At 33.6% G+C, this 72,089-nt stretch overlaps 1 protein-coding gene across 1 annotated transcript; it reads left to right on the top strand.

Moving 5' to 3' along the window:
• The first annotated feature begins 32,299 nt into the window (after window positions 1-32,299).
• LOC147812560 (uncharacterized) lies at window positions 32,300-34,503 on the top strand. The gene is made up of 2 exons (XM_087162349.1): window positions 32,300-34,321; window positions 34,478-34,503. The coding sequence occupies exons 1-2, from the start codon at window positions 32,632-32,634 to the stop codon at window positions 34,501-34,503; spliced, it is 1,716 nt and encodes a 571-aa protein (XP_087018475.1). The 5' UTR covers window positions 32,300-32,631.
• The last annotated feature ends 37,586 nt before the right edge of the window (window positions 34,504-72,089 follow it).

The following is a 72,089-nucleotide window of genomic DNA, read 5'->3' as shown; positions in this document are numbered from 1 at the left end:
TAACTAACGGCACGGTATCGGACCTTAATATTGATCTATAAATTTTAAATTGGACCACGTATTATATTACAGGGTAATAGTGTACCCTACCACAGGAAATAATTATAGGTCAATTAGGGGGTACACAGCGTAACCCTAAAGTTTACTATGTATGCCTATGCGAAATAAAGTGTTCTGAGAAGCTTAAAATGAAGAAATAAGCGTTCTAAAATGCTTTAAAAATTCAAAGACATTTCTTAATGTTAACTAACGGCACGGTATCGGACCTTAATATTGACCTATAATTTTTAAATTGGACCACGTATTATATTACAGGGTAATAGTGTACCCTACCACAGGAAATAATTATAGGTCAATTAGGGGGTACACTATGTATATTTTAAATAGTGCAATAAAACAAGGAAATTCGGCGACACTTTTCTATGTTAACTAACGGCACGGTATCGGACCTTAATATTGACCTACAATTTTTAAATTGGACCACGTATTATATTACAGGATTATAGTGTACCCTACCACAGGAAATAATTATAGGTCAATTAGGGGGTACACAGCGTGACCCTAAAGTTTACTATGTATGCCTATGCGAAATAAAGTGTTCTGAGAAGCTTAAAATGAGGAAATAAGCGTTCTAAAATGCTTTAAAAATTCAAAGACATTTTTTAATGTTAACTAACGGCACGGTATCGGACCTTAATATTGACCTATAATTTTTAAATTGGACCACGTATTATATTACAGGGTAATAGTGTACCCTACCACAGGAAACAATTATAGGTCATTTAGGGAGTACACAGCGTGACCCTAAATTTTACTATGTATGCCTATGCGAAATAGAGTGTTCTGTGAAGCTTAAAATGAAGAAATAAGCATTCTAAAATGCTTTAAAAATTCAAAGACATCTTTCAATGGTTAACTAACGCTAGGCGCAATATAAGACCTTAATATTGACCCATAATATTTAAATTGGACCAGGTATTATATTACAGGGTAATAGTGTACCCTACCACAGGAAATAATTATAAATCAATTAGGGGGTACACTATGTATATTTTAAATAGTGCATTAAAACAAGGAAATACGAAGACACTTTTCTATGTTAACTAACGGCACGATATCGGACCTTAATATTGACCTATAATTTTTAAATTGGACCACGTATTATATTACAGGGTAATAGTGTACCCTACCACAGGAAATAATTATAGGTCATTTAGGGGGTACACAGCGTGACACTAAAGTTTACTATGTATGCCTATGCAAAATAGAGTGATCTGAGAAGCTTAAAATGAAGAAATAAGCGTTCTAAAATGCTTTAAAAATTCAAAGACATCTTTCAATGGTTAACTAACGCAAGGCGCGATATCAGACCTTAATATGGAACCATAATATTTAAATTGGACCAGGTATTATATTACAGGGCAATAGTGTACCCTACCACAGGAAATAATTATAGGTCAATTAGGGGGTACACTATGTATATTTTAAATAGTGCATTAAAACAACTAAATTCGAAAACACTTTTCTATGTTAACTAACGGCACGGTATCGGACCTTAATATTGACCTATAATTTTTAAATTGGACCACGTATTATATTAAAGGGTTATAGTGTACCCTACCACAGGATATAATTATAGGTCAATTAGGGGGTACACAGCGTGACCCTAAAGTTTACTATGTATGCCTATGCGAAATAAAGTGTTCTGAGAAGCTTAAAATGAGGAAATAAGCGTTCTAAAATGCTTTAAAAATTCAAAGACATTTTTCAATGTTAACTAACGGCACGGTATCGGACCTTAATATTGACCTATAATTTTTAAATTTGAAAACGTATTATATAACAGGGTAATAGTGTTCCCTACCACAGGAAATAATTATAGGTCAATTAGGGGGTACACAGCGTGACCCAAAATTTTACTATGTATGCCTATGCGAAATAGAGTGTTCTGAGAAGCTTAAAATGAAGAAATAAGTGTTCTAAAATGCTTTAAAAATTCAAAGACATCTTTCAATGGTTAACTAACGCAAGGCGCAATATCAGACCTTAATATTGACCTATATTATTTAAATTGGACCAGGTATTATATTACAGGGTAATAGTGTACCCTACCAAAGGAAATAATTATAGGTCAATTAGGGGGTACACTATGTATATTTTAAATAGTGCATTAAAACAAGGAAATACGAAGACACTTTTCTATGTTAACTAACGGCACGGTATCGGACCTTAATATTGACCTATAATTTGTAAATTGGACCACGTATTATATTACAGGGTAATAGTGCACCCTACCACAGAAAATAATTATAGGTCAATTAGGGGGTACACAGCGTGACCCTAAATTTTACTATGCATGCCTATGCGAAATAGAGTGTTCTGAGAAGCTTAAAATGAAGAAATAAGCGTTCTAAAATGCTTTAAAAATTCAAAGACATCTTTCAATGGTTAACTAACGCAAGGCGCAATATCAGAACTTAATATTGACCCATAATATTTAAATTGGACCAGGTATTATATTACAGGGTAATAGTGTACCCTTCCACAGGAAATAATTATAGGTCAAATAGGGGGTACACTATGTATATTTTAAATAGTGCATTAAAACAAGCAAATACGAAGACACTTTTCAATGTTAACTAACGGCACGGTATCGGACCTTAATATTGACCTATAATTTTTAAATTGGACCACGTATTATATTACAGGGTAATAGTGTACCCTTCCACAGGAAATAATTATAGGTCAATTAGGGGGTACACAGCGTGACCCCAAAGTTTACTATGTATGCCTATGCGAAATAGAGTGTTCTGAGAAGCTTAAAATGAAGAAATAAGCGTTCTAAAATGCTTTAAAATTCAAAGACATCTTTCAATGGTTAACTAACGCAAGGCGCAGTATCAGACCTTAATATTGACCCATATTATTTAAATTGGACCAGGTATTATATTACAGGGTAATAGTATACCCTACCACAGGAAATAATTATAAGTCAATTAGGGGGTACACTATGTATATTTTAAATAGTGCATTAAAACAAGGAAATTCGAAGACACTTTTCTATGTTAACTAACGGCACGGTATCGGACCTTAATATTGACCTATAATTTTTAAATTGGACCACGTATTATATTACAGGGTTATAGTGTACCCTACCACAGGAAATAATTATAGGTTAATTACGGGGTACACAGCGTAACCCTAAAGTTTACTATGTATGCCTATGCGAAATAAAGTGTTCTGAGAAGCTTAAAATGAGGAAATAAGCGTTCTAAAATGCTTTAAAAATTCAAAGACATTTTTCAATGTTAACTAACGGCACTGTATCGGACCTTAATATTGACCTATAATTTTTAAATTGGACCACGTATTATATTACAGGGTTATAGTGTACCCTACCACAGGAAATAATTATAGGTTAATTACGGGGTACACAGCGTAACCCTAAAGTTTACTATGTATGCCTATGCGAAATAAATTGTTCTGAGAAGCTTAAAATGAGGAAATAAGCGTTCTAAAATGCTTTAAAAATTCAAAGACATTTTTCAATGTTAACTAACGGCACGGTATCGGACCTTAATATTGACCTATAATTTTTAAATTGGACCACGTATTATATTACAGGGTTATAGTGTACCCTACCACAGGAAATAATTATAGGTTAATTACGGGGTACACAGCGTAACCCTAAAGTTTACTATGTATGCCTATGCGAAATAAAGTCTTCTGAGAAGCTTAAAATGAGGAAATAAGCGTTCTAAAATGCTTTAAAAATTCAAAGACATTTTTCAATGTTAACTAACGGCACTGTATCGGACCTTAATATTGACCTATAATTTTTAAATTGAACCACGTATTATATTACAGGGTAATAGTGTACCCTATTACAGGAAATAATTATAGGTCATTTAGGGGGTACACAGCGTGACCCTAAATTTTACTATGTATGCCTATGCGAAATAGAGTGTTCTGAGAAGCTTAAAATGAAGAAATAAGCGTTCTAAAATGCTTTAAAAATTCAAAGACATCTTTCAATGGTTAACTAATGCAAGGCGCAATACCAGACCTTAATATTGACCCATATTATTTAAATTGGACCAGGTATTATATTACAGGGTAATAGTGTACCCTACCACAGGAAATAATTATAGGTCAATTAGGGGGTACACTATGTATATTTTAAATAGTGCATTAAAACAAAGAAATACGAAGACACTTTTCTATGTTAACTAACGGCACGGTAACGGACCTTAATATTGATCTATAAATTTTAAATTGGACCACGTATTATATTACAGGGTAATAGTGTACCCTACCACAGGAAATAATTATAGGTCAATTAGGGGGTACACAGCGTGACCCTAAAGTTTACTATGTATGCCTATGCGAAATAAAGTGTTCTGAGAAGCTTAAAATGAAGAAATAAGCGTTCTAAAATGCTTTAAAAATTCAAAGACATTTCTTAATGTTAACTAACGGCACGGTATCGGACCTTAATATTGACCTATAATTTTTAAATTGGACCACGTATTATATTACAGGGTAATAGTGTACCCTACCACAGGAAATAATTATAGGTCAATTAGGGGGTACACTATGTATATTTTAAATAGTGCATTAAAACAAGGAAATTCGGCGACACTTTTCTATGTTAACTAACGGCACGGTATCGGACCTTAATATTGACCTACAATTTTTAAATTGGACCACGTATTATATTACAGGGTTATAGTGTACCCTACCACAGGAAATAATTATAGGTCAATTAGGGGGTACACAGCGTGACCCTTAAGTTTACTATGTATGCCTATGCGAAATAAAGTGTTCTGAGAAGCTTAAAATGAGGAAATAAGCGTTCTAAAATGCTTTAAAAATTCAAAGACATTTTTTAATGTTAACTAACGGCACGGTATCGGACCTTAATATTGACCTATCATTTTTAAATTGGACCACGTATTATATTACAGGGTAATAGTGTACCCTACCACAGGAAACAATTATAGGTCATTTAGGGAGTACACAGCGTGACCCTAAATTTTACTATGTATGCCTATGCGAAATAGAGTGTTCTGTGAAGCTTAAAATGAAGAAATAAGCGTTCTAAAATGCTTTAAAAATTCAAAGACATCTTTCAATGGTTAACTAACGCAAGGCGCAATATCAGACCTTAATATTGACCCATAATATTTAAATTGGACCAGGTATTATATTACAGGGTAATAGTGTACCCTACCACAGGAAATAATTATAGGTCAATTAGGGGGTACACTATGTATATTTTAAATAGTGCATTAAAACAAGGAAATTCGAAGACACTTTTCTATGTTAACTAACGGCACGGTATCGGACCTTAATATTGACCTATAAATTTTAAATTGGACCACGTATTATATTACAAGGTTATAGTGTACCCGACCACAGGAAATAATTATAGGTCAATTACGGGGTACACGGCGTGGCCCTAAAGTTTACTATGTATGCCTATGCGAAATAAAGTGTTCTGAGAAGCTTAAAATGAGGAAATAAACGTTCTAAAATGCTTTAAAAATTCAAAGACATTTTTCAATGTTAACTAACGGCACTGTATCGGACCTTAATATTGACCTATAATTTTTAATTTGAACCACGTATTATATTACAGGGTAATAGTGTACCCTACCACAGGAAATAATTATAGGTCATTTAGGGGGTACACAGCGTGACCCTAAAGTTTACTATGTATGCCTATGCGAAATAAAGTGTTCTGAGAAGCTTAAAATGAAGAAATAAGCGTTCTAAAATGCTTTAAAAATTCAAAGACATTTCTTAATGTTAACTAACGGCACGGTATCGGACCTTAATATTGACCTATAATTTTTAAATTGGACCACGTATTATATTACAGGGTAATAGTGTACCCTACCACAGGAAATAATTATAGGTCAATTAGGGGGTACACTATGTATATTTTAAATAGTGCATTAAAACAAGGAAATTCGGCGACACTTTTCTATGTTAACTAACGGCACGGTATCGGACCTTAATATTGACCTACAATTTTTAAATTGGACCACGTATTATATTACAGGGTTATAGTGTACCCTACCACAGGAAATAATTATAGGTCAATTAGGGGGTACACAGCGTGACCCTTAAGTTTACTATGTATGCCTATGCGAAATAAAGTGTTCTGAGAAGCTTAAAATGAGGAAATAAGCGTTCTAAAATGCTTTAAAAATTCAAAGACATTTTTTAATGTTAACTAACGGCACGGTATCGGACCTTAATATTGACCTATCATTTTTAAATTAAACCACGTATTATATTACAGGGTAATAGTGTACCCTACCACAGGAAACAATTATAGGTCATTTAGGGAGTACACAGCGTGACCCTAAATTTTACTATGTATGCCTATGCGAAATAGAGTGTTCTGTGAAGCTTAAAATGAAGAAATAAGCGTTCTAAAATGCTTTAAAAATTCAAAGACATCTTTCAATGGTTAACTAACGCAAGGCGCAATATCAGACCTTAATATTGACCCATAATATTTAAATTGGACCAGGTATTATATTACAGGGTAATAGTGTACCCTACCACAGGAAATAATTATAGGTCAATTAGGGGGTACACTATGTATATTTTAAATAGTGCATTAAAACAAGGAAATTCGAAGACACTTTTCTATGTTAACTAACGGCACGGTATCGGACCTTAATATTGACCTATAAATTTTAAATTGGACCACGTATTATATTACAAGGTTATAGTGTACCCGACCACAGGAAATAATTATAGGTCAATTACGGGGTACACGGCGTGGCCCTAAAGTTTACTATGTATGCCTATGCGAAATAAAGTGTTCTGAGAAGCTTAAAATGAGGAAATAAACGTTCTAAAATGCTTTAAAAATTCAAAGACATTTTTCAATGTTAACTAACGGCACTGTATCGGACCTTAATATTGACCTATAATTTTTAATTTGAACCACGTATTATATTACAGGGTAATAGTGTACCCTACCACAGGAAATAATTATAGGTCATTTAGGGGGTACACAGCGTGACCCTAAAGTTTACTATGTATGCCTATGCGAAATAAAGTGTTCTGAGAAGCTTAAAATGAAGAAATAAGCGTTCTAAAATGCTTTAAAAATTCAAAGACATTTCTTAATGTTAACTAACGGCACGGTATCGGACCTTAATATTGACCTATAATTTTTAAATTGGACCACGTATTATATTACAGGGTAATAGTGTACCCTACCACAGGAAATAATTATAGGTCAATTAGGGGGTACACTATGTATATTTTAAATAGTGCATTAAAACAAGGAAATTCGGCGACACTTTTCTATGTTAACTAACGGCACGGTATCGGACCTTAATATTGACCTACAATTTTTAAATTGGACCACGTATTATATTACAGGGTTATAGTGTACCCTACCACAGGAAATAATTATAGGTCAATTAGGGGGTACACAGCGTGACCCTTAAGTTTACTATGTATGCCTATGCGAAATAAAGTGTTCTGAGAAGCTTAAAATGAGGAAATAAGCGTTCTAAAATGCTTTAAAAATTCAAAGACATTTTTTAATGTTAACTAACGGCACGGTATCGGACCTTAATATTGACCTATCATTTTTAAATTGGACCACGTATTATATTACAGGGTAATAGTGTACCCTACCACAGGAAACAATTATAGGTCATTTAGGGAGTACACAGCGTGACCCTAAATTTTACTATGTATGCCTATGCGAAATAGAGTGTTCTGTGAAGCTAAAAATGAAGAAATAAGCGTTCTAAAATGCTTTAAAAATTCAAAGACATCTTTCAATGGTTAACTAACGCAAGGCGCAATATCAGACCTTAATATTGACCCATAATATTTAAATTGGACCAGGTATTATATTACAGGGTAATAGTGTACCCTACCACAGGAAATAATTATAGGTCAATTAGGGGGTACACTATGTATATTTTAAATAGTGCATTAAAACAAGGAAATTCGAAGACACTTTTCTATGTTAACTAACGGCACGGTATCGGACCTTAATATTGACCTATAAATTTTAAATTGGACCACGTATTATATTACAAGGTTATAGTGTACCCGACCACAGGAAATAATTATAGGTCAATTACGGGGTACACAGCGTGGCCCTAAAGTTTACTATGTATGCCTATGCGAAATAAAGTGTTCTGAGAAGCTTAAAATGAGGAAATAAACGTTCTAAAATGCTTTAAAAATTCAAAGACATTTTTCAATGTTAACTAACGGCACTGTATCGGACCTTAATATTGACCTATAATTTTTAATTTGAACCACGTATTATATTACAGGGTAATAGTGTACCCTACCACAGGAAATAATTATAGGTCATTTAGGGGGTACACAGCGTGACCCTAAATTTTACTATGTATGCCTATGCGAAATAGAGTGTTCTGAGAAGCTTAAAATGAAGAAATAAGCGTTCTAAAATGCTTTAAAAATTCAAAGACATCTTTCAATGGTTAACTAACGCAAGACGTAATATCAGACCTTAATATTGACCCATATTATTTAAATTGGACCAGGTATTATATTACAGGGTAATAGTGTACCCTACCACAGGAAATAATTATAGGTCAATTAGGGGGTACACTATGTATATTTTAAATAGTGCATTAAAACAAAGAAATACGAAGACACTTTTCTATGTTAACTAACGGCACGGTATCGGACCTTAATATTGATCTATAAATTTTAAATTGGACCACGTATTATATTACAGGGTAATAGTGTACCCTACCACAGGAAATAATTATAGGTAGATTAGGGGGTACACAGCGTAACCCTAAAGTTTACTATGTATGCCTATGCGAAATAAAGTGTTCTGAGAAGCTTAAAATGAAGAAATAAGCGTTCTAAAATGCTTTAAAAATTCAAAGACATTTCTTAATGTTAACTAACGGCACGGTATCGGACCTTAATATTGACCTATAATTTTTAAATTGGACCACGTATTATATTACAGGGTAATAGTGTACCCTACCACAGGAAATAATTATAGGTCAATTAGGGGGTACACTATGTATATTTTAAATAGTGCAATAAAACAAGGAAATTCGGCGACACTTTTCTATGTTAACTAACGGCACGGTATCGGACCTTAATATTGACCTACAATTTTTAAATTGGACCACGTATTATATTACAGGGTTATAGTGTACCCTACCACAGGATATAATTATAGGTCAATTAGGGGGTACAAAGCGTGACCCTATAGTTTACTATGTATGCCTATGCGAAATAAAGTATTCTGAGAAGCTTAAAATGAGGAAATAAGCGTTCTAAAATGCTTTAAAAATTCAAAGACATTTTTCAATGTTAACTAACGGCACGGTATCGGACCTTAATATTGACCTATAATTTTTAAATTTGACCACGTATTATATAACAGGGTAATAGTGTTCCCTACCACAGGAAATAATTATAGGTCATTTAGGGGGTACACAGCGTGACCCTAAATTTTAATATGTATGCCTATGCGAAATAGAGTGTTCTGAGAAGCTTAAAATGAAGAAATAAGTATTCTAAAATGCTTTAAAAATTCAAAGACATCTTTCAATGGTTAACTAACGCAAGGCGCAATATCAGACCTTAATATTGACCTATATTATTTAAATTGGACCAGGTATTATATTACAGGGTAATAGTGTACCCTACCACAGGAAATAATTATAGGTCAATTAGGGGGTACACTATGTATATTTTAAATAGTGCATTAAAACAAGGAAATACGAAGACACTTTTCTATGTTAACTAACGGTACGGTATCGGACCTTAATATTGATCTATAAATTTTAAATTGGACCACGTATTATATTACAGGGTAATAGTGTACCCTACCACAGGAAATAATTATAGGTCAATTAGGGGGTACACAGCGTGACCCCAAAGTTTACTATGTATGCCTATGCGAAATAGAGTGTTCTGAGAAGCTTAAAATGAAGAAATAAGCGTTCTAAAATGCTTTAAAAATTCAAAGACATCTTTCAATGGTTAACTAACGCAAGGCGCAGTATCAGACCTTAATATTGACCCATATTATTTAAATTGGACCAGGTATTATATTACAGGGTAATAGTGTACCCTACCACAGGAAATAATTATAGGTCAATTAGGGGGTACACTATGTATATTTTAAATAGTGCATTAAAACAAGGAAATTCGAAGACACTTTTCTATGTTAACTAACGGCACGGTATCGGACCTTAATATTGACCTATAATTTTTAAATTGGACCACGTATTATATTACAAGGTTATAGTGTACCCTAATACAGGAAATAATTATAGGTCAATTACGGGGTACACAGCGTAACCCTAAAGTTTACTATGTATGCCTATGCGAAATAAAGTGTTCTGAGAAGCTTAAAATGAGGAAATAAGCGTTCTAAAATGCTTTAAAAATTCAAAGACATTTTTCAATGTTAACTAACGGCACTGTATCGGACCTTAATATTGACCTATAATTTTTAAATTGAACCACGTATTATATTACAGGGTAATAGTGTACCCTATTACAGGAAATAATTATAGGTCATTTAGGGGGTACACAGCGTGACCCTAAATTTTACTATGTATGCCTATGCGAAATAGAGTGTTCTGAGAAGCTTAAAATGAAGAAATAAGCGTTCTAAAATGCTTTAAAAATTCAAAGACATCTTTCAATGGTTAACTAATGCAAGGCGCAATACCAGACCTTAATATTGACCCATATTATTTAAATTGGACCAGGTATTATATTACAGGGTAATAGTGTACCCTACCACAGGAAATAATTATAGGTCAATTAGGGGGTACACTATGTATATTTTAAATAGTGCATTAAAACAAAGAAATACGAAGACACTTTTCTATGTTAACTAACGGCACGGTATCGGACCTTAATATTGATCTATAAATTTTAAATTGGACCACGTATTATATTACAGGGTAATAGTGTACCCTACCACAGGAAATAATTATAGGTAGATTAGGGGGTACACAGCGTAACCCTAAAGTTTACTATGTATGCCTATGCGAAATAAAGTGTTCTGAGAAGCTTAAAATGAAGAAATAAGCGTTCTAAAATGCTTTAAAAATTCAAAGACATTTCTTAATGTTAACTAACGGCACGGTATCGGACCTTAATATTGACCTATAATTTTTAAATTGGACCACGTATTATATTACAGGGTAATAGTGTACCCTACCACAGGAAATAATTATAGGTCAATTAGGGGGTACACTATGTATATTTTAAATAGTGCAATAAAACAAGGAAATTCGGCGACACTTTTCTATGTTAACTAACGGCACGGTATCGGACCTTAATATTGACCTACAATTTTTAAATTGGACCACGTATTATATTACAGGGTTATAGTGTACCCTACCACAGGATATAATTATAGGTCAATTAGGGGGTACAAAGCGTGACCCTATAGTTTACTATGTATGCCTATGCGAAATAAAGTATTCTGAGAAGCTTAAAATGAGGAAATAAGCGTTCTAAAATGCTTTAAAAATTCAAAGACATTTTTCAATGTTAACTAACGGCACGGTATCGGACCTTAATATTGACCTATAATTTTTAAATTTGACCACGTATTATATAACAGGGTAATAGTGTTCCCTACCACAGGAAATAATTATAGGTCATTTAGGGGGTACACAGCGTGACCCTAAATTTTAATATGTATGCCTATGCGAAATAGAGTGTTCTGAGAAGCTTAAAATGAAGAAATAAGTATTCTAAAATGCTTTAAAAATTCAAAGACATCTTTCAATGGTTAACTAACGCAAGGCGCAATATCAGACCTTAATATTGACCTATATTATTTAAATTGGACCAGGTATTATATTACAGGGTAATAGTGTACCCTACCACAGGAAATAATTATAGGTCAATTAGGGGGTACACTATGTATATTTTAAATAGTGCATTAAAACAAGGAAATACGAAGACACTTTTCTATGTTAACTAACGGTACGGTATCGGACCTTAATATTGACCTATAATTTGTAAATTGGACCACGTATTATATTACAAGGTTATAGTGTACCCTAATACAGGAAATAATTATAGGTCAATTACGGGGTACACAGCGTAACCCTAAAGTTTACTATGTATGCCTATGCGAAATAAAGTGTTCTGAGAAGCTTAAAATGAGGAAATAAGCGTTCTAAAATGCTTTAAAAATTCAAAGACATTTTTCAATGTTAACTAACGGCACTGTATCGGACCTTAATATTGACCTATAATTTTTAAATTGGACCAGGTATTATATTACAGGGTAATAGTGTACCCTACCACAGGAAATAATTATAGGTCATTTAGGGGGTACACAGCGTGACCCTAAATTTTACTATGTATGCCTATGCGAAATAGAGTGTTCTGAGAAGCTTAAAATGAAGAAATAAGCGTTCTAAAATGCTTTAAAAATTCAAAGACATCTTTCAATGGTTAACTAATGCAAGGCGCAATACCAGACCTTAATATTGACCCATATTATTTAAATTGGACCAGGTATTATATTACAGGGTAATAGTGTACCCTACCACAGGAAATAATTATAGGTCAAATAGGGGGTACACTATGTATATTTTAAATAGTGCATTAAAACAAAGAAATACGAAGACACTTTTCTATGTTAACTAACGGCACGGTATCGGACCTTAATATTGATCTATAAATTTTAAATTGGACCACGTATTATATTACAGGGTAATAGTGTACCCTACCACAGGAAATAATTATAGGTCAATTAGGGGGTACACAGCGTAACCCTAAAGTTTACTATGTATGCCTATGCGAAATAAAGTGTTCTGAGAAGCTTAAAATGAAGAAATAAGCGTTCTAAAATGCTTTAAAAATTCAAAGACATTTCTTAATGTTAACTAACGGCACGGTATCGGACCTTAATATTGACCTATAATTTTTAAATTGGACCACGTATTATATTACAGGGTAATAGTGTACCCTACCACAGGAAATAATTATAGGTCAATTAGGGGGTACACTATGTATATTTTAAATAGTGCAATAAAACAAGGAAATTCGGCGACACTTTTCTATGTTAACTAACGGCACGGTATCGGACCTTAATATTGACCTACAATTTTTAAATTGGACCACGTATTATATTACAGGATTATAGTGTACCCTACCACAGGAAATAATTATAGGTCAATTAGGGGGTACACAGCGTGACCCTAAAGTTTACTATGTATGCCTATGCGAAATAAAGTGTTCTGAGAAGCTTAAAATGAGGAAATAAGCGTTCTAAAATGCTTTAAAAATTCAAAGACATTTTTTAATGTTAACTAACGGCACGGTATCGGACCTTAATATTGACCTATAATTTTTAAATTGGACCACGTATTATATTACAGGGTAATAGTGTACCCTACCACAGGAAACAATTATAGGTCATTTAGGGAGTACACAGCGTGACCCTAAATTTTACTATGTATGCCTATGCGAAATAGAGTGTTCTGTGAAGCTTAAAATGAAGAAATAAGCATTCTAAAATGCTTTAAAAATTCAAAGACATCTTTCAATGGTTAACTAACGCTAGGCGCAATATAAGACCTTAATATTGACCCATAATATTTAAATTGGACCAGGTATTATATTACAGGGTAATAGTGTACCCTACCACAGGAAATAATTATAAATCAATTAGGGGGTACACTATGTATATTTTAAATAGTGCATTAAAACAAGGAAATACGAAGACACTTTTCTATGTTAACTAACGGCACGATATCGGACCTTAATATTGACCTATAATTTTTAAATTGGACCACGTATTATATTACAGGGTAATAGTGTACCCTACCACAGGAAATAATTATAGGTCATTTAGGGGGTACACAGCGTGACACTAAAGTTTACTATGTATGCCTATGCAAAATAGAGTGATCTGAGAAGCTTAAAATGAAGAAATAAGCGTTCTAAAATGCTTTAAAAATTCAAAGACATCTTTCAATGGTTAACTAACGCAAGGCGCGATATCAGACCTTAATATGGAACCATAATATTTAAATTGGACCAGGTATTATATTACAGGGCAATAGTGTACCCTACCACAGGAAATAATTATAGGTCAATTAGGGGGTACACTATGTATATTTTAAATAGTGCATTAAAACAACTAAATTCGAAAACACTTTTCTATGTTAACTAACGGCACGGTATCGGACCTTAATATTGACCTATAATTTTTAAATTGGACCACGTATTATATTAAAGGGTTATAGTGTACCCTACCACAGGATATAATTATAGGTCAATTAGGGGGTACACAGCGTGACCCTAAAGTTTACTATGTATGCCTATGCGAAATAAAGTGTTCTGAGAAGCTTAAAATGAGGAAATAAGCGTTCTAAAATGCTTTAAAAATTCAAAGACATTTTTCAATGTTAACTAACGGCACGGTATCGGACCTTAATATTGACCTATAATTTTTAAATTTGAAAACGTATTATATAACAGGGTAATAGTGTTCCCTACCACAGGAAATAATTATAGGTCAATTAGGGGGTACACAGCGTGACCCAAAATTTTACTATGTATGCCTATGCGAAATAGAGTGTTCTGAGAAGCTTAAAATGAAGAAATAAGTGTTCTAAAATGCTTTAAAAATTCAAAGACATCTTTCAATGGTTAACTAACGCAAGGCGCAATATCAGACCTTAATATTGACCTATATTATTTAAATTGGACCAGGTATTATATTACAGGGTAATAGTGTACCCTACCAAAGGAAATAATTATAGGTCAATTAGGGGGTACACTATGTATATTTTAAATAGTGCATTAAAACAAGGAAATACGAAGACACTTTTCTATGTTAACTAACGGCACGGTATCGGACCTTAATATTGACCTATAATTTGTAAATTGGACCACGTATTATATTACAGGGTAATAGTGCACCCTACCACAGAAAATAATTATAGGTCAATTAGGGGGTACACAGCGTGACCCTAAATTTTACTATGCATGCCTATGCGAAATAGAGTGTTCTGAGAAGCTTAAAATGAAGAAATAAGCGTTCTAAAATGCTTTAAAAATTCAAAGACATCTTTCAATGGTTAACTAACGCAAGGCGCAATATCAGAACTTAATATTGACCCATAATATTTAAATTGGACCAGGTATTATATTACAGGGTAATAGTGTACCCTTCCACAGGAAATAATTATAGGTCAAATAGGGGGTACACTATGTATATTTTAAATAGTGCATTAAAACAAGCAAATACGAAGACACTTTTCAATGTTAACTAACGGCACGGTATCGGACCTTAATATTGACCTATAATTTTTAAATTGGACCACGTATTATATTACAGGGTAATAGTGTACCCTTCCACAGGAAATAATTATAGGTCAATTAGGGGGTACACAGCGTGACCCCAAAGTTTACTATGTATGCCTATGCGAAATAGAGTGTTCTGAGAAGCTTAAAATGAAGAAATAAGCGTTCTAAAATGCTTTAAAATTCAAAGACATCTTTCAATGGTTAACTAACGCAAGGCGCAGTATCAGACCTTAATATTGACCCATATTATTTAAATTGGACCAGGTATTATATTACAGGGTAATAGTATACCCTACCACAGGAAATAATTATAAGTCAATTAGGGGGTACACTATGTATATTTTAAATAGTGCATTAAAACAAGGAAATTCGAAGACACTTTTCTATGTTAACTAACGGCACGGTATCGGACCTTAATATTGACCTATAATTTTTAAATTGGACCACGTATTATATTACAGGGTTATAGTGTACCCTACCACAGGAAATAATTATAGGTTAATTACGGGGTACACAGCGTAACCCTAAAGTTTACTATGTATGCCTATGCGAAATAAAGTGTTCTGAGAAGCTTAAAATGAGGAAATAAGCGTTCTAAAATGCTTTAAAAATTCAAAGACATTTTTCAATGTTAACTAACGGCACTGTATCGGACCTTAATATTGACCTATAATTTTTAAATTGGACCACGTATTATATTACAGGGTTATAGTGTACCCTACCACAGGAAATAATTATAGGTTAATTACGGGGTACACAGCGTAACCCTAAAGTTTACTATGTATGCCTATGCGAAATAAATTGTTCTGAGAAGCTTAAAATGAGGAAATAAGCGTTCTAAAATGCTTTAAAAATTCAAAGACATTTTTCAATGTTAACTAACGGCACGGTATCGGACCTTAATATTGACCTATAATTTTTAAATTGGACCACGTATTATATTACAGGGTTATAGTGTACCCTACCACAGGAAATAATTATAGGTTAATTACGGGGTACACAGCGTAACCCTAAAGTTTACTATGTATGCCTATGCGAAATAAAGTCTTCTGAGAAGCTTAAAATGAGGAAATAAGCGTTCTAAAATGCTTTAAAAATTCAAAGACATTTTTCAATGTTAACTAACGGCACTGTATCGGACCTTAATATTGACCTATAATTTTTAAATTGAACCACGTATTATATTACAGGGTAATAGTGTACCCTATTACAGGAAATAATTATAGGTCATTTAGGGGGTACACAGCGTGACCCTAAATTTTACTATGTATGCCTATGCGAAATAGAGTGTTCTGAGAAGCTTAAAATGAAGAAATAAGCGTTCTAAAATGCTTTAAAAATTCAAAGACATCTTTCAATGGTTAACTAATGCAAGGCGCAATACCAGACCTTAATATTGACCCATATTATTTAAATTGGACCAGGTATTATATTACAGGGTAATAGTGTACCCTACCACAGGAAATAATTATAGGTCAATTAGGGGGTACACTATGTATATTTTAAATAGTGCATTAAAACAAAGAAATACGAAGACACTTTTCTATGTTAACTAACGGCACGGTATCGGACCTTAATATTGATCTATAAATTTTAAATTGGACCACGTATTATATTACAGGGTAATAGTGTACCCTACCACAGGAAATAATTATAGGTCAATTAGGGGGTACACAGCGTGACCCTAAAGTTTACTATGTATGCCTATGCGAAATAAAGTGTTCTGAGAAGCTTAAAATGAAGAAATAAGCGTTCTAAAATGCTTTAAAAATTCAAAGACATTTCTTAATGTTAACTAACGGCACGGTATCGGACCTTAATATTGACCTATAATTTTTAAATTGGACCACGTATTATATTACAGGGTAATAGTGTACCCTACCACAGGAAATAATTATAGGTCAATTAGGGGGTACACTATGTATATTTTAAATAGTGCATTAAAACAAGGAAATTCGGCGACACTTTTCTATGTTAACTAACGGCACGGTATCGGACCTTAATATTGACCTACAATTTTTAAATTGGACCACGTATTATATTACAGGGTTATAGTGTACCCTACCACAGGAAATAATTATAGGTCAATTAGGGGGTACACAGCGTGACCCTTAAGTTTACTATGTATGCCTATGCGAAATAAAGTGTTCTGAGAAGCTTAAAATGAGGAAATAAGCGTTCTAAAATGCTTTAAAAATTCAAAGACATTTTTTAATGTTAACTAACGGCACGGTATCGGACCTTAATATTGACCTATCATTTTTAAATTGGACCACGTATTATATTACAGGGAAATAGTGTACCCTACCACAGGAAACAATTATAGGTCATTTAGGGAGTACACAGCGTGACCCTAAATTTTACTATGTATGCCTATGCGAAATAGAGTGTTCTGTGAAGCTTAAAATGAAGAAATAAGCGTTCTAAAATGCTTTAAAAATTCAAAGACATCTTTCAATGGTTAACTAACGCAAGGCGCAATATCAGACCTTAATATTGACCCATAATATTTAAATTGGACCAGGTATTATATTACAGGGTAATAGTGTACCCTACCACAGGAAATAATTATAGGTCAATTAGGGGGTACACTATGTATATTTTAAATAGTGCATTAAAACAAGGAAATTCGAAGACACTTTTCTATGTTAACTAACGGCACGGTATCGGACCTTAATATTGACCTATAAATTTTAAATTGGACCACGTATTATATTACAAGGTTATAGTGTACCCGACCACAGGAAATAATTATAGGTCAATTACGGGGTACACGGCGTGGCCCTAAAGTTTACTATGTATGCCTATGCGAAATAAAGTGTTCTGAGAAGCTTAAAATGAGGAAATAAACGTTCTAAAATGCTTTAAAAATTCAAAGACATTTTTCAATGTTAACTAACGGCACTGTATCGGACCTTAATATTGACCTATAATTTTTAATTTGAACCACGTATTATATTACAGGGTAATAGTGTACCCTACCACAGGAAATAATTATAGGTCATTTAGGGGGTACACAGCGTGACCCTAAAGTTTACTATGTATGCCTATGCGAAATAAAGTGTTCTGAGAAGCTTAAAATGAAGAAATAAGCGTTCTAAAATGCTTTAAAAATTCAAAGACATTTCTTAATGTTAACTAACGGCACGGTATCGGACCTTAATATTGACCTATAATTTTTAAATTGGACCACGTATTATATTACAGGGTAATAGTGTACCCTACCACAGGAAATAATTATAGGTCAATTAGGGGGTACACTATGTATATTTTAAATAGTGCATTAAAACAAGGAAATTCGGCGACACTTTTCTATGTTAACTAACGGCACGGTATCGGACCTTAATATTGACCTACAATTTTTAAATTGGACCACGTATTATATTACAGGGTTATAGTGTACCCTACCACAGGAAATAATTATAGGTCAATTAGGGGGTACACAGCGTGACCCTTAAGTTTACTATGTATGCCTATGCGAAATAAAGTGTTCTGAGAAGCTTAAAATGAGGAAATAAGCGTTCTAAAATGCTTTAAAAATTCAAAGACATTTTTTAATGTTAACTAACGGCACGGTATCGGACCTTAATATTGACCTATCATTTTTAAATTAAACCACGTATTATATTACAGGGTAATAGTGTACCCTACCACAGGAAACAATTATAGGTCATTTAGGGAGTACACAGCGTGACCCTAAATTTTACTATGTATGCCTATGCGAAATAGAGTGTTCTGTGAAGCTTAAAATGAAGAAATAAGCGTTCTAAAATGCTTTAAAAATTCAAAGACATCTTTCAATGGTTAACTAACGCAAGGCGCAATATCAGACCTTAATATTGACCCATAATATTTAAATTGGACCAGGTATTATATTACAGGGTAATAGTGTACCCTACCACAGGAAATAATTATAGGTCAATTAGGGGGTACACTATGTATATTTTAAATAGTGCATTAAAACAAGGAAATTCGAAGACACTTTTCTATGTTAACTAACGGCACGGTATCGGACCTTAATATTGACCTATAAATTTTAAATTGGACCACGTATTATATTACAAGGTTATAGTGTACCCGACCACAGGAAATAATTATAGGTCAATTACGGGGTACACGGCGTGGCCCTAAAGTTTACTATGTATGCCTATGCGAAATAAAGTGTTCTGAGAAGCTTAAAATGAGGAAATAAACGTTCTAAAATGCTTTAAAAATTCAAAGACATTTTTCAATGTTAACTAACGGCACTGTATCGGACCTTAATATTGACCTATAATTTTTAATTTGAACCACGTATTATATTACAGGGTAATAGTGTACCCTACCACAGGAAATAATTATAGGTCATTTAGGGGGTACACAGCGTGACCCTAAAGTTTACTATGTATGCCTATGCGAAATAAAGTGTTCTGAGAAGCTTAAAATGAAGAAATAAGCGTTCTAAAATGCTTTAAAAATTCAAAGACATTTCTTAATGTTAACTAACGGCACGGTATCGGACCTTAATATTGACCTATAATTTTTAAATTGGACCACGTATTATATTACAGGGTAATAGTGTACCCTACCACAGGAAATAATTATAGGTCAATTAGGGGGTACACTATGTATATTTTAAATAGTGCATTAAAACAAGGAAATTCGGCGACACTTTTCTATGTTAACTAACGGCACGGTATCGGACCTTAATATTGACCTACAATTTTTAAATTGGACCACGTATTATATTACAGGGTTATAGTGTACCCTACCACAGGAAATAATTATAGGTCAATTAGGGGGTACACAGCGTGACCCTTAAGTTTACTATGTATGCCTATGCGAAATAAAGTGTTCTGAGAAGCTTAAAATGAGGAAATAAGCGTTCTAAAATGCTTTAAAAATTCAAAGACATTTTTTAATGTTAACTAACGGCACGGTATCGGACCTTAATATTGACCTATCATTTTTAAATTGGACCACGTATTATATTACAGGGTAATAGTGTACCCTACCACAGGAAACAATTATAGGTCATTTAGGGAGTACACAGCGTGACCCTAAATTTTACTATGTATGCCTATGCGAAATAGAGTGTTCTGTGAAGCTAAAAATGAAGAAATAAGCGTTCTAAAATGCTTTAAAAATTCAAAGACATCTTTCAATGGTTAACTAACGCAAGGCGCAATATCAGACCTTAATATTGACCCATAATATTTAAATTGGACCAGGTATTATATTACAGGGTAATAGTGTACCCTACCACAGGAAATAATTATAGGTCAATTAGGGGGTACACTATGTATATTTTAAATAGTGCATTAAAACAAGGAAATTCGAAGACACTTTTCTATGTTAACTAACGGCACGGTATCGGACCTTAATATTGACCTATAAATTTTAAATTGGACCACGTATTATATTACAAGGTTATAGTGTACCCGACCACAGGAAATAATTATAGGTCAATTACGGGGTACACAGCGTGGCCCTAAAGTTTACTATGTATGCCTATGCGAAATAAAGTGTTCTGAGAAGCTTAAAATGAGGAAATAAACGTTCTAAAATGCTTTAAAAATTCAAAGACATTTTTCAATGTTAACTAACGGCACTGTATCGGACCTTAATATTGACCTATAATTTTTAATTTGAACCACGTATTATATTACAGGGTAATAGTGTACCCTACCACAGGAAATAATTATAGGTCATTTAGGGGGTACACAGCGTGACCCTAAATTTTACTATGTATGCCTATGCGAAATAGAGTGTTCTGAGAAGCTTAAAATGAAGAAATAAGCGTTCTAAAATGCTTTAAAAATTCAAAGACATCTTTCAATGGTTAACTAACGCAAGACGTAATATCAGACCTTAATATTGACCCATATTATTTAAATTGGACCAGGTATTATATTACAGGGTAATAGTGTACCCTACCACAGGAAATAATTATAGGTCAATTAGGGGGTACACTATGTATATTTTAAATAGTGCATTAAAACAAAGAAATACGAAGACACTTTTCTATGTTACCTAACGGCACGGTATCGGACCTTAATATTGACCTATAATTTTTAAATTGGACCACGTATTATATTACAGGGTAATAGTGTACCCTACCACAGGAAATAATTATAGGTCAATTAGGGGGTACACAGCGTGACCCTAAAGTTTACTATGTATGCCTATGCGAAAAAAAGTGTTCTGAGAAGCTTAAAATGAAGAAATAAGCGTTCTAAAATGCTTTAAAAATTCAAAGATATCTTTCAATGGTTAACTAACGCAAGGCGCAATATCAGACCTTAATATTGACCCATAATATTTAAATTGGACCAGGTATTATATTATAGGGTAATAGTGTACCCTACCACAGGAAATAATTATAGGTCAATTAGGGGGTACACTATGAATATTTTAAATAGTGCATTAAAACAAGGAAATTCGAAGACACTTTTCTATGTTAACTAACGGCTCGGTTTCGGACCTTAAGGGTACAAGGGACCTTGAAAACAAATTTTTTAAGTTTAAATCCTACATTTATGAAATTTACAACATTTACTTATATCACATTTGGAAATCTGTGTAAAAAATTTTATGCAGATTACTTCAGTAGTTTCAAAAATATTGAACTTTTAAAATTTTAAAATAACGAAAAAATTTTAAAGTTCAAAACATCCCATGCGCAAATAGTATGATTATAAATGTGCAATTTTTTGGTAAGATACTTGTTTCATACCTATAAATAAAAGTTAGCATCATTCATTAACTAAATATTTTGCATTAGCCAAAAAAATTAAATTTGAAGGAATTACACTGAAAATTTTCAAAAATTTTATTAAAAAATAAATATTTAAAGTCAAAATATTTTTTTCACTAAGTTTTTACACAACCAAACATGCTAACTTTTAATGGTATATAGTTAAGGTATCTGTTTGTAAAGTTTTAACACAAACAAAAAAAAATTGAGCCGCTTGGAACATTTTGAAAAAGTAAAATCACTAAAAATTTCATTTTGAGAAAAAAACATTTTTATTAATATATACTGTTTAACATTTTTATTTTTGTTTTAATACCTTTTAGTTCATAATATTAATATAAACCAACTTTCATCATTAGTTTTTAATTAAAAATTTAAAGAAAAAAAGGTTTGGATATAATTCTACATCGACATAAATGGAACTATGTAAACATATTATGTAAACAATTATTGCATAAAATGATTTTTTTTTAAAATCCTCCAGGAATGTAAGTAGGTCCTTCTTGTTTTATTGATTTTTTATCATTAGAGAGTTTTTTATATTTTTTTGAGCTTCTTTCCAATTTAAATTGTTGAGAAGATTTACGTTTTTGTTGATATGCTCTACGATTGTCGCGTTTTTCAGCAATTGTGAACGAGTTGTTGTGGACAGCATTTGGAGCATTCATTTTCATCGTTTCCACATAACCAAAATTGTATTCACTAACTGCAGCTGTTATTGCCAGTTCTAGTCTTTTTTTCGAGACAAATGTCTCCTTTGGACATTTGCGCCAGATGCAACTATGGATGCTTTCGTTGGTATTTTGGGTTTGGGCAGAGGTACACCGCGAGAGCATGGCATCAGACGCAAGGCGCTGATACACTGGTAGTATTTTCTCCACAATTTCAGCCGAAAGACTAGTTTTCATCAGTTTGTGGGATTTTGGTGTTTTATTCATGGCTTTTGCTCTTTTGTAAAAGCACCATGAATATTCACCATCGGGACAATTGTGGTGTTGAGGCTTGCTGTCAGTGGACATGCAGTGAAAAAGAGTTGCGTACACTGATGCTTTCATAAGGGGCATGTTAGGAGCACAACTAACAATTGCTCTTCTGAAATAATTTTGCAACTTTTTAATTGTTGCCTCTGTTAATTGGCCCCGTTTTTTACCCCCGAGTGTCACTTTTTTGAGGCGCCATTCCTTCACTTTATTTCTAAGTGCTGTACCTAGTCTTTTGGCGACATGGTTTACACAGTCTTCTTTTTGAACTTCTGTGTCTCCATACACTTTATTTTCATTGAGATACTGATGAGTTTTTGCATCTCCATCAGATAAAACAGTAGTGTATCTCATTTGGCATTCAGATATGGATCTCTGCCATAGCATGAGAGCACCTTTCATCTCCATGCTACCAGAAGAACCTTCAAAATTCTTCTGGCATAATGCTAGATGGGAAGCTTTCCAAAAAGCAAACTCGGCGGAATCCTTTCCTAAGTGTTTTGCTGTGATAGTGCAGTCATGGCAGTATTTGGAAAGAAGTTCATAGTCAATTATGAGTCCTGTTAATATGTCCACTACAAGGCCAATACCATAAAGAGAGGTATGACCCCTTTTTTGCCATGTCCCATCATAAGAGACATTAATATCAATGATGGCACCGGCTTTCAGTGAGGGATTTGCTCGAACATGAGCTTCCCGAACAGTTTCACGCGAAGCACGTAACATATCAGCTTTAACAATGTCATTTTTTTTGCACAAATTTTCCATACACCGTGAAAATACTCTTTTGTCCATTGTTTTCATTCCCAGAATCGATGAGAAAGTCTCCATCGCTGCATATCCTTTCCCTACAGCTAGGAAAGCAGACACTAGTTTTGAATTGATGTCAAACTTTTTCCCAGTCGTCTCTCTCGCACTGGTAAAAGTTGAACCAAAACTCTTTTTGCAACTTTCACACGCTAACTCTAGTTTAGTTGCATATCCAAAAGATACGTCCTGTTCTAACACCTTCAATGTACATTCATTGCATTCACTACAATTCACATTTTGCAGTAAAGTAGCTAAGGAGGATATATCAATGAAGTTATAATGTGTAATGTTATTAGTATCACTGCTAGCTTGTGATTGTAGTAGGTTTGAATTCACAAGCTCCCTTGATTCACTAACTGCAGAATTATCCAGGTTTTCTTCCATCAAATCAGTGACAGAAGAATCTTGTAAAGGTTCATTCTGAGCCCATCTCAGTTTTGCATTTTTAGATGCAGCACGTTTCCTTTTTGTCATTCTTCCTTTAGGTTTCCTCCATTTAGAGGAAATTGCATCCATTATTGAATAACAAAATTTAATTAAAATGTAACAAAAACAAAGAGAAACGTAATGAAACAATTAATAACGTAACAAAAACAAAATAAGATAAAACAAAAAGAGTAGCTTTGAAAAAAACTGTTTTGAAAATATTGAAGAACTACACGCTTAATAACGGCAATAAAAACCAAATAAAAGCATAAACAAAATCAATCTATCAACTAGACAATATGCTGCCACTTTTAGTTCGACAAATACAATATAAAAACTAAATAATTTGAAGATTATCTGCAATAATTAGCTTTTAGCTCGAAACGAAACTAAAAATTCGTCTGCCGTCAACTACTGACTTCAGCACTTTTATGAGTAAACAAAGGGGCGTGGCCTCATGAAAATGCTAATATCTCGGTAAAAAATGGTCCAATTTAAATAATTTTTTTTTTGTTTGAAAGCATATGATGTCTACTATCCAAATATATAAAAATCTAAAATTCGATATTTTGATCATTTTTATCGAATTTCAAGGTCCCCTGTACCCTTAATATTGACCTATAATTTTTAAATTAAACCACGTATTATATTACAGGGTTATAGTGTACCCTACCACAGGAAATAATTATAGGTCAATTAGGGGGTACACTATGTATATTTTAAATAGTGCATTAAAACAACGAAATTCGGCGACTCTTTTCTATGTTAACTAACGGCACGGTATCGGACCTTAATATTGACCTACAATTTTTAAATTGGACCACGTATTATATTACAGGGTTATAGTGTACCCTACCACAGGAAATAATTATAGGTCAATTACGGGGAACACAGCGTGACCCTAAAAATTACTATGTATGCCTATGCGAAATAAAGTGTTCTGAGAAGCTTAAAATGAGGAAATAAGCGTTCTAAAATGCTTTAAAAATTCAAAGACATTTTTCAATGTTAACTAACGGCACTGTATCGGACCTTAATATTGACCTATAATTTTTAATTTGAACCACGTATTATATTACAGGGTAATAGTGTACCCTACCACAGGAAATAATTATAGGTCATTTAGGGGGTACACAGCGTGACCCTAAATTTTACTATGTATGCCTATGCGAAATAGAGTGTTCTGAGAAGCTTAAAATGAAGAAATAAGCGTTCTAAAATGCTTTAAAAATTCAAAGATATCTTTCAATGGTTAACTAACGCAAGGCGCAATATCAGACCTTAATATTGACCCATATTATTTAAATTGGACCAGGTATTATATTACAGGGTAATAGTGTACCCTACCACAGGAAATAATTATAGGTCAATTAGGGGGTACACTATGTATATTTTAAATAGTGCATTAAAACAAAGAAATACGAAGACACTTTTCTATGTTAACTAACGGCACGGTATCGGACCTTAATATTGACCTATAATTTTTAAATTGGACCACGTATTATATTACAGGGTAATAGTGTACCCTACCACAGGAAATAATTATAGGTCAATTAGGGGGTACACAGCGTGACCCTAAAGTTTACTATGTATGCCTATGCGAAAAAAAGTGTTCTGAGAAGCTTAAAATGAAGAAATAAGCGTTCTAAAATGCTTTAAAAATTCAAAGATATCTTTCAATGGTTAACTAACGCAAGGCGCAATATCAGACCTTAATATTGACCCATAATATTTAAATTGGACCAGGTATTATATTATAGGGTAATAGTGTACCCTACCACAGGAAATAATTATAGGTCAATTAGGGGGTACACTATGTATATTTTAAATAGTGCATTAAAACAAGGAAATTCGAAGACACTTTTCTATGTTAACTAACGGCTCGGTATCGGACCTTAATATTGACCTATAATTTTTAAATTGGACCACGTATTATATTACAGGGTTATAGTGTACCCTACCACAGGAAATAATTATAGGTCAATTAGGGGGTACACTATGTATATTTTAAATAGTGCATTAAAACAACGAAATTCGGCGACTCTTTTCTATGTTAACTAACGGCACGGTATCGGACCTTAATATTGACCTACAATTTTTAAATTGGACCACGTATTATATTACAGGGTTATAGTGTACCCTACCACAGGAAATAATTATAGGTCAATTACGGGGTACACAGCGTGACCCTAAAAATTACTATGTATGCCTATGCGAAATAAAGTGTTCTGAGAAGCTTAAAATGAGGAAATAAGCGTTCTAAAATGCTTTAAAAATTCAAAGACATCTTTCAATGGTTAACTAACGCAAGGCGCAATATCAGACCTTAATATTGACCCATATTATTTAAATTGGACCAGGTATTATATTACAGGGTAATAGTGTACCCTACCACAGGAAATAATTATAGGTCAATTAGGGGGTACACTATGTATATTTTAAATAGTGCATTAAAACAAAGAAATACGAAGACACTTTTCTATGTTAACTAACGGCACGGTATCGGACCTTAATATTGACCTATAATTTTTAAATTGGACCACGTATTATATTACAGGGTAATAGTGTACCCTATCACAGGAAATAATTATAGGTCAATTAGGAGGTACACAGCGTGACCCTAAAGTTTACTATGTATGCCTATGCGAAGAAAAAGTGTTCTGAGAAGCTTAAAATGAAGAAATAAGCGTTCTAAAATGCTTTAAAAATTCAAAGATATCTTTCAATGGTTAACTAACGCAAGGCGCAATATCAGACCTTAATATTGACCCATAATATTTAAATTGGACCAGGTATTATATTATAGGGTAATAGTGTACCTTACCACAGGAAATAATTATAGGTCAATTAGGGGGTACACTATGTATATTTTAAATAGTGCATTAAAACAAGGAAATTCGGCGACTCTTTTCTACGTTAACTAACGGCACGGTATCGGACCTTAATATTGACCTACAATTTTTAAATTGGACCACGTATTATATTACAGGGTTATATTGTACCCTACCACAGGAAATAATTGTAGGTCATTTAGGGGGTACACAGCGTGACCCTAAATTTTACTATGTATGCCTATGCGAAATAGAGTGTTCTGAGAAGCTTAAAATGAAGAAATAAGCGTTCTAAAATGCTTTAAAAATTCAAAGACATCTTTCAATGGTTAACTAACGCAAGACGTAATATCAGACCTTAATATTGACCCATATTATTTAAATTGGACCAGGTATTATATTACAGGGTAATAGTGTACCCTACCACAGGAAATAATTATAGGTCAATTAGGGGGTACACTATGTATATTTTAAATAGTGCATTAAAACAAAGAAATACGAAGACACTTTTCTATGTTACCTAACGGCACGGTATCGGACCTTAATATTGACCTATAATTTTTAAATTGGACCACGTATTATATTACAGGGTAATAGTGTACCCTACCACAGGAAATAATTATAGGTCAATTAGGGGGTACACAGCGTGACCCTAAAGTTTACTATGTATGCCTATGCGAAAAAAAGTGTTCTGAGAAGCTTAAAATGAAGAAATAAGCGTTCTAAAATGCTTTAAAAATTCAAAGATATCTTTCAATGGTTAACTAACGCAAGGCGCAATATCAGACCTTAATATTGACCCATAATATTTAAATTGGACCAGGTATTATATTATAGGGTAATAGTGTACCCTACCACAGGAAATAATTATAGGTCAATTAGGGGGTACACTATGAATATTTTAAATAGTGCATTAAAACAAGGAAATTCGAAGACACTTTTCTATGTTAACTAACGGCTCGGTATCGGACCTTAATATTGACCTATAATTTTTAAATTAAACCACGTATTATATTACAGGGTTATAGTGTACCCTACCACAGGAAATAATTATAGGTCAATTAGGGGGTACACTATGTATATTTTAAATAGTGCATTAAAACAACGAAATTCGGCGACTCTTTTCTATGTTAACTAACGGCACGGTATCGGACCTTAATATTGACCTACAATTTTTAAATTGGACCACGTATTATATTACAGGGTTATAGTGTACCCTACCACAGGAAATAATTATAGGTCAATTACGGGGAACACAGCGTGACCCTAAAAATTACTATGTATGCCTATGCGAAATAAAGTGTTCTGAGAAGCTTAAAATGAGGAAATAAGCGTTCTAAAATGCTTTAAAAATTCAAAGACATTTTTCAATGTTAACTAACGGCACTGTATCGGACCTTAATATTGACCTATAATTTTTAATTTGAACCACGTATTATATTACAGGGTAATAGTGTACCCTACCACAGGAAATAATTATAGGTCATTTAGGGGGTACACAGCGTGACCCTAAATTTTACTATGTATGCCTATGCGAAATAGAGTGTTCTGAGAAGCTTAAAATGAAGAAATAAGCGTTCTAAAATGCTTTAAAAATTCAAAGACATCTTTCAATGGTTAACTAACGCAAGGCGCAATATCAGACCTTAATATTGACCCATATTATTTAAATTGGACCAGGTATTATATTACAGGGTAATAGTGTACCCTACCACAGGAAATAATTATAGGTCAATTAGGGGGTACACTATGTATATTTTAAATAGTGCATTAAAACAAAGAAATACGAAGACACTTTTCTATGTTAACTAACGGCACGGTATCGGACCTTAATATTGACCTATAATTTTTAAATTGGACCACGTATTATATTACAGGGTAATAGTGTACCCTACCACAGGAAATAATTATAGGTCAATTAGGGGGTACACAGCGTGACCCTAAAGTTTACTATGTATGCCTATGCGAAAAAAAGTGTTCTGAGAAGCTTAAAATGAAGAAATAAGCGTTCTAAAATGCTTTAAAAATTCAAAGATATCTTTCAATGGTTAACTAACGCAAGGCGCAATATCAGACCTTAATATTGACCCATAATATTTAAATTGGACCAGGTATTATATTATAGGGTAATAGTGTACCCTACCACAGGAAATAATTATAGGTCAATTAGGGGGTACACTATGTATATTTTAAATAGTGCATTAAAACAAGGAAATTCGAAGACACTTTTCTATGTTAACTAACGGCTCGGTATCGGACCTTAATATTGACCTATAATTTTTAAATTGGACCACGTATTATATTACAGGGTTATAGTGTACCCTACCACAGGAAATAATTATAGGTCAATTAGGGGGTACACTATGTATATTTTAAATAGTGCATTAAAACAACGAAATTCGGCGACTCTTTTCTATGTTAACTAACGGCACGGTATCGGACCTTAATATTGACCTACAATTTTTAAATTGGACCACGTATTATATTACAGGGTTATAGTGTACCCTACCACAGGAAATAATTATAGGTCAATTACGGGGTACACAGCGTGACCCTAAAAATTACTATGTATGCCTATGCGAAATAAAGTGTTCTGAGAAGCTTAAAATGAGGAAATAAGCGTTCTAAAATGCTTTAAAAATTCAAAGACATCTTTCAATGGTTAACTAACGCAAGGCGCAATATCAGACCTTAATATTGACCCATATTATTTAAATTGGACCAGGTATTATATTACAGGGTAATAGTGTACCCTACCACAGGAAATAATTATAGGTCAATTAGGGGGTACACTATGTATATTTTAAATAGTGCATTAAAACAAAGAAATACGAAGACACTTTTCTATGTTAACTAACGGCACGGTATCGGACCTTAATATTGACCTATAATTTTTAAATTGGACCACGTATTATATTACAGGGTAATAGTGTACCCTATCACAGGAAATAATTATAGGTCAATTAGGAGGTACACAGCGTGACCCTAAAGTTTACTATGTATGCCTATGCGAAGAAAAAGTGTTCTGAGAAGCTTAAAATGAAGAAATAAGCGTTCTAAAATGCTTTAAAAATTCAAAGATATCTTTCAATGGTTAACTAACGCAAGGCGCAATATCAGACCTTAATATTGACCCATAATATTTAAATTGGACCAGGTATTATATTATAGGGTAATAGTGTACCTTACCACAGGAAATAATTATAGGTCAATTAGGGGGTACACTATGTATATTTTAAATAGTGCATTAAAACAAGGAAATTCGGCGACTCTTTTCTACGTTAACTAACGGCACGGTATCGGACCTTAATATTGACCTACAATTTTTAAATTGGACCACGTATTATATTACAGGGTTATATTGTACCCTACCACAGGAAATAATTGTAGGTCAATTACGGGGTACACAGCGTGACCCTAAAAATTACTATGTATGCCTATGCGAAATAAAGTGTTCTGAGAAGCTTAAAATGAGGAAATAAGCGTTCTAAAATGCTTTAAAAATTCAAAGACATTTTTCAATGTTAACTAACGGCACTGTATCGGACCTTAATATTGACCTATAATTTTTAAATTGAACCACGTATTATATTACAGGATAATAGTGTACCCTACCACAGGAAATAATTATAGGTCATTTAGGGGGTACACAGCGTGACCCTAAATTTTACTATGTATGCCTATGCGAAATAGAGTGTTCTGAGAAGCTTAAAATGAAGAAATAAGCGTTCTAAAATGCTTTAAAAATTCAAAGACATCTTTCAATGGTTAACTAACTTAAGGCGCAATATCAGACCTTAATATTGACCCATATTATTTAAATTGGACCAGGTATTATATTACAGGGTAATAGTTTACCCTACCACAGGAAATAATTATAGGTCAATTAGGGGGTACACTATGTATATTTTAAATAGTGCATTAAAACAACGAAATTCGGCGACTCTTTTCTATGTTAACTAACGGCACGGTATCGGGCCTTAATATTGACCTACAATTTTTAAATTGGACCACGTATTATATTACAGGGTTATAGTGTACCCTACCACAGGAAATAATTATAGGTCAATTAGGGGGTACACAGCGTGACCCTAAAGTTTACTATGTATGCCTATGCGAAATAAAGTGTTCTGAGAAGCTTAAAATGAGGAAATAAGCGTTCTAAAATGCTTTAAAAATTCAAAGACATTTTTCAATGTTAACTAACGGCACGGTATCGGACCTTAATATTGACCTATAGTTTTTAAATTGGACCACGTATTATATTACAGGGTAATAGTGTACCCTACAACAGGAAATAATTATAGGTCAATTAGGGGGTACACTGTGTATATTTTAAATAGTGAATTAAAACAAGGAAATTCGAAGACTCTTTTCTATGTTAACTAACGGTAGAGTATCGGACCTTAATATTGACCTAAAATTTTTAAATTGGACCACGTATTATATTACAGGGTAATAGTGTACCCTACCACAGGAAATAATTATAGGTCAATTAGGGGGTACACAGCGTGACCCTAAAGTTTACTATGTATGCCTATGCGAAATAAAGTGTTCTGAGAAGCTTAAAATGAAGAAATAAGCGTTCTAAAATGCTTTAAAAATTCAAAGACATTTCTTAATGTTAACTAACGGCACGGTATCGGACCTTAATATTGACCTATAATTTTTAAATTGGACCACGTATTATATTACAGGGTAATAGTGTACCCTACCACAGGAAATAATTATAGGTCAATTAGGGGGTACACTATGTATATTTTAAATAGTGCATTAAAACAAGGAAATTCGGCGACACTTTTCTATGTTAACTAACGGCACGGTATCGGACCTTAATAATGACCTACAATTTTTAAATTGGACCACGTATTATATTACAGGGTTATAGTGTACCCTACCACAGGAAATAATTATAGGTCAATTACGGGGTACACAGCGTGACCCTAAAGTTTACTATGTATGCCTATGCGAAATAAAGTGTTCTGAGAAGCTTAAAATGAGGAAATAAGCGTTCTAAAATGCTTTAAAAATTCAAAGACATTTTTCAATGTTATCTAACGGCACTGTATCGGACCTTAATATTGACCTATAATTTTTAATTTGAACCACGTATTATATTACAGGGTAATAGTGTACCCTACCACAGGAAATAATTATAGGTCATTTAGGGGTGTAACGTAACAGAGTGACAACTGAGCTAAAAGCATCAATTCCTCGAGAGGTAATGCTAAAATAATGTTGCTTGAGAGACACACACGAGAAGTGATGTTCTTTTTTTTGTTGTTGAAAAAGAGAGTTTTTTTTCTGAGAAGAGATATTTCGTTTGGGTAATATTTTGTGATTTTACGTGTGAATGTTTAAATAAATTGTTTGGTACAACTCACGTCTTATTTCTGGTTGTTGTGACACAACAGAATTTTTCTGGTGGCAGCGGCGGGATATAGTAAGAGTAGTTGATTTAAGGTAGTCAGTTATTGTATATTTAGTTTTTTATCAGTTGTAAATTATGGCTTTTCTTAATAAAGCGAAAAAAGTGGATTTGATAGAATTGGCCGACGAATTAGGTGAATCTGTTCCACCTCAAGCAAATGTTTGTGAAATTAAAAAAATAATTCAAACTAGTCAACATTATGAGGCTGAGGATGTAAAGATGTGTTTGACTCGTATAACGGAGGAGAGAATTAGGCGAGAAGAACTTGAAAAACAAGAACGGCGAGAAGAACTTGAAAGACAAGAACGGCGAGAAGAACTTGAAAGAGAAAGACAAGAACGGCGAGAAGAACTTGAAAGACAAGAACGGCGAGAAGAACTTGAAAGACAAGAGCGGCGAGAAGAACTTGAACGGCAACATCAATTGGAATTGCGTAAACTCGAATTAGAAGCAAATTCTCAAATTCAGCACCAAAACAGACCGGTATCAGGTGAAACAAATCATAAAATACAGATTTTACAAATAACACCAAAATTTAATGATGGTAAAGATGAAATGTCGTTGTATCTGATAAATTTTGAACGTCGAGCAGAAATTGCACAAATTCCTAAAGATGAATGGGTGCCTTACCTATTGAGCGTAGTACCACCCGACATTTCAAATATGTTGGCGAGAGAGTCCCCTAATGATGCCAATAACTACGACTTTGTAAAAGAATTGATTCTTAAACAATATAAGCTTAATGCAGAGGAACTCAAACAAAATTTTTATCGACATTTTAAATCACCTGAAAAATCTTGGCGAAATTTTGCACAAGAATTAAATTGCTATTTTAGCGAATGGGTTTCTGAAGTAAAAATTACCACTTTCGATGATCTTAAGAGTTTGATGGTTACCGAGCAAATGAAACGTCATGTACCAAATGACATGAGAGATCATTTTCTTGAAGATTGGATGGAATTGAATTCTTATACCAAATTAGCCGGAAAATTGGACGACTATGAAAGTTTAAAAAACAGTTTCAAGGAAAAGTCTGTGTCTTATAATCGAAGTAACCAAGATGATTCTTGGCGATTTCCGAACCAAAGTGATACCAGAACTGAAGAAAAGTTGACTTGGCAGAAAAATAATGTTAAAGAAAATGTTCGCGAAAGAGAATTTGAAAGAAGAAGACAGCTTAGATGCTATGAATGTGGTTCTTATGATCATCTACGCCCTCAATGTCCCAAGGCGAAAACAAATTCTGAAACGGTGGCTTCGCTTCACGTTTCGGAATCAAGGTTTCCTGATAGTATAATGACACCATATACGAGCATTGGCGTGGTAAATGGCGTTGGCATTTCAATACTACGAGACACTGGCGCAACCTTGGATTTAATTCCTAGGAGATTTGTAAAACCTGAAATGTACACGGGTGAATCTGTTTGGATAAAAACTCCAATACAGGAAGAATCATTTTGTTTTCCATTAGCCGAAGTTGAATTAAACTGTAAGTTAGGAAAAGTGGTTACTAAGGCAGCTGTATTAGGTGATTCTCTTGATAAAGGGTATTATTTATTGGGTAACAAAACGGCTGCTCTATTGGAAAATTCGTTTGAAGTCCCAATGATAAGTGCTGTAATGACTCGAAAACAAGAAAATATGAATGAAAGGAGGGAAGTGGAAAATAAAGATAATGTACAGCTCGGTATAGTCGATTCCAATGAACAAATCGTTACTTCTGATCAAACGGCGAAAAACGATGACTTACTCACTGAAAAGATTCGTGACTACAATTTTACTGTTTATTTTCCTGTTTATTTTCCTTTACTGTTTTATTTTCCTATATACCGATAAACAAAACAGTTTTATGTCAACCTATATAGATCAGTTTTGACAAAATTTTATGTATGTTTTTTTGCCATTTCCTACTTTTGCAAAGAAAACTCTGTGGAAGGGAGGAGTTAGACTGTAACGTAACAGAGTGACAACTGAGCTAAAAGCATCAATTCCTCGAGAGGTAATGCTAAAATAATGTTGCTTGAGAGACACACACGAGAAGTGATGTTCTTTTTTTTGTTGTTGAAAAAGAGAGTTTTTTTTCTGAGAAGAGATATTTCGTTTGGGTAATATTTTGTGATTTTACGTGTGAATGTTTAAATAAATTGTTTGGTACAACTCACGTCTTATTTCTGGTTGTTGTGACACAACAGGGGGTACACAGCGTGACCCTAAATTTTACTATGTATGCCTATGCGAAATAGAGTGTTCTGAGAAGATTAAAATGAAGAAATAAGCGTTCTAAAATGCTTTAAAAATTCAAAGACATCTTTCAATGGTTAACTAACGCAAGGCGCAATATCAGACCTTAATATTGACCCATATTATTTAAATTGGACCAGGTTATATATTACAGGGTAATAGTGTACCCTACCACAGGAAATAATTATAGGTCAATTAGGGGGTACACTATGTATATTTTAAATAGTGCATTAAAACAAAGAAATACGAAGACACTTTTCTATGTTAACTAACGGCACGGTATCGGACCTTAATATTGACCTATAATTTTTAAATTGGACCACGTATTATATTACAGGGTAATAGTGTACCCTATCACAGGAAATAATTATAGGTCAATTAGGGGGTACACAGCGTGACCCTAAAGTTTACTATGTATGCCTATGCGAAAAAAAGTGTTCTGAGAAGCTTAAAATGAAGAAATAAGCGTTCTAAAATGCTTTAAAAATTCAAAGATATCTTTCAATGGTTAACTAACGCAAGGCGCTATATCAGACCTTAATATTGACCCATAATATTTAAATTGGACCAGGTATTATATTATAGGGTAATAGTGTACCTTACCACAGGAAATAATTATAGGTCAATTAGGGGGTACACTATGTATATTTTAAATAGTGCATTAAAACAAGGAAATTCGAAGACACTTTTCTATGTTAACTAACGGCTCGGTATCGGACCTTAATATTGACCTATAATTTTTAAATTGGACCACGTATTATATTACAGGGTTATAGTGTACCCTACCACAGGAAATAATTATAGGTCAATTAGGGGGTACACAGCGTGACCCTAAAGTTTACTATGTATGCCTATGCGAAATAAAGTGTTCTGAGAAGCTTAAAATGAAGAAATAAGCGTTCTAAAATGCTTTAAAAATTCAAAGACATTTCTTAATGTTAACGAACGGCACGGTATCGGACCTTAATATTGACCTATAATTTTTGAATTGGACCACGTATTATATTACAGGGTAATAGTGTACCCTACCACAGGAAATAATTATAGGTCAATTAGGGGGTACACTATGTATATTTTAAATAGTGCATTAAAACAAGGAAATTCGGCGACACTTTTCTATGTTAACTAACGGCACGGTATCGGACCTTAATAATGAAATACAATTTTTAAATTGGACCACGTATTATATTACAGGGTTATAGTGTACCCTACCACAGGAAATAATTATAGGTCAATTACGGGGTACACAGCGTGACCCTAAAGTTTACTATGTATGCCTATGCGAAATAAAGTGTTCTGAGAAGCTTAAAATGAGGAAATAAGCGTTCTAAAATGCTTTAAAAATTCAAAGACATTTTTCAATGTTAACTAACGGCACTGTATCGGACCTTAATATTGACCTATAATTTTTAATTTGAACCACGTATTATATTACAGGGTAATAGTGTACCCTACCACAGGAAATAATTATAGGTCATTTAGGGGGTACACAGCGTGACCCTAAATTTTACTATGTATGCCTATGCGATATAGAGTGTTCTGAGAAGCTTAAAATGAAGAAATAAGCGTTCTAAAATGCTTTAAAAATTCAAAGACATCTTTCAATGGTTAACTAACGCAAGGCGCAATATCAGACCTTAATATTGACCCATATTATTTAAATTGGACCAGGTATTATATTACAGGGTAATAGTGTACCCTACCACAGGAAATAATTATAGGTCAATTAGGGGGTACACTATGTATATTTTAAATAGTGCATTAAAACAAAGAAATACGAAGACACTTTTCTATGTTAACTAACGGCACGGTATCGGACCTTAATATTGACCTATAATTTTTAAATTGGACCACGTATTATATTACAGGGTAATAGTGTACCCTATCACAGGAAATAATTATAGGTCAATTAGGAGGTACACAGCGTGACCCTAAAGTTTACTATGTATGCCTATGCGAAAAAAAAGTGTTCTGAGAAGCTTAAAATGAAGAAATAAGCGTTCTAAAATGCTTTAAAAATTCAAAGATATCTTTCAATGGTTAACTAACGCAAGGCGCAATATCAGACCTTAATATTGACCCATAATATTTAAATTGGACCAGGTATTATATTATAGGGTAATAGTGTACCTTACCACAGGAAATAATTATAGGTCAATTAGGGGGTACACTATGTATATTTTAAATAGTGCATTAAAACAAGGAAATTCGAAGACACTTTTCTATGTTAACTAACGGCTCGGTATCGGACCTTAATATTGACCTATAATTTTTAAATTGGACCACGTATTATATTACAGGGTTATAGTGTACCCTACCACAGGAAATAATTATAGGTCAATTAGGGGGTACACTATGTATATTTTAAATAGTGCATTAAAACAACGAAATTCGGCGACTCTTTTCTATGTTAACTAACGGCACGGTATCGGACCTTAATATTGACCTACAATTTTTAAATTGGACCACGTATTATATTACAGGGTTATAGTGTACCCTACCACAGGAAATAATTATAGGTCAATTACGGGGTACACAGCGTGACCCTAAAAATTACTATGTATGCCTATGCGAAATAAAGTGTTCTGAGAAGCTTAAAATGAGGAAATAAGCGTTCTAAAATGCTTTAAAAATTCAAAGACATTTTTCAATGTTAACTAACGGCACTGTATCGGACCTTAATATTGACCTATAATTTTTAAATTGAACCACGTATTATATTACAGGGTAATAGTGTACCCTACCACAGGAAATAATTATAGGTCATTTAGGGGGTACACAGCGTGACCCTAAATTTTACTATGTATGCCTATGCGAAATAAAGTGTTCTGAGAAGCTTAAAATGAAGAAATAAGCGTTCTAAAATGCTTTAAAAATTCAAAGACATTTCTTAATGTTAACTAACGGCACGGTATCGGACCTTAATATTGACCTATAATTTTTAAATTGGACCACGTATTATATTACAGGGTAATAGTGTACCCTACCACAGGAAATAATTATAGGTCAATTAGGGGGTACACTATGTATATTTTAAATAGTGCATTAAAACAAGGAAATTCGGCGACACTTTTCTATGTTAACTAACGGCACGGTATCGGACCTTAATAATGACCTACAATTTTTAAATTGGACCACGTATTATATTACAGGGTTATAGTGTACCCTACCACAGGAAATAATTATAGGTCAATTACGGGGTACACAGCGTGACCCTAAAGTTTACTATGTATGCCTATGCGAAATAAAGTGTTCTGAGAAGCTTAAAATGAGGAAATAAGCGTTCTAAAATGCTTTAAAAATTCAAAGACATTTTTCAATGTTAACTAACGGCACTGTATCGGACCTTAATATTGACCTATAATTTTTAATTTGAACCACGTATTATATTACAGGGTAATAGTGTACCCTACCACAGGAAATAATTATAGGTCATTTAGGGGGTACACAGCGTGACCCTAAATTTTACTATGTATGCCTATGCGAAATAGAGTGTTCTGAGAAGATTAAAATGAAGAAATAAACGTTCTAAAATGCTTTAAAAATTCAAAGACATCTTTCAATGGTTAACTAACGCAAGGCGCAATATCAGACCTTAATATTGACCCATATTATTTAAATTGGACCAGGTTATATATTACAGGGTAATAGTGTACCCTACCACAGGAAATAATTATAGGTCAATTAGGGGGTACACTATGTATATTTTAAATAGTGCATTAAAACAAAGAAATACGAAGACACTTTTCTATGTTAACTAACGGCACGGTATCGGACCTTAATATTGACCTATGATTTTTAAATTGGACCACGTATTATATTACAGGGTAATAGTGTACCCTATCACAGGAAATAATTATAGGTCAATTAGGGGGTACACAGCGGGACCCTAAAGTTTACTATGTATGCCTATGCGAAAAAAAGTGTTCTGAGAAGCTTAAAATGAAGAAATAAGCGTTCTAAAATGCTTTAAAAATTCAAAGATATCTTTCAATGGTTAACTAACGCAAGGCGCAATATCAGACCTTAATATTGACCCATAATATTTAAATTGGACCAGGTATTATATTATAGGGTAATAGTGTACCTTACCACAGGAAATAATTATAGGTCAATTAGGGGGTACACTATGTATATTTTAAATAGTGCATTAAAACAAGGAAATTCGAAGACACTTTTCTATGTTAACTAACGGCTCGGTATCGGACCTTAATATTGACCTATAATTTTTAAATTGGACCACGTATTATATTACAGGGTTATAGTGTACCCTACCACAGGAAATAATTATAGGTCAATTAGGGGGTACACTATGTATATTTTAAATAGTGCATTAAAACAACGAAATTCGGCGACTCTTTTCTATGTTAACTAACGGCACGGTATCGGACCTTAATATTGACCTACAATTTTTAAATTGGACCACGTATTATATTACAGGGTTATAGTGTACCCTACCACAGGAAATAATTATAGGTCAATTACGGGGTACACAGCGTGACCCTAAAAATTACTATGTATGCCTATGCGAAATAAAGTGTTCTGAGAAGCTTAAAATGAGGAAATAAGCGTTCTAAAATGCTTTAAAAATTCAAAGACATTTTTCAATGTTAACTAACGGCACTGTATCGGACCTTAATATTGACTTATAATTTTTAAATTGAACCACGTATTATATTACAGGGTAATAGTGTACCCTACCACAGGAAATAATTATAGGTCATTTAGGGGGTACACAGCGTGACCCTAAATTTTACTATGTATGCCTATGCGAAATAAAGTGTTCTGAGAAGCTTAAAATGAAGAAATAAGCGTTCTAAAATGCTTTAAAAATTCAAAGACATTTCTTAATGTTAACTAACGGCACGGTATCGGACCTTAATATTGACCTATAATTTTTAAATTGGACCACGTATTATATTACAGGGTAATAGTGTACCCTACCACAGGAAATAATTATAGGTCAATTAGGGGGTACACTATGTATATTTTAAATAGTGCATTAAAACAAGGAAATTCGGCGACACTTTTCTATGTTAACTAACGGCACGGTATCGGACCTTAATAATGACCTACAATTTTTAAATTGGACCACGTATTATATTACAGGGTTATAGTGTACCCTACCACAGGAAATAATTATAGGTCAATTACGGGGTACACAGCGTGACCCTAAAGTTTACTATGTATGCCTATGCGAAATAAAGTGTTCTGAGAAGCTTAAAATGAGGAAATAAGCGTTCTAAAATGCTTTAAAAATTCAAAGACATTTTTCAATGTTAACTAACGGCACTGTATCGGACCTTAATATTGACCTATAATTTTTAATTTGAACCACGTATTATATTACAGGGTAATAGTGTACCCTACCACAGGAAATAATTATAGGTCATTTAGGGGGTACACAGCGTGACCCTAAATTTTACTATGTATGCCTATGCGAAATAGAGTGTTCTGAGAAGATTAAAATGAAGAAATAAGCGTTCTAAAATGCTTTAAAAATTCAAAGACATCTTTCAATGGTTAACTAACGCAAGGCGCAATATCAGACCTCAATATTGACCCATATTATTTAAATTGGACCAGGTTATATATTACAGGGTAATAGTGTACCCTACCACAGGAAATAATTATAGGTCAATTAGGGGGTACACTATGTATATTTTAAATAGTGCATTAAAACAAAGAAATACGAAGACACTTTTCTATGTTAACTAACGGCACGGTATCGGACCTTAATATTGACCTATAATTTTTAAATTGGACCACGTATTATATTACAGGGTAATAGTGTACCCTATCACAGGAAATAATTATAGGTCAATTAGGGGGTACACAGCGTGACCCTAAAGTTTACTATGTATGCCTATGCGAAAAAAAGTGTTCTGAGAAGCTTAAAATGAAGAAATAAGCGTTCTAAAATGCTTTAAAAATTCAAAGATATCTTTCAATGGTTAACTAACGCAAGGCGCAATATCAGACCTTAATATTGACCCATAATATTTAAATTGGACCAGGTATTATATTATAGGGTAATAGTGTACCTTACCACAGGAAATAATTATAGGTCAATTAGGGGGTACACTATGTATATTTTAAATAGTGCATTAAAACAAGGAAATTCGAAGACACTTTTCTATGTTAACTAACGGCTCGGTATCGGACCTTAATATTGACCTATAATTTTTAAATTGGACCACGTATTATATTACAGGGTTATAGTGTACCCTACCACAGGAAATAATTATAGGTCAATTAGGGGGTACACAGCGTGACCCTAAAGTTTACTATGTATGCCTATGCGAAATAAAGTGTTCTGAGAAGCTTAAAATGAAGAAATAAGCGTTCTAAAATGCTTTAAAAATTCAAAGACATTTCTTAATGTTAACTAACGGCACGGTATCGGACCTTAATATTGACCTATAATTTTTGAATTGGACCACGTATTATATTACAGGGTAATAGTGTACCCTACCACAGGAAATAATTATAGGTCAATTAGGGGGTACACTATGTATATTTTAAATAGTGCATTAAAACAAGGAAATTCGGCGACACTTTTCTATGTTAACTAACGGCACGGTATCGGACCTTAATAATGACCTACAATTTTTAAATTGGACCACGTATTATATTACAGGGTTATAGTGTACCCTACCACAGGAAATAATTATAGGTCAATTACGGGGTACACAGCGTGACCCTAAAGTTTACTATGTATGCCTATGCGAAATAAAGTGTTCTGAGAAGCTTAAAATGAGGAAATAAGCGTTCTAAAATGCTTTAAAAATTCAAAGACATTTTTCAATGTTAACTAACGGCACTGTATCGGACCTTAATATTGACCAATAATTTTTAATTTGAACCACGTATTATATTACAGGGTAATAGTGTACCCTACCACAGGAAATAATTATAGGTCATTTAGGGGGTACACAGCGTGACCCTAAATTTTACTATGTATGCCTATGCGAAATAGAGTGTTCTGAGAAACTTAAAATGAAGAAATAAGCGTTCTAAAATGCTTTAAAAATTCAAAGACATCTTTCAATGGTTAACTAACGCAAGGCGCAATATCAGACCTTAATATTGACCCATATTATTTAAATTGGACCAGGTATTATATTACAGGGTAATAGTGTACCCTACCACAGGAAATAATTATAGGTCAATTAGGGGGTACACTATGTATATTTTAAATAGTGCATTAAAACAAAGAAATACGAAGACACTTTTCTATGTTAACTAACGGCACGGTATCGGACCTTAATATTGACCTATAATTTTTAAATTGGACCACGTATTATATTACAGGGTAATAGTGTACCCTATCACAGGAAATAATTATAGGTCAATTAGGAGGTACACAGCGTGACCCTAAAGTTTACTATGTATGCCTATGCGAAAAAAAAGTGTTCTGAGAAGCTTAAAATGAAGAAATAAGCGTTCTAAAATGCTTTAAAAATTCAAAGATATCTTTCAATGGTTAACTAACGCAAGGCGCAATATCAGACCTTAATATTGACCCATAATATTTAAATTGGACCAGGTATTATATTATAGGGTAATAGTGTACCTTACCACAGGAAATAATTATAGGTCAATTAGGGGGTACACTATGTATATTTTAAATAGTGCATTAAAACAAGGAAATTCGAAGACACTTTTCTATGTTAACTAACGGCTCGGTATCGGACCTTAATATTGACCTATAATTTTTAAATTGGACCACGTATTATATTACAGGGTTATAGTGTACCCTACCACAGGAAATAATTATAGGTCAATTAGGGGGTACACTATGTATATTTTAAATAGTGCATTAAAACAACGAAATTCGGCGACTCTTTTCTATGTTAACTAACGGCACGGTATCGGACCTTAATATTGACCTACAATTTTTAAATTGGACCACGTATTATATTACAGGGTTATAGTGTACCCTACCACAGGAAATAATTATAGGTCAATTACGGGGTACACAGCGTGACCCTAAAAATTACTATGTATGCCTATGCGAAATAAAGTGTTCTGAGAAGCTTAAAATGAGGAAATAAGCGTTCTAAAATGCTTTAAAAATTCAAAGACATTTTTCAATGTTAACTAACGGCACTGTATCGGACCTTAATAATGACTTATAATTTTTAAATTGAACCACGTATTATATTACAGGGTAATAGTGTACCCTACCACAGGAAATAATTATAGGTCATTTAGGGGGTACACAGCGTGACCCTAAATTTTACTATGTATGCCTATGCGAAATAAAGTGTTCTGAGAAGCTTAAAATGAAGAAATAAGCGTTCTAAAATGCTTTAAAAATTCAAAGACATTTCTTAATGTTAACTAACGGCACGGTATCGGACCTTAATATTGACCTATAATTTTTAAATTGGACCACGTATTATATTACAGGGTAATAGTGTACCCTACCACAGGAAATAATTATAGGTCAATTAGGGGGTACACTATGTATATTTTAAATAGTGCATTAAAACAAGGAAATTCGGCGACACTTTTCTATGTTAACTAACGGCACGGTATCGGACCTTAATAATGACCTACAATTTTTAAATTGGACCACGTATTATATTACAGGGTTATAGTGTACCCTACCACAGGAAATAATTATAGGTCAATTACGGGGTACACAGCGTGACCCTAAAGTTTACTATGTATGCCTATGCGAAATAAAGTGTTCTGAGAAGCTTAAAATGAGGAAATAAGCGTTCTAAAATGCTTTAAAAATTCAAAGACATTTTTCAATGTTAACTAACGGCACTGTATCGGACCTTAATATTGACCTATAATTTTTAATTTGAACCACGTATTATATTACAGGGTAATAGTGTACCCTACCACAGGAAATAATTATAGGTCATTTAGGGGGTACACAGCGTGACCCTAAATTTTACTATGTATGCCTATGCGAAATAGAGTGTTCTGAGAAGATTAAAATGAAGAAATAAGCGTTCTAAAATGCTTTAAAAATTCAAAGACATCTTTCAATGGTTAACTAACGCAAGGCGCAATATCAGACCTTAATATTGACCCATATTATTTAAATTGGACCAGGTTATATATTACAGGGTAATAGTGTACCCTACCACAGGAAATAATTATAGGTCAATTAGGGGGTACACTATGTATATTTTAAATAGTGCATTAAAACAAAGAAATACGAAGACACTTTTCTATGTTAACTAACGGCACGGTATCGGACCTTAATATTGACCTATAATTTTTAAATTGGACCACGTATTATATTACAGGGTAATAGTGTACCCTATCACAGGAAATAATTATAGGTCAATTAGGGGGTACACAGCGTGACCCTAAAGTTTACTATGTATGCCTATGCGAAAAAAAGTGTTCTGAGAAGCTTAAAATGAAGAAATAAGCGTTCTAAAATGCTTTAAAAATTCAAAGATATCTTTCAATGGTTAACTAACGCAAGGCGCAATATCAGACCTTAATATTGACCCATAATATTTAAATTGGACCAGGTATTATATTATAGGGTAATAGTGTACCTTACCACAGGAAATAATTATAGGTCAATTAGGGGGTACACTATGTATATTTTAAATAGTGCATTAAAACAAAGAAATACGAAGACACTTTTCTATGTTAACTAACGGCACGGTATCGGACCTTAATATTGACCTATAAATTTTAAATTGGACCACGTATTATATTACAGGGTAATAGTGTACCCTACCACAGGAAATAATTATAGGTCAATTAGGGGGTACACAGCGTGACCCTAAAGTTTACTATGTATGCCATTGCGAAATAAAGTGTTCTGAGAAGCTTAAAATGAAGAAATAAGCGTTCTAAAATGCTTTAAAAATTCAAAGACATTTCTTAATGTTAACTAACGGCAGGGTATCGGACCTTAATATTGACCTATAATTTTTAAATTGGTCCACGTATTATATTACAGGGTAATAGTGTACCCTACCACAGGAAATAATTATAGGTCAATTAGGGGGTACACTATGTATATTTTAAATAGTGCATTAAAACAAGGAAATTCGGCGACACTTTTCTATGTTAACTAACGGCACGGTATCGGACCTTAATATTGACCTACAATTTTTAAATTGGACCACGTATTATATTACAGGGTTATAGTGTACCCTCTCACAGGAAATAATTATAGGTCAATTAGGGGGTACACAGCGTGACCCTAAAGTTTACTATGTATGCCTATGCGAAATAAAGTGTTCTGAGAAGCTTAAAATGAGGAAATAAGCGTTCTAAAATGCTTTAAAAATTCAAAGATATTTTTTAATGTTAACTAACGGCACGGTATCGGACCTTAATATTGACCTATAATTTTTAAATTGGACCACGTATTATATTACAGGGTAATAGTGTACCCTACCACAGGAAACAATTATAGGTCATTTAGGGAGTACACAGCGTGACCCTAAATTTTACTATGTATGCCTATGCGAAATAGAGTGTTCTGAGAAGCTTAAAATGAAGAAATAAGCGTTCTAAAATGCTTTAAAAATTCAAAGACATCTTTCAATGGTTAACTAACGCAAGGCGCAGTATCAGTCCTTAATATTGACCCATATTATTTAAATTGGACCAGGTATTATATTACAGGGTAATAGTGTACCCTACCACAGGAAATAATTATAGGTCAATTAGGGGGTACACTATGTATATTTTAAATAGTGCATTAAAACAACGAAATTCGGCGACTCTTTTCTATGTTAACTAACGGCACGGTATCGGACCTTAATATTGACCTACAATTTTTAAATTGGACCACGTATTATATTACAGGGTTATAGTGAACCCTACCACAGGAAATAATTATAGGTCAATTACGGGGTACACAGCTTGACCCTAAAGTTTACTATGTATGCCTGTGCGAAATAAAGTGTTCTGAGAAGCTTAAAATGAGGAAATAAGCGTTCTAAAATGCTTTAAAAATTCAAAGACATTTTTCAATGTTAACTAACGGCACTGTATCGGACCTTAATATTGACCTATAATTTTTAAATTGAACCACGTATTATATTACAGGGTAATAGTGTACCCTACCACAGGAAATAATTATAGGTCATTTAAGGGGTACACAGCGTGACCCTAAATTTTACTATGTATGCCTATGCGAAATAGAGTGTTCTGAGAAGCTTAAAATGAAGAAATAAGCGTTCTAAAATGCTTTAAAAATTCAAAGACATCTTTCAATGGTTAACTAACGCAAGGCGCAATATCAGACCTTAATATTGACCCATATTATTTAAATTGGACCAGATATTATATTACAGGGTAATAGTGTACCCTACCACAGGAAATAATTATAGGTCAATTAGGGGGTACACTATGTATATTTTAAATAGTGCATTAAAACAAAGAAATACGAAGACACTTTTCTATGTTAACTAACGGCACGGTATCGGACCTTAGTATTGACCTATAATTTTTAAATTGGACCAAGTATTATATTACAGGGTAATAGTGTACCGTACCACAGGTAATAATTTCAGGTCAATTAGAGGGTACACAGCGTGACCCTAAAGTTTGCTATGTATGCCTATGCGAAAAAAAGTGTTCTGAGAAGCTTAAAATGAAGAAATAAGCGTTCTAAAATGCTTTAAAAATTCAAAGATATCTTTCAATGGTTAACTAACGCAAGGCGCAAGATCAGACCTTAATATTGACCTATAATTTTTAAATTGGACCACGTATTATATTACAGGGTTATAGTGTACCCTACCACAGGAAATAATTATAGGTCAATTAGGGGGAACACAGCGTGACCCTAAAGTTTTCGATGTATGCCTATGCGAAATAAAGTGTTCTGAGAAGCTTAAAATGAGGAAATAAGCGTTCTAAAATGCTTTAAACATTCAAAGACATTTTTCAATGTTAACTAACGGCACGGTATCGGACCTTAATATTGACCTATAATTTTTAAATTGGACCACGTAGATATTACAGAGTAATAGTGTACCCTACCACAGGAAATAATTATAGGTCAATTAGGGGGTACACTATGTATATTTTAAATAGTGCATTAAAACAAGGAAATTCGGCGACACTTTTCTATGTTAACTAACGGCACGGTATCGGACCTTAATATTGACCTACAATTTTTAAATTGGACCACGTATTATATTACAGGGTTATAGTGTACCCTCTCACAGGAAATAATTATAGGTCAATTAGGGGGTACACAGCGTGACCCTAAAGTTTACTATGTATGCCTATGCGAAATAAAGTGTTCTGAGAAGCTTAAAATGAGGAAATAATCGTTCTAAAATGCTTTAAAAATTCAAAGATATTTTTTAATGTTAACTAACGGCACGGTATCGGACCTTAATATTGACCTATAATTTTTAAATTGGACCACGTATTATATTACAGGGTAATAGTGTACCCTACCACAGGAAACAATTATAGGTCATTTAGGGAGTACACAGCGTGACCCTAAATTTTACTATGTATGCCTATGCGAAATAGAGTGTTCTGAGAAGCTTAAAATGAAGAAATAAGCGTTCTAAAATGCTTTAAAAATTCAAAGACATCTTTCAATGGTTAACTAACGCAAGGCGCAGTATCAGTCCTTAATATTGACCCATATTATTTAAATTGGACCAGGTATTATATTACAGGGTAATAGTGTACCCTACCACAGGAAATAATTATAGGTCAATTAGGGGGTACACTATGTATATTTTAAATAGTGCATTAAAACAACGAAATTCGGCGACTCTTTTCTATGTTAACTAACGGCACGGTATCGGACCTTAATATTGACCTACAATTTTTAAATTGGACCACGTATTATATTACAGGGTTATAGTGAACCCTACCACAGGAAATAATTATAGGTCAATTACGGGGTACACAGCTTGACCCTAAAGTTTACTATGTATGCCTGTGCGAAATAAAGTGTTCTGAGAAGCTTAAAATGAGGAAATAAGAGTTCTAAAATGCTTTAAAAATTCAAAGACATTTTTCAATGTTAACTAACGGCACTGTATCGGACCTTAATATTGACCTATAATTTTTAAATTGAACCACGTATTATATTACAGGGTAATAGTGTACCCTACCACAGGAAATAATTATAGGTCATTTAAGGGGTACACAGCGTGACCCTAAATTTTACTATGTATGCCTATGCGAAATAGAGTGTTCTGAGAAGCTTAAAATGAAGAAATAAGCGTTCTAAAATGCTTTAAAAATTCAAAGACATCTTTCAATGGTTAACTAACGCAAGGCGCAATATCAGACCTTAATATTGACCCATATTATTTAAATTGGACCAGATATTATATTACAGGGTAATAGTGTACCCTACCACAGGAAATAATTATAGGTCAATTAGGGGGTACACTATGTATATTTTAAATAGTGCATTAAAACAAAGAAATACGAAGACACTTTTCTATGTTAACTAACGGCACGGTATCGGACCTTAGTATTGACCTATAATTTTTAAATTGGACCAAGTATTATATTACAGGGTAATAGTGTACCGTACCACAGGTAATAATTTCAGGTCAATTAGAGGGTACACAGCGTGACCCTAAAGTTTGCTATGTATGCCTATGCGAAAAAAAGTGTTCTGAGAAGCTTAAAATGAAGAAATAAGCGTTCTAAAATGCTTTAAAAATTCAAAGATATCTTTCAATGGTTAACTAACGCAAGGCGCAAGATCAGACCTTAATATTGACCTATAATTTTTAAATTGGACCACGTATTATATTACAGGGTTATAGTGTACCCTACCACAGGAAATAATTATAGGTCAATTAGGGGGAACACAGCGTGACCCTAAAGTTTTCGATGTATGCCTATGCGAAATAAAGTGTTCTGAGAAGCTTAAAATGAGGAAATAAGCGTTCTAAAATGCTTTAAACATTCAAAGACATTTTTCAATGTTAACTAACGGCACGGTATCGGACCTTAATATTGACCTATAATTTTTAAATTGGACCACGTAGATATTACAGAGTAATAGTGTACCCTTCCACAGGAAATAATTATAGGTCAATTAGGGGGTACACAGCGTGACCCCAAAGTTTACTATGTATGCCTATGCGAAATAGAGTGTTCTGAGAAGCTTAAAATGAAGAAATAAGCGTTCTAAAATGCTTTAAAAATTCAAAGACATCTTTCAATGGTTAACTAACGCAAGGCGCAGTATCAGACCTTAATATTGACCCATATTATTTAAATTGGACCAGGTATTATATTATAGGGTAAGAGTGTACCCTACCACAGGAAATAATTATTGGTCAATTAGGGGGTACACTATGTATATTTTAAATAGTGCATTAAAACAACGAAATGAGGGCGACACTTTTCTATGTTAACTAACGGCACGGTATCGGACCTTAATATTGACCTACAATTTTTAAATTGGACCACGTATTATATTACAGGGTTATAGTGTACCCTACCACAGGAAATAATTATAGGTCAATTACGGGGTACACAGCGTGACCCTAAAGTTTACTATGTATGCCTATGCGAAATAAAGTGTTCTGAGAAGCTTAAAATGAGGAAATAAGCGTTCTAAAATGCTTTAAAAATTCAAAGACATTTTTCAATGTTAACTAACGGCACTGTATCGGACCTTAATATTGACCTATAATTTTTAAATTGAACCACGTATTATATTACAGGGTAATAGTGTACCCTACCACAGGAAATAATTATAGGTCATTTAGGGGGTACACAGCGTGACCCTAAATTTTACTATGTATGCCTATGCGAAATAGAGTGTTCTGAGAAGCTTAAAATGAAGAAATAAGCGTTCTAAAATGCTTTAAAAATTCAAAGACATCTTTCAATGGTTAACTAACGCAAGGCGCAATATCAGACCTTAATATTGACCCCTATTATTTAAATTGGACCAGGTATTATATTACAGGGTAATAGTGTACCCTACCACAGGAAATAATTATAGGTCAATTAGGGGGTACACTATGTATATTTTAAATAGTGCATTAAAACAAAGAAATACGAAGACACTTTTCTATGTTAACTAACGGCACGGTATCGGACCTTAATTTTGACCTATAATTTTTAAATTGGACCACGTATTATATTACAGGGTAATAGTGTACCCTATCACAGGAAATAATTATAGGTCAATTAGGAGGTACACAGCGTGACCCTAAAGTTTACTATGTATGCCTATGCGAAAAAAAAGTGTTCTGAGAAGCTTAAAATGAAGAAATAAGCGTTCTAAAATGCTTTAAAAATTCCAAGATATCTTTCAATGGTTAACTAACGCAAGGCGCAATATCAGACCTTAATATTGACCCATAATATTTAAATTGGACCAGGTATTATATTATAGGGTAATAGTGTACCTTACCACAGGAAATAATTATAGGTCAATTAGGGGGTACACTATGTATATTTTAAATAGTGCATTAAAACAAGGAAATTCGAAGACACTTTTCTATGTTAACTAACGGCTCGGTATCGGACCTTAATATTGACCTATAATTTTTAAATTGGACCACGTATTATATTACAGGGTTATAGTGTACCCTACCACAGGAAATAATTATAGGTCAATTAGGGGGTACACTATGTATATTTTAAATAGGGCATTAAAACAACGAAATTCGGCGACTCTTTTCTATGTTAACTAACGGCACGGTATCGGACCTTAATATTGACCTACAATTTTTAAATTGGACCACGTATTATATTACAGGGTTATAGTGTACCCTACCACAGGAAATAATTATAGGTCAATTACGGGGTACACAGCGTGACCCTAAAAATTACTATGTATGCCTATGCGAAATAAAGTGTTCTGAGAAGCTTAAAATGAGGAAATAAGCGTTCTAAAATGCTTTAAAAATTCAAAGACATTTTTCAATGTTAACTAACGGCACTGTATCGGACCTTAATATTGACCTATAATTTTTAAATTGAACCACGTATTATATTACAGGGTAATAGTGTACCCTACCACAGGAAATAATTATAGGTCATTTAGGGGGTACACAGCGTGACCCTAAATTTTACTATGTATGCCTATGCGAAATAGAGTGTTCTGAGAAGCTTAAAATGAAGAAATAAGCGTTCTAAAATGCTTTAAAAATTCAAAGACATCTTTCAATGGTTAACTAACTTAAGGCGCAATATCAGACCTTAATATTGACCCATATTATTTAAATTGGACCAGGTATTATATTACAGGGTAATAGTTTACCCTACCACAGGAAATAATTATAGGTCAATTAGGGGGTACACTATGTATATTTTAAATAGTGCATTAAAACAACGAAATTCGGCGACTCTTTTCTATGTTAACTAACGGCACGGTATCGGACCTTAATATTGACCTACAATTTTTAAATTGGACCACGTATTATATTACAGGGTTATAGTGTACCCTACCACAGGAAATAATTATAGGTGAATTAGGGGGTACACAGCGTGACCCTAAAGTTTACTATGTATGCCTATGCGAAATAAAGTGTTCTGAGAAGCTTAAAATGAAGAAATAAGCGTTCTAAAATGCTTTAAAAATTCAAAGACACCTTTCAATGGTTAACTAACGCAAGGCGCAATATCAGACCTTAATATTGACCCATATTATTTAAATTGGACCAGGTATTATATTACAGGGTAATAGTGTACCCTACCACAGGAAATAATTATAGGTCAATTAGGGGGTACACTATGTATATTTTAAATAGTGCATTAAAACAAAGAAATACGAAGACACTTTTCTATGTTAACTAACGGCACGGTATCGGACCTTAATATTGACCTATAAATTTTAAATTGGACCAAGTATTATATTACAGGGTAATAGTGTACCCTACCACAGGAAATAATTATAGGTCAATTAGGGGGTACACAGCGTGACCCTAAAGTTTACTATGTATGCCATTGCGAAATAAAGTGTTCTGAGAAGCTTAAAATGAAGAAATAAGCGTTCTAAAATGCTTTAAAAATTCAAAGACATTTCTTAATGTTAACTAACGGCAGGGTATCGGACCTTAATATTGACCTATAATTTTTAAATTGGTCCACGTATTATATTACAGGGTAATAGTGTACCCTACCACAGGAAATAATTATAGGTCAATTAGGGGGTACACTATGTATATTTTAAATAGTGCATTAAAACAAGGAAATTCGGCGACACTTTTCTATGTTAACTAACGGCACGGTATCGGACCTTAATATTGACCTACAATTTTTAAATTGGACCACGTATTATATTACAGGGTTATAGTGTACCCTCTCACAGGAAATAATTATAGGTCAATTAGGGGGTACACAGCGTGACCCTAAAGTTTACTATGTATGCCTATGCGAAATAAAGTGTTCTGAGAAGCTTAAAATGAGGAAATAAGCGTTCTAAAATGCTTTAAAAATTCAAAGATATTTTTTAATGTTAACTAACGGCACGGTATCGGACCTTAATATTGACCTATAATTTTTAAATTGGACCACGTATTATATTACAGGGTAATAGTGTACCCTACCACAGGAAACAATTATAGGTCATTTAGGGAGTACACAGCGTGACCCTAAATTTTACTATGTATGCCTATGCGAAATAGAGTGTTCTGAGAAGCTTAAAATGAAGAAATAAGCGTTCTAAAATGCTTTAAAAATTCAAAGACATCTTTCAATGGTTAACTAACGCAAGGCGCAGTATCAGTCCTTAATATTGACCCATATTATTTAAATTGGACCAGGTATTATATTACAGGGTAATAGTGTACCCTACCACAGGAAATAATTATAGGTCAATTAGGGGGTACACTATGTATATTTTAAATAGTGCATTAAAACAACGAAATTCGGCGACTCTTTTCTATGTTAACTAACGGCACGGTATCGGACCTTAATATTGACCTACAATTTTTAAATTGGACCACGTATTATATTACAGGGTTATAGTGTACCCTACCACAGGAAATAATTATAGGTCAATTACGGGGTACACAGCTTGACCCTAAAGTTTACTATGTATGCCTGTGCGAAATAAAGTGTTCTGAGAAGCTTAAAATGAGGAAATAAGCGTTCTAAAATGCTTTAAAAATTCAAAGACATTTTTCAATGTTAACTAACGGCACTGTATCGGACCTTAATATTGACCTATAATTTTTAAATTGAACCACGTATTATATTACAGGGTAATAGTGTACCCTACCACAGGAAATAATTATAGGTCATTTAAGGGGTACACAGCGTGACCCTAAATTTTACTATGTATGCCTATGCGAAATAGAGTGTTCTGAGAAGCTTAAAATGAAGAAATAAGCGTTCTAAAATGCTTTAAAAATTCAAAGACATCTTTCAATGGTTAACTAACGCAAGGCGCAATATCAGACCTTAATATTGACCCATATTATTTAAATTGGACCAGGTATTATATTACAGGGTAATAGTGTACCCTACCACAGGAAATAATTATAGGTCAATTAGGGGGTACACTATGTATATTTTAAATAGTGCATTAAAACAAAGAAATACGAAGACACTTTTCTATGTTAACTAACGGCACGGTATCGGACCTTAGTATTGACCTATAATTTTTAAATTGGACCAAGTATTATATTACAGGGTAATAGTGTACCGTACCACAGGAAATAATTTCAGGTCAATTAGGGGGTACACAGCGTGACCCTAAAGTTTACTATGTATGCCTATGCGAAAAAAAGTGTTCTGTGAAGCTTAAAATGAAGAAATAAGCGTTCTAAAATGCTTTAAAAATTCAAAGATATCTTTCAATGGTTAACTAACGCAAGGCGCAAGATCAGACCTTAATATTGACCTATAATTTTTAAATTGGACCACGTATTATATTACAGGGTTATAGTGTACCCTACCACAGGAAATAATTATAGGTCAATTAGGGGGTACACAGCGTGACCCTAAAGTTTTCGATGTATGCCTATGCGAAATAAAGTGTTCTGAGAAGCTTAAAATGAGGAAATAAGCGTTCTAAAATGCTTTAAAAATTCAAAGACATTTTTCAATGTTAACTAACGGCACGGTATCGGACCTTAATATTGACCTATAATTTTTAAATTGGACCACGTAGATATTACAGAGTAATAGTGTACCCTTCCACAGGAAATAATTATAGGTCAATTAGGGGGTACACAGCGTGACCCCAAAGTTTACTATGTATGCCTATGCGAAATAGAGTGTTCTGAGAAGCTTAAAATGAAGAAATAAGCGTTCTAAAATGCTTTAAAAATTCAAAGACATCTTTCAATGGTTAACTAACGCAAGGCGCAGTATCAGACCTTAATATTGACCCATATTATTTAAATTGGACCAGGTATTATATTATAGGGTAAGAGTGTACCCTACCACAGGAAATAATTATTGGTCAATTAGGGGGGTACACTATGTATATTTTAAATAGTGCATTAAAACAACGAAATTCGGCGACTCTTTTCTATGTTAACTAACGGCACGGTATCGGACCTTAATATTGACCTACAATTTTTAAATTGGACCACGTATTATATTACAGGGTTATAGTGTACCCTACCACAGGAAATAATTATAGGTCAATTACGGGGTACACAGCGTGACCCTAAAGTTTACTATGTATGCCTATGCGAAATAAAGTGTTCTGAGAAGCTTAAAATGAGGAAATAAGCGTTCTAAAATGCTTTAAAAATTCAAAGACATTTTTCAATGTTAACTAACGGCACTGTATCGGACCTTAATATTGACCTATAATTTTTAAATTGAACCACGTATTATATTACAGGGTAATAGTGTACCCTACCACAGGAAATAATTATAGGTCATTTAGGGGGTACACAGCGTGACCCTAAATTTTACTATGTATGCCTATGCGAAATAGAGTGTTCTGAGAAGCTTAAAATGAAGAAATAAGCGTTCTAAAATGCTTTAAAAATTCAAAGACATCTTTCAATGGTTAACTAACGCAAGGCGCAATATCAGACCTTAATATTGACACATATTATTTAAATTGGACCAGGTATTATATTACAGGGTAATAGTGTACCCTACCACAGGAAATAATTATAGGCCAATTAGGGGGTACACTATGTATATTTTAAATAGTGCATTAAAACAAAGAAATACGAAGACACTTTTCTATGTTAACTAACGGCACGGTATCGGACCTTAATATTGACCTATAATTTTTAAATTGGACCACGTATTATATTACAGGGTAATAGTGTACCCTACCACAGGAAATAATTATAGGTCAATTAGGGGGAACACAGCGTGACCCTAAAGTTTACTATGTATGCCTATGCGAAATAAAGTGTTCTGAGAAGCTTAAAATGAGGAAATAAGCGTTCTAAAATGCTTTAAAATACAAAGACATTTTTCAATGTTAACTAACGGCACTGTATCGGACCTTAATATTGACCTATAATTTTTAAATTGAACCACGTATTATATTGCAGGGTAATAGTGTACCCTACCACAGGAAATAATTATAGGTCATTTAGGGGGTACACAGCGTGACCCTAAATTTTACTATGTATGCCTATGCGAAATAGAGTGTTCTGAGAAGCTTAAAATGAAGAAATAAGCGTTCTAAAATGCTTTAAAAATTCAAAGACATCTTTCAATGGTTAACTAACGCAAGGCGCAATATCAGACCTTAATATTGACCCATATTATTTAAATTGGACCAGGTATTATATTACAGGGTAATAGTGTACCCTACCACAGGAAATAATTATAGGTCAATTAGGGGGTACACTATGTATATTTTAAATAGTGCATTAAAACAAAGAAATACGAAGACACTTTTCTATGTTAACTAACGGCACGGTATCGGACCTTAGTATTGACCTATAATTTTTAAATTGGACCACGTATTATATTACTGGGTAATAGTGTACCCTACCACAGGAAATAATTATAGGTCATTTAGGGGGTACACAGCGTGACCCTAAAGTTTACTATGTATGCCTATGCGAAAAAAAGTGTTCTGAGAAGCTTAAAATGAAGAAATAAGCGTTCTAAAATGCTTTAAAAATTCAAAGATATCTTTCAATGGTTAACTAACGCAAGGCGCAAGATCAGACCTTAATATTGACCTATAATTTTTAAATTGGACCACGTATTATATTACAGGGTTATAGTGTACCCTACCACAGGAAATAATTATAGGTCAATTAGGGGGTACACAGCGTGACCCTAAAGTTTTCGATGTATGCCTATGCGAAATAAAGTGTTCTGAGAAGCTTAAAATGAGGAAATAAGCATTCTAAAATGCTTTAAAAATTCAAAGACATTTTTCAATGTTAACTAACGGCACGGTATCGGACCTTAATATTGACCTATAATTTTTAAATTGGACCACGTAGATATTACAGAGTAATAGTGTACCCTTCCACAGGAAATAATTATAGGTCAATTAGGGGGTACACAGCGTGACCCCAAAGTTTACTATGTATGCCTATGCGAAATAGAGTGTTCTTAGAAGCTTAAAATGAAGAAATAAGCGTTCTAAAATGCTTTAAAAATTCAAAGACATCTTTCAATGGTTAACTAACGCAAGGCGCAGTATCAGACCTTAATATTGACCCATATTATTTAAATTGGACCAGGTATTATATTATAGGGTAAGAGTGTACCCTACCACAGGAAATAATTATAGGTCAATTAGGGGGTACACTATGTATATTTTAAATAGTGCATTAAAACAAAGAAATACGAAGACACTTTTCTATGTTAACTAACGGCACGGTATCGGACCTTAGTATTGACCTATAATTTTTAAATTGGACCACGTATTATATTACTGGGTAATAGTGTACCCTACCACAGGAAATAATTATAGGTCAATTAGGGGGTACACAGCGTGACCCTAAAGTTTACTATGTATGCCTATGCGAAAAAAAGTGTTCTGAGAAGCTTAAAATGAAGAAATAAGCGTTCTAAAATGCTTTAAAAATTCAAAGATATCTTTCAATGGTTAACTAACGCAAGGCGCAATATCAGACCTTAATATTGACCCATAATATTTAAATTGGACCAGGTATTATATTATAGGGTAATAGTGTACCCTACCACAGGAAATAATTATAGGTCAATTAGGGGGTACACTATGTATATTTTAAATAGTGCATTAAAACAAGGAAATTCGAAGACACTTTTCTATGTTAACTAACGGCTCGGTATCGGACCTTAATATTGACCTATAATTTTTAAATTGGACCACGTATTATATTACAGGGTTATAGTGTACCCTACCACAGGAAATAATTATAGGTCAATTAGGGGGTACACAGCGTGACCCTAAAGTTTTCGATGTATGCCTATGCGAAATAGAGTGTTCTGAGAAGCTTAAAATGAAGAAATAAGCGTTCTAAAATGCTTTAAACATTCAAAGACATTTTTCAATGTTAACTAACGGCACGGTATCGGACCTTAATATTGACCTATAATTTTTAAATTGGACCACGTAGATATTACAGAGTAATAGTGTACCCTTCCACAGGAAATAATTATAGGTCAATTAGGGGGTACACAGCGTGACCCCAAAGTTTACTATGTATGCCTATGCGAAATAGAGTGTTCTGAGAAGCTTAAAATGAAGAAATAAGCGTTCTAAAATGCTTTAAAAATTCAAAGACATCTTTCAATGGTTAACTAACGCAAGGCGCAGTATCAGACCTTAATATTGACCCATATTATTTAAATTGGACCAGGTATTATATTATAGGGTAAGAGTGTACCCTACCACAGGAAATAATTATTGGTCAATTAGGGGGTACACTATGTATATTTTAAATAGTGCATTAAAACAACGAAATGAGGGCGACACTTTTCTATGTTAACTAACGGCACGGTATCGGACCTTAATATTGACCTACAATTTTTAAATTGGACCACGTATTATATTACAGGGTTATAGTGTACCCTACCACAGGAAATAATTATAGGTCAATTACGGGGTACACAGCGTGACCCTAAAGTTTACTATGTATGCCTATGCGAAATAAAGTGTTCTGAGAAGCTTAAAATGAGGAAATAAGCGTTCTAAAATGCTTTAAAAATTCAAAGACATTTTTCAATGTTAACTAACGGCACTGTATCGGACCTTAATATTGACCTATAATTTTTAAATTGAACCACGTATTATATTACAGGGTAATAGTGTACCCTACCACAGGAAATAATTATAGGTCATTTAGGGGGTACACAGCGTGACCCTAAATTTTACTATGTATGCCTATGCGAAATAGAGTGTTCTGAGAAGCTTAAAATGAAGAAATAAGCGTTCTAAAATGCTTTAAAAATTCAAAGACATCTTTCAATGGTTAACTAACGCAAGGCGCAATATCAGACCTTAATATTGACCCCTATTATTTAAATTGGACCAGGTATTATATTACAGGGTAATAGTGTACCCTACCACAGGAAATAATTATAGGTCAATTAGGGGGTACACTATGTATATTTTAAATAGTGCATTAAAACAAAGAAATACGAAGACACTTTTCTATGTTAACTAACGGCACGGTATCGGACCTTAATTTTGACCTATAATTTTTAAATTGGACCACGTATTATATTACAGGGTAATAGTGTACCCTATCACAGGAAATAATTATAGGTCAATTAGGAGGTACACAGCGTGACCCTAAAGTTTACTATGTATGCCTATGCGAAAAAAAAGTGTTCTGAGAAGCTTAAAATGAAGAAATAAGCGTTCTAAAATGCTTTAAAAATTCCAAGATATCTTTCAATGGTTAACTAACGCAAGGCGCAATATCAGACCTTAATATTGACCCATAATATTTAAATTGGACCAGGTATTATATTATAGGGTAATAGTGTACCTTACCACAGGAAATAATTATAGGTCAATTAGGGGGTACACTATGTATATTTTAAATAGTGCATTAAAACAAGGAAATTCGAAGACACTTTTCTATGTTAACTAACGGCTCGGTATCGGACCTTAATATTGACCTATAATTTTTAAATTGGACCACGTATTATATTACAGGGTTATAGTGTACCCTACCACAGGAAATAATTATAGGTCAATTAGGGGGTACACTATGTATATTTTAAATAGGGCATTAAAACAACGAAATTCGGCGACTCTTTTCTATGTTAACTAACGGCACGGTATCGGACCTTAATATTGACCTACAATTTTTAAATTGGACCACGTATTATATTACAGGGTTATAGTGTACCCTACCACAGGAAATAATTATAGGTCAATTACGGGGTACACAGCGTGACCCTAAAAATTACTATGTATGCCTATGCGAAATAAAGTGTTCTGAGAAGCTTAAAATGAGGAAATAAGCGTTCTAAAATGCTTTAAAAATTCAAAGACATTTTTCAATGTTAACTAACGGCACTGTATCGGACCTTAATATTGACCTATAATTTTTAAATTGAACCACGTATTATATTACAGGGTAATAGTGTACCCTACCACAGGAAATAATTATAGGTCATTTAGGGGGTACACAGCGTGACCCTAAATTTTACTATGTATGCCTATGCGAAATAGAGTGTTCTGAGAAGCTTAAAATGAAGAAATAAGCGTTCTAAAATGCTTTAAAAATTCAAAGACATCTTTCAATGGTTAACTAACGCAAGGCGCAATATCAGACCTTAATATTGACACATATTATTTAAATTGGACCAGGTATTATATTACAGGGTAATAGTGTACCCTACCACAGGAAATAATTATAGGCCAATTAGGGGGTACACTATGTATATTTTAAATAGTGCATTAAAACAAAGAAATACGAAGACACTTTTCTATGTTAACTAACGGCACGGTATCGGACCTTAATATTGACCTATAATTTTTAAATTGGACCACGTATTATATTACAGGGTAATAGTGTACCCTACCACAGGAAATAATTATAGGTCAATTAGGGGGAACACAGCGTGACCCTAAAGTTTACTATGTATGCCTATGCGAAATAAAGTGTTCTGAGAAGCTTAAAATGAGGAAATAAGCGTTCTAAAATGCTTTAAAATACAAAGACATTTTTCAATGTTAACTAACGGCACTGTATCGGACCTTAATATTGACCTATAATTTTTAAATTGAACCACGTATTATATTGCAGGGTAATAGTGTACCCTACCACAGGAAATAATTATAGGTCATTTAGGGGGTACACAGCGTGACCCTAAAGTTTACTATGTATGCCTATGCGAAATAAAGTGTTCTGAGAAGCTTAAAATGAAGAAATAAGCGTTCTAAAATGCTTTAAAAATTCAAAGACACCTTTCAATGGTTAACTAACGCAAGGCGCAATATCAGACCTTAATATTGACCCATATTATTTAAATTGGACCAGGTATTATATTACAGGGTAATAGTGTACCCTACCACAGGAAATAATTATAGGTCAATTAGGGGGTACACTATGTATATTTTAAATAGTGCATTAAAACAAAGAAATACGAAGACACTTTTCTATGTTAACTAACGGCACGGTATCGGACCTTAATATTGACCTATAAATTTTAAATTGGACCAAGTATTATATTACAGGGTAATAGTGTACCCTACCACAGGAAATAATTATAGGTCAATTAGGGGGTACACAGCGTGACCCTAAAGTTTACTATGTATGCCATTGCGAAATAAAGTGTTCTGAGAAGCTTAAAATGAAGAAATAAGCGTTCTAAAATGCTTTAAAAATTCAAAGACATTTCTTAATGTTAACTAACGGCAGGGTATCGGACCTTAATATTGACCTATAATTTTTAAATTGGTCCACGTATTATATTACAGGGTAATAGTGTACCCTACCACAGGAAATAATTATAGGTCAATTAGGGGGTACACTATGTATATTTTAAATAGTGCATTAAAACAAGGAAATTCGGCGACACTTTTCTATGTTAACTAACGGCACGGTATCGGACCTTAATATTGACCTACAATTTTTAAATTGGACCACGTATTATATTACAGGGTTATAGTGTACCCTCTCACAGGAAATAATTATAGGTCAATTAGGGGGTACACAGCGTGACCCTAAAGTTTACTATGTATGCCTATGCGAAATAAAGTGTTCTGAGAAGCTTAAAATGAGGAAATAAGCGTTCTAAAATGCTTTAAAAATTCAAAGATATTTTTTAATGTTAACTAACGGCACGGTATCGGACCTTAATATTGACCTATAATTTTTAAATTGGACCACGTATTATATTACAGGGTAATAGTGTACCCTACCACAGGAAACAATTATAGGTCATTTAGGGAGTACACAGCGTGACCCTAAATTTTACTATGTATGCCTATGCGAAATAGAGTGTTCTGAGAAGCTTAAAATGAAGAAATAAGCGTTCTAAAATGCTTTAAAAATTCAAAGACATCTTTCAATGGTTAACTAACGCAAGGCGCAGTATCAGTCCTTAATATTGACCCATATTATTTAAATTGGACCAGGTATTATATTACAGGGTAATAGTGTACCCTACCACAGGAAATAATTATAGGTCAATTAGGGGGTACACTATGTATATTTTAAATAGTGCATTAAAACAACGAAATTCGGCGACTCTTTTCTATGTTAACTAACGGCACGGTATCGGACCTTAATATTGACCTACAATTTTTAAATTGGACCACGTATTATATTACAGGGTTATAGTGTACCCTACCACAGGAAATAATTATAGGTCAATTACGGGGTACACAGCTTGACCCTAAAGTTTACTATGTATGCCTGTGCGAAATAAAGTGTTCTGAGAAGCTTAAAATGAGGAAATAAGCGTTCTAAAATGCTTTAAAAATTCAAAGACATTTTTCAATGTTAACTAACGGCACTGTATCGGACCTTAATATTGACCTATAATTTTTAAATTGAACCACGTATTATATTACAGGGTAATAGTGTACCCTACCACAGGAAATAATTATAGGTCATTTAAGGGGTACACAGCGTGACCCTAAATTTTACTATGTATGCCTATGCGAAATAGAGTGTTCTGAGAAGCTTAAAATGAAGAAATAAGCGTTCTAAAATGCTTTAAAAATTCAAAGACATCTTTCAATGGTTAACTAACGCAAGGCGCAATATCAGACCTTAATATTGACCCATATTATTTAAATTGGACCAGGTATTATATTACAGGGTAATAGTGTACCCTACCACAGGAAATAATTATAGGTCAATTAGGGGGTACACTATGTATATTTTAAATAGTGCATTAAAACAAAGAAATACGAAGACACTTTTCTATGTTAACTAACGGCACGGTATCGGACCTTAGTATTGACCTATAATTTTTAAATTGGACCAAGTATTATATTACAGGGTAATAGTGTACCGTACCACAGGAAATAATTTCAGGTCAATTAGGGGGTACACAGCGTGACCCTAAAGTTTACTATGTATGCCTATGCGAAAAAAAGTGTTCTGTGAAGCTTAAAATGAAGAAATAAGCGTTCTAAAATGCTTTAAAAATTCAAAGATATCTTTCAATGGTTAACTAACGCAAGGCGCAAGATCAGACCTTAATATTGACCTATAATTTTTAAATTGGACCACGTATTATATTACAGGGTTATAGTGTACCCTACCACAGGAAATAATTATAGGTCAATTAGGGGGTACACAGCGTGACCCTAAAGTTTTCGATGTATGCCTATGCGAAATAAAGTGTTCTGAGAAGCTTAAAATGAGGAAATAAGCGTTCTAAAATGCTTTAAAAATTCAAAGACATTTTTCAATGTTAACTAACGGCACGGTATCGGACCTTAATATTGACCTATAATTTTTAAATTGGACCACGTAGATATTACAGAGTAATAGTGTACCCTTCCACAGGAAATAATTATAGGTCAATTAGGGGGTACACAGCGTGACCCCAAAGTTTACTATGTATGCCTATGCGAAATAGAGTGTTCTGAGAAGCTTAAAATGAAGAAATAAGCGTTCTAAAATGCTTTAAAAATTCAAAGACATCTTTCAATGGTTAACTAACGCAAGGCGCAGTATCAGACCTTAATATTGACCCATATTATTTAAATTGGACCAGGTATTATATTATAGGGTAAGAGTGTACCCTACCACAGGAAATAATTATTGGTCAATTAGGGGGTACACTATGTATATTTTAAATAGTGCATTAAAACAACGAAATTCGGCGACTCTTTTCTATGTTAACTAACGGCACGGTATCGGACCTTAATATTGACCTACAATTTTTAAATTGGACCACGTATTATATTACAGGGTTATAGTGTACCCTACCACAGGAAATAATTATAGGTCAATTACGGGGTACACAGCGTGACCCTAAAGTTTACTATGTATGCCTATGCGAAATAAAGTGTTCTGAGAAGCTTAAAATGAGGAAATAAGCGTTCTAAAATGCTTTAAAAATTCAAAGACATTTTTCAATGTTAACTAACGGCACTGTATCGGACCTTAATATTGACCTATAATTTTTAAATTGAACCACGTATTATATTACAGGGTAATAGTGTACCCTACCACAGGAAATAATTATAGGTCATTTAGGGGGTACACAGCGTGACCCTAAATTTTACTATGTATGCCTATGCGAAATAGAGTGTTCTGAGAAGCTTAAAATGAAGAAATAAGCGTTCTAAAATGCTTTAAAAATTCAAAGACATCTTTCAATGGTTAACTAACGCAAGGCGCAATATCAGACCTTAATATTGACACATATTATTTAAATTGGACCAGGTATTATATTACAGGGTAATAGTGTACCCTACCACAGGAAATAATTATAGGCCAATTAGGGGGTACACTATGTATATTTTAAATAGTGCATTAAAACAAAGAAATACGAAGACACTTTTCTATGTTAACTAACGGCACGGTATCGGACCTTAATATTGACCTATAATTTTTAAATTGGACCACGTATTATATTACAGGGTAATAGTGTACCCTACCACAGGAAATAATTATAGGTCAATTAGGGGGAACACAGCGTGACCCTAAAGTTTACTATGTATGCCTATGCGAAATAAAGTGTTCTGAGAAGCTTAAAATGAGGAAATAAGCGTTCTAAAATGCTTTAAAATACAAAGACATTTTTCAATGTTAACTAACGGCACTGTATCGGACCTTAATATTGACCTATAATTTTTAAATTGAACCACGTATTATATTGCAGGGTAATAGTGTACCCTACCACAGGAAATAATTATAGGTCATTTAGGGGGTACACAGCGTGACCCTAAATTTTACTATGTATGCCTATGCGAAATAGAGTGTTCTGAGAAGCTTAAAATGAAGAAATAAGCGTTCTAAAATGCTTTAAAAATTCAAAGACATCTTTCAATGGTTAACTAACGCAAGGCGCAATATCAGACCTTAATATTGACCCATATTATTTAAATTGGACCAGGTATTATATTACAGGGTAATAGTGTACCCTACCACAGGAAATAATTATAGGTCAATTAGGGGGTACACTATGTATATTTTAAATAGTGCATTAAAACAAAGAAATACGAAGACACTTTTCTATGTTAACTAACGGCACGGTATCGGACCTTAGTATTGACCTATAATTTTTAAATTGGACCACGTATTATATTACTGGGTAATAGTGTACCCTACCACAGGAAATAATTATAGGTCATTTAGGGGGTACACAGCGTGACCCTAAAGTTTACTATGTATGCCTATGCGAAAAAAAGTGTTCTGAGAAGCTTAAAATGAAGAAATAAGCGTTCTAAAATGCTTTAAAAATTCAAAGATATCTTTCAATGGTTAACTAACGCAAGGCGCAAGATCAGACCTTAATATTGACCTATAATTTTTAAATTGGACCACGTATTATATTACAGGGTTATAGTGTACCCTACCACAGGAAATAATTATAGGTCAATTAGGGGGTACACAGCGTGACCCTAAAGTTTTCGATGTATGCCTATGCGAAATAAAGTGTTCTGAGAAGCTTAAAATGAGGAAATAAGCATTCTAAAATGCTTTAAAAATTCAAAGACATTTTTCAATGTTAACTAACGGCACGGTATCGGACCTTAATATTGACCTATAATTTTTAAATTGGACCACGTAGATATTACAGAGTAATAGTGTACCCTTCCACAGGAAATAATTATAGGTCAATTAGGGGGTACACAGCGTGACCCCAAAGTTTACTATGTATGCCTATGCGAAATAGAGTGTTCTTAGAAGCTTAAAATGAAGAAATAAGCGTTCTAAAATGCTTTAAAAATTCAAAGACATCTTTCAATGGTTAACTAACGCAAGGCGCAGTATCAGACCTTAATATTGACCCATATTATTTAAATTGGACCAGGTATTATATTATAGGGTAAGAGTGTACCCTACCACAGGAAATAATTATAGGTCAATTAGGGGGTACACTATGTATATTTTAAATAGTGCATTAAAACAAAGAAATACGAAGACACTTTTCTATGTTAACTAACGGCACGGTATCGGACCTTAGTATTGACCTATAATTTTTAAATTGGACCACGTATTATATTACTGGGTAATAGTGTACCCTACCACAGGAAATAATTATAGGTCAATTAGGGGGTACACAGCGTGACCCTAAAGTTTACTATGTATGCCTATGCGAAAAAAAGTGTTCTGAGAAGCTTAAAATGAAGAAATAAGCGTTCTAAAATGCTTTAAAAATTCAAAGATATCTTTCAATGGTTAACTAACGCAAGGCGCAATATCAGACCTTAATATTGACCCATAATATTTAAATTGGACCAGGTATTATATTATAGGGTAATAGTGTACCCTACCACAGGAAATAATTATAGGTCAATTAGGGGGTACACTATGTATATTTTAAATAGTGCATTAAAACAAGGAAATTCGAAGACACTTTTCTATGTTAACTAACGGCTCGGTATCGGACCTTAATATTGACCTATAATTTTTAAATTGGACCACGTATTATATTACAGGGTTATAGTGTACCCTACCACAGGAAATAATTATAGGTCAATTAGGGGGTACACAGCGTGACCCTAAAGTTTTCGATGTATGCCTATGCGAAATAAAGTGTTCTGAGAAGCTTAAAATGAGGAAATAAGCGTTCTAAAATGCTTTAAAAATTCAAAGACATTTTTCAATGTTAACTAACGGCACGGTATCGGACCTTAATATTTACCTATAATTTTTAAATTGGACCACGTAGATATTACAGGGTAATAGTGTACCCTTCCACAGGAAATAATTATAGGTCAATTAGGGGGTACACAGCGTGACCCCAAAGTTTACTATGTATGCCTATGCGAAATAGAGTGTTCTGAGAAGCTTAAAATGAAGAAATAAGCGTTCTAAAATGCTTTAAAAATTCAAAGACATCTTTCAATGGTTAACTAACGCAAGGCGCAGTATCAGACCTTAATATTGACCCATATTATTTAAATTGGACCAGGTATTATATTATAGGGTAAGAGTGTACCCTACCACAGGAAATAATTATTGGTCAATTAGGGGGTACACTATGTATATTTTAAATAGTGCATTAAAACAACGAAATTCGGCGACTCTTTTCTATGTTAACTAACGGCACGGTATCGGACCTTAATATTGACCTACAATTTTTAAATTGGACCACGTATTATATTACAGGGTTATAGTGTACCCTACCACAGGAAATAATTATAGGTCAATTACGGGGTACACAGCGTGACCCTAAAGTTTACTATGTATGCCTATGCGAAATAAAGTGTTCTGAGAATCTTAAAATGAGGAAATAAGCGTTCTAAAATGCTTTAAAAATACAAAGACATTTTTCAATATTAACTAACGGCACTGTATCGGACCTTAATATTGACCTATAATTTTTAAATTGAACCACGTATTATATTACAGGGTAATAGTGTACCCTACCACAGGAAATAATTATAGGTCATTTAGGGGGTACACAGCGTGACCCTAAATTTTACTATGTATGCCTATGCGAAATAGAGTGTTCTGAGAAGCTTAAAATGAAGAAATAAGCGTTCTAAAATGCTTTAAAAATTCAAAGACATCTTTCAATGGTTAACTAACTTAAGGCGCAATATCAGACCTTAATATTGACCCATATTATTTAAATTGGACCAGGTATTATATTACAGGGTAATAGTTTACCCTACCACAGGAAATAATTATAGGTCAATTAGGGGGTACACTATGTATATTTTAAATAGTGCATTAAAACAACGAAATTCGGCGACTCTTTTCTATGTTAACTAACGGCACGGTATCGGACCTTAATATTGACCTACAATTTTTAAATTGGACCACGTATTATATTACAGGGTTATAGTGTACCCTACCACAGGAAATAATTATAGGTGAATTAGGGGGTACACAGCGTGACCCTAAAGTTTACTATGTATGCCTATGCGAAATAAAGTGTTCTGAGAAGCTTAAAATGAAGAAATAAGCGTTCTAAAATGCTTTAAAAATTCAAAGACACCTTTCAATGGTTAACTAACGCAAGGCGCAATATCAGACCTTAATATTGACCCATATTATTTAAATTGGACCAGGTATTATATTACAGGGTAATAGTGTACCCTACCACAGGAAATAATTATAGGTCAATTAGGGGGTACACTATGTATATTTTAAATAGTGCATTAAAACAAAGAAATACGAAGACACTTTTCTATGTTAACTAACGGCACGGTATCGGACCTTAATATTGACCTATAAATTTTAAATTGGACCAAGTATTATATTACAGGGTAATAGTGTACCCTACCACAGGAAATAATTATAGGTCAATTAGGGGGTACACAGCGTGACCCTAAAGTTTACTATGTATGCCATTGCGAAATAAAGTGTTCTGAGAAGCTTAAAATGAAGAAATAAGCGTTCTAAAATGCTTTAAAAATTCAAAGACATTTCTTAATGTTAACTAACGGCAGGGTATCGGACCTTAATATTGACCTATAATTTTTAAATTGGTCCACGTATTATATTACAGGGTAATAGTGTACCCTACCACAGGAAATAATTATAGGTCAATTAGGGGGTACACTATGTATATTTTAAATAGTGCATTAAAACAAGGAAATTCGGCGACACTTTTCTATGTTAACTAACGGCACGGTATCGGACCTTAATATTGACCTACAATTTTTAAATTGGACCACGTATTATATTACAGGGTTATAGTGTACCCTCTCACAGGAAATAATTATAGGTCAATTAGGGGGTACACAGCGTGACCCTAAAGTTTACTATGTATGCCTATGCGAAATAAAGTGTTCTGAGAAGCTTAAAATGAGGAAATAAGCGTTCTAAAATGCTTTAAAAATTCAAAGATATTTTTTAATGTTAACTAACGGCACGGTATCGGACCTTAATATTGACCTATAATTTTTAAATTGGACCACGTATTATATTACAGGGTAATAGTGTACCCTACCACAGGAAACAATTATAGGTCATTTAGGGAGTACACAGCGTGACCCTAAATTTTACTATGTATGCCTATGCGAAATAGAGTGTTCTGAGAAGCTTAAAATGAAGAAATAAGCGTTCTAAAATGCTTTAAAAATTCAAAGACATCTTTCAATGGTTAACTAACGCAAGGCGCAGTATCAGTCCTTAATATTGACCCATATTATTTAAATTGGACCAGGTATTATATTACAGGGTAATAGTGTACCCTACGACAGGAAATAATTATAGGTCAATTAGGGGGTACACTATGTATATTTTAAATAGTGCATTAAAACAACGAAATTCGGCGACTCTTTTCTATGTTAACTAACGGCACGGTATCGGACCTTAATATTGACCTACAATTTTTAAATTGGACCACGTATTATATTACAGGGTTATAGTGTACCCTACCACAGGAAATAATTATAGGTCAATTACGGGGTACACAGCTTGACCCTAAAGTTTACTATGTATGCCTGTGCGAAATAAAGTGTTCTGAGAAGCTTAAAATGAGGAAATAAGCGTTCTAAAATGCTTTAAAAATTCAAAGACATTTTTCAATGTTAACTAACGGCACTGTATCGGACCTTAATATTGACCTATAATTTTTAAATTGAACCACGTATTATATTACAGGGTAATAGTGTACCCTACCACAGGAAATAATTATAGGTCATTTAAGGGGTACACAGCGTGACCCTAAATTTTACTATGTATGCCTATGCGAAATAGAGTGTTCTGAGAAGCTTAAAATGAAGAAATAAGCGTTCTAAAATGCTTTAAAAATTCAAAGACATCTTTCAATGGTTAACTAACGCAAGGCGCAATATCAGACCTTAATATTGACCCATATTATTTAAATTGGACCAGGTATTATATTACAGGGTAATAGTGTACCCTACCACAGGAAATAATTATAGGTCAATTAGGGGGTACACTATGTATATTTTAAATAGTGCATTAAAACAAAGAAATACGAAGACACTTTTCTATGTTAACTAACGGCACGGTATCGGACCTTAGTATTGACCTATAATTTTTAAATTGGACCAAGTATTATATTACAGGGTAATAGTGTACCGTACCACAGGAAATAATTTCAGGTCAATTAGGGGGTACACAGCGTGACCCTAAAGTTTACTATGTATGCCTATGCGAAAAAAAGTGTTCTGTGAAGCTTAAAATGAAGAAATAAGCGTTCTAAAATGCTTTAAAAATTCAAAGATATCTTTCAATGGTTAACTAACGCAAGGCGCAAGATCAGACCTTAATATTGACCTATAATTTTTAAATTGGACCACGTATTATATTACAGGGTTATAGTGTACCCTACCACAGGAAATAATTATAGGTCAATTAGGGGGTACACAGCGTGACCCTAAAGTTTTCGATGTATGCCTATGCGAAATAAAGTGTTCTGAGAAGCTTAAAATGAGGAAATAAGCGTTCTAAAATGCTTTAAAAATTCAAAGACATTTTTCAATGTTAACTAACGGCACGGTATCGGACCTTAATATTGACCTATAATTTTTAAATTGGACCACGTAGATATTACAGAGTAATAGTGTACCCTTCCACAGGAAATAATTATAGGTCAATTAGGGGGTACACAGCGTGACCCCAAAGTTTACTATGTATGCCTATGCGAAATAGAGTGTTCTGAGAAGCTTAAAATGAAGAAATAAGCGTTCTAAAATGCTTTAAAAATTCAAAGACATCTTTCAATGGTTAACTAACGCAAGGCGCAGTATCAGACCTTAATATTGACCCATATTATTTAAATTGGACCAGGTATTATATTATAGGGTAAGAGTGTACCCTACCACAGGAAATAATTATTGGTCAATTAGGGGGTACACTATGTATATTTTAAATAGTGCATTAAAACAACGAAATTCGGCGACTCTTTTCTATGTTAACTAACGGCACGGTATCGGACCTTAATATTGACCTACAATTTTTAAATTGGACCACGTATTATATTACAGGGTTATAGTGTACCCTACCACAGGAAATAATTATAGGTCAATTACGGGGTACACAGCGTGACCCTAAAGTTTACTATGTATGCCTATGCGAAATAAAGTGTTCTGAGAAGCTTAAAATGAGGAAATAAGCGTTCTAAAATGCTTTAAAAATTCAAAGACATTTTTCAATGTTAACTAACGGCACTGTATCGGACCTTAATATTGACCTATAATTTTTAAATTGAACCACGTATTATATTACAGGGTAATAGTGTACCCTACCACAGGAAATAATTATAGGTCATTTAGGGGGTACACAGCGTGACCCTAAATTTTACTATGTATGCCTATGCGAAATAGAGTGTTCTGAGAAGCTTAAAATGAAGAAATAAGCGTTCTAAAATGCTTTAAAAATTCAAAGACATCTTTCAATGGTTAACTAACGCAAGGCGCAATATCAGACCTTAATATTGACACATATTATTTAAATTGGACCAGGTATTATATTACAGGGTAATAGTGTACCCTACCACAGGAAATAATTATAGGCCAATTAGGGGGTACACTATGTATATTTTAAATAGTGCATTAAAACAAAGAAATACGAAGACACTTTTCTATGTTAACTAACGGCACGGTATCGGACCTTAATATTGACCTATAATTTTTAAATTGGACCACGTATTATATTACAGGGTAATAGTGTACCCTACCACAGGAAATAATTATAGGTCAATTAGGGGGAACACAGCGTGACCCTAAAGTTTACTATGTATGCCTATGCGAAATAAAGTGTTCTGAGAAGCTTAAAATGAGGAAATAAGCGTTCTAAAATGCTTTAAAATACAAAGACATTTTTCAATGTTAACTAACGGCACTGTATCGGACCTTAATATTGACCTATAATTTTTAAATTGAACCACGTATTATATTGCAGGGTAATAGTGTACCCTACCACAGGAAATAATTATAGGTCATTTAGGGGGTACACAGCGTGACCCTAAATTTTACTATGTATGCCTATGCGAAATAGAGTGTTCTGAGAAGCTTAAAATGAAGAAATAAGCGTTCTAAAATGCTTTAAAAATTCAAAGACATCTTTCAATGGTTAACTAACGCAAGGCGCAATATCAGACCTTAATATTGACCCATATTATTTAAATTGGACCAGGTATTATATTACAGGGTAATAGTGTACCCTACCACAGGAAATAATTATAGGTCAATTAGGGGGTACACTATGTATATTTTAAATAGTGCATTAAAACAAAGAAATACGAAGACACTTTTCTATGTTAACTAACGGCACGGTATCGGACCTTAGTATTGACCTATAATTTTTAAATTGGACCACGTATTATATTACTGGGTAATAGTGTACCCTACCACAGGAAATAATTATAGGTCATTTAGGGGGTACACAGCGTGACCCTAAAGTTTACTATGTATGCCTATGCGAAAAAAAGTGTTCTGAGAAGCTTAAAATGAAGAAATAAGCGTTCTAAAATGCTTTAAAAATTCAAAGATATCTTTCAATGGTTAACTAACGCAAGGCGCAAGATCAGACCTTAATATTGACCTATAATTTTTAAATTGGACCACGTATTATATTACAGGGTTATAGTGTACCCTACCACAGGAAATAATTATAGGTCAATTAGGGGGTACACAGCGTGACCCTAAAGTTTTCGATGTATGCCTATGCGAAATAAAGTGTTCTGAGAAGCTTAAAATGAGGAAATAAGCATTCTAAAATGCTTTAAAAATTCAAAGACATTTTTCAATGTTAACTAACGGCACGGTATCGGACCTTAATATTGACCTATAATTTTTAAATTGGACCACGTAGATATTACAGAGTAATAGTGTACCCTTCCACAGGAAATAATTATAGGTCAATTAGGGGGTACACAGCGTGACCCCAAAG

This window comes from Parasteatoda tepidariorum, chromosome 4, assembly GCF_982258835.1.
Source record: "Parasteatoda tepidariorum strain Cologne lab strain chromosome 4, Ptep-v5.0, whole genome shotgun sequence".
Classification (NCBI taxonomy): Eukaryota; Metazoa; Arthropoda; class Arachnida; order Araneae; family Theridiidae; genus Parasteatoda; species Parasteatoda tepidariorum.
Note: the sequence above shows the minus strand (reverse complement) of the source record. Positions and strands in the feature narration are given on the sequence as shown.

What these genes read in the sequence shown, in the direction of transcription:
- LOC147812560 (XM_087162349.1), top strand. Translation starts at nt 32,632, where the DNA reads ATGGCTTTTCTTAATAAAGCGAAAAAAGTGGATTTGATAGAATTGGCC. An exon ending in CTTACTCACTGAAAAGATTC is followed by an intron (nt 34,322 to 34,477) that starts GTGACTACAATT and finishes ACTTTTGCAAAG; the next exon opens with AAAACTCTGTGGAAGGGAGG.